Source organism: Meles meles, chromosome 2, assembly GCF_922984935.1.
Source record: "Meles meles chromosome 2, mMelMel3.1 paternal haplotype, whole genome shotgun sequence".
Lineage (NCBI taxonomy): Eukaryota > Metazoa > Chordata > Mammalia > Carnivora > Mustelidae > Meles > Meles meles.
In genome coordinates this window covers 122025372-122079914 of record NC_060067.1, presented here as the reverse complement: position 1 = coordinate 122079914, position 54543 = coordinate 122025372, and the positions used below count along the sequence as shown (strand labels likewise).

Here is a 54543-nt window from a genome sequence, read left to right as displayed (position 1 = left end):
CATGTACTTAATGTCTTCAGAACGGAGCTTTGGATTTCACCACTCTGTGTTAGGTGCCTATTTAAAGAAACAATCTAGAAATCCATTTTTTGCGGATTCTTTAAAGTTCATGTTAATGCTCATTTTAGAACTGGGGGTTTGTGTTAGTGCCCAGCTCCACTGACTCCTCATTGCAGGGATCTAGTATATGTGCTGCCGAAGCGAGCACTCATTGCAGGGATCTATTCCCACTGACTATGACCCTGCCAGCAGGAACCCTTCCTGCCAGTTACGGCTACATGTCTCATGGGCCTGGACACAGCACGGACTAACTAGTTTCTTGACACATAAACATTCATCAAGTAGATAAATGGAATCCTCAAGTAGTAAAGCAGCAGTTGAGAACCAACAAACACGTCACAGTCTACATAGTTCTTTTCCACAGAAATATACTTGTGACCTAATGGGGCTCTTTCTGTACTACCACAATGGCATTCTTATTGTCGTGAATATGCCACAAGAATCGTTACCATCATATTAACCCACAGGTTCTTGGGAATACTTACAAATTAAAATTATAAAGCACTAAATCTCAGACAATACACTTTCTTACACATTTCAAAACTTACAAATAAAAATAGAGAAAAATGGAACTAAGTAGAGTCCCACGTTATATAGGAAGTTGTATGAAAAAGGCAGCATTTCAAATCAGGAAAGATGAATGATTCAATATATGATGTTGGATCAATTAATTAACCATAAAAAATTAGATTCTTAACACACCAAAAATGTAGATGCAAAATGGAATAACCATTTACATATTTAGTTCATAAAAGTCATAGGAAAATATATGGGAAATATTTTTAATAATGTAAGAAGAGAGGGGGATGGGTTTTGTGTATGCCAGACAGTACACACAGCAGAGGGTAAATTTGTTGAGCAAACCCCCAAACAGAACTTCCTGCAAATACATTCTCAAAAAGAAATACTTTCACAATTCATAACCCACACAAAAACATAAATATTCTAACATTTGACAGATACCAAGGTCAAAAAGCATTTTTAAAAAGACAAATAAAGCTGAATATGTAAAAAATACAAAGCTTCTATGACAAAAGACATAGGAAAACAAAAAAGATTAAAAGTAGGTAAAATGTTGACAAAACAGGACAATGGGTCATTATTTGTCATGCGTTACAATGTATCAATCAAAAAGGAAAGCAAATAGAAAGGCAAGCAAAGGACATGAATAGGCAAGTGATCATGAAAAATACTCTACTTCAGTCATAATTTTTTAAATGCAATCTTAAATGAGATATTTTCACAAATTGATCAAAAGAATTGATCATTCTTCAGACTGGTGCAGCTGTGGGAAGCCAGCCCCATTCGGTCACTGCTGTACATCATCGGACAGCGTCCTGCCCAACATTTTAATGTGAGGTTGGCCTGACATTTCAAGTTGTATGAAGTGATCCTCTAAAAATACTTGCACAACAGTTCGGGTATTTGCAGCAGCATTATAATACCAATAAGTTCAAAGCTATCTAAATGTCCACGAATAAGGAATGGTTTAATAAATTACAGTCCTTCTATGCAATGGAATACTTCTGTGAAGCCACTGTTCTAAAGAATGAGGTAGATCAACAAAAACTGACATGACGAGATTCTCTATACTATGTCATTAAATGACTTATGAAACAGTATATATGGAATGATCTCAATGTTTCTTAAAATGATATAACAAACAAAAATTAGAAGGCTATACATGTGCTTATCATTAGAGAGTGAAAATATGGGGCATTCACATTTTAACCTCAAGTGGTCATTAATTCCTTCTACACTGTATTACACCTATAATCCCAAAAGATTTCCAAGCCCTTAAAAAATAACAACCGTTTCAGAAATGACCACATTTCTTTATGACAGCTGTATGCAGTGGGAGGTGACATCTAATCCAGAATGACTTTGCATAACAACAGGGGTTACTCTTCACTGCATGGGAAGACAAGAACATACACAGCAGCCAGTAAATATATTGAGCAACCCTCCCCCCCCAAAAAAACTCCCTGAAGCAAGTGAAATACATTTTCAAAAATGGATCCAATGACAATTCACAAACCACATGAAAATATAAATATTCAAATATTCCCACAGGCCCTGCCAATGAGATCCACGCATCAGCTCTGCACTGTCTTTACTGGCCGCTGAGGAAGACAGAGACTGGGCAGGCCAGCAACCCTTACTAGGTACAAGAGGAGATGTGGCCGGATGGCTCAAGAGCTGTGTGGAGATCCATCGGCACTGAGGGTCCAGGAGTTAAGGCAACTTCTTCATTCACCTCCAAGAAAGCACTGGTCTCTCTGAGAGAAGCAGATTTCTTTTTATGGCAGCCTTCTGCACAACCTGTGTCCTTTTTTCTGTGTTCATTCTTCAGTCTCCTCTTGTACATCTTGTAAGCTGGGTGTTAAAACATGCAAGTGTTGAAAAATCACTTCAGCAAAGACTATAATGTAGTGATATCGTGTACTTTGGGGCCCTGTTTGCTTTGGGTCCCATATGTGTAAACACACAGAAATGAAGGGGGAAAAGAGAAGGAAAATGGGGTTCTAGTTCAAAAAGGCAACATAAGCAGGACGCCTGAGTGGCTCAGTTGGTTAAATATGTGTCTTTGGCTCAGGTCATGATCCCAGGCACCTAGGACTGAGTCCCAAATCAGGGTCTCTGCTCAGAGGAGAGGCTGCTTTTCCCTCTGTTTCTGCCTCTCTCCCCTGCTCATGCTTGCACGTGCTCTCTGTCTCTCTCTCCTCGCTCTCAAATAAATAAATAAAATCTTAAAAAAAAAAAAAAAAAGAAAGAAAGAAAGAGAAGAAGAAGAAGAAGAAGACAACATAAGCAGATCCTAAACTCATCTCCTCCCACAGACACACTAAGTTTCTCTGGGGAAAAAACCCTAAAAACGGTCAGAACTACCCCATAACATCAGACAAAAGGGAGGGAAACCACGTGAAAGTGGGTAGGAAAGACTGAGATGAAATCTCGCCATAAGCCTCACCCAGACAGGGCCACCTACAATCAGAAGGGAACTCAAAACATGGACTTTCTCCCTCAGAAGCCAAGGACTCATACCCCAGATTAGGCACCCCAACATTTAATACAGGTATCTGAGAAACAAGCCCCCAAAACATCTGGCTTTTAAGACCAACGGGTCTGGAGCACATGAGAACCACAGATCTGTGGTGAATGGAGGAACTGCAAACCAACTGTCCTGCCCCAGGGCCCAGCACAGGAGCAGCCCCTTGAAAAATGCCCAGAACTTTATGTAGAAGAGACTCATTCTTCATTTTACAGCATCAGCCTGAGGCACAGGAAAAGAAACAGACATCTAGGTCCAGGAAGAGAGTTCCATAATAAGACAAACTCAAAGAGAGCCATACCAACACACATTACAATTAAAATGTTAAAAGTTAAAGACAAGGGAGAATCATAAAAGCAGCAAGAGAAAAACAACTTGTTGCATACAGGGGGAACCCCATAAGGCTATCCATAGATTTTTCAGCAGAAACTTCGCAGGCCAGAAGGAATGTCAAGATACATTCAAAGTGCTGAAAGGAAAAAACTTCCAACGAGGAACACTCTACCCAGCAGAATTATCATCCAGAAGGGGAGGTGAAATAAAGAGTTTTCCAGACAATCAAAATCTAAAGGAGTTCAACACTTACAAGAAATATTAAAGGGACGTCCTTAAGCTGAAAAGAAAGGGTGCTAACTAGTAACGAGAAAACATATGAAAGTATAAATCTTACTGGTAAAGATAAACATACAGAAAAGTAGTGAATTAATCACTCATAGAGCTAGTATGGAAGTTAAAAGACAAAAGTTGTAAAACTAATCAAAGTAATTAGTTAAGAAATACACAAAATAAAAAGATGTAAAATATGACGTCAAAAAAAAAAAAAAAAAAAACCATGGAGGGGGAATAAAAATGTAGGGCTTTAGAATGTGTTCAAACTTAGGTTGTTACCAACTTAAAATGACTCTTATAAATACAAGTTGTTACATATAAGTCTCATGGTAACCACCAAGCAGAAATCTACAGTAGATGCACAAAAAAGGAGAAAGGAGTCTGAACAGACCGCTAAAGAAAGTCATTAAGTCACAGAGGAGAAGAAAGGAACAGAAGAAGAAAGGACCTAGAAAGAGCCAGAAAACAATGTCAATGTCAGTAACAGCATGCCCAGTTACTTTAAATGTAAATGGACTAAAGTCTCTGAACAAAAGATTAAAGAGTGGCTGAAGATTAAAAAACAACACCCATTTCTATGCTGCCCACAGGAGACTCACTTCAGATTTAAGGACACACTGAAAAGTGAAGTGGTGGAGAAAGATGTTTCATGCAAGTAGAAACCAAAAGAAAAGCTGGGGTAGCTATACTCATATAGAACAAAATACACTTTAAAACAAAACCTGTAAAGAGCATTCCCTAATGGCAAAGTGGTCAATCCAACAAGAGGTTATAACACTTATACATATGCACACAACATAGGAACACCTAAATATATAAAGCAAATATTACAGACCTAAAGGGAGAAATTATCAGCAATACAATAATAATATGGGACTTTGATACCCCACTTATATCAATGAATAGAATATCCAGACAGAAAATCAATAAAGAAACATTGACCTTGAATGACACATCAGACCACATGGCTGAACAGATATATAAAGAACATTCCATCCAAAAGCAACAGAATATATATTCTTCTCAAGAGCTCAAGGAACAGTCTCCAGGGTAGATCATATGTTAGGCCACAAAACAAGCCTTAACAAATTTGAAAAGATTAAAATCATAGCTAGCATCTTTTCTGACCACAATGGTATGAAACTAGAAATCAACTGCAAGAAGAAAACTGAAAATTTGCAAATATGTGGAGACTAAACAACATGCTATTGAAAAACCAATGGGTCAACAAAGAAATGAGAAGTGAAATAAAACACCTGAGACAAAGAAAAATGGAAATACAACATACCAAAACCAAGCTCATAGAGATAGAGAATAAATAGGTGGTTGCCCGGGGCTGGGGGGTGGAGGGTATCAGTAAAGGGAGTCAAAAGGTACAAACTTCCAGTTATCAGATATGTGAGTCATGGGGATACAATGTACAGCATGGTGTCTGTAGTTGATAATGCTGTATTATACAGTTGAAAGTTGCCAAGAGAGTAAGTCTTTAAAAGTTCTCATCATGGGGCGCCTGGGTGGCTCAGTGGGTTAAAGCCTCTGCCTTCAGCTCAGGTCATGATCCCAGGGTCCTGGGATCGAGCCCCACATCGGGCTCTCTGCTCCGCAGGGAGCCCGCTTCCTCCTCTCTCTCTGCCTGCCTCTCTGCCTAGTGTGATTTCTGTCAAATAAATAAAAATTTAAAAAATTTAAAAAATAAAAACTATTTAAAAAAATTTTTTAAAAAGTTCTCATCACAATGAAAAAAAACCTCTACATATGGGGCAGAAGTTAACTGGATGTACTGTGGTGATCATAATATACACAAATATGAATCATTTGTTGTATACCTGAAACTAATATAATGTATGTCAAGTATACCTCAATAAAAAAAGGAGAGGGGGACTATGGAGCAAAAGAACTCAGTATATCAAAATGGCTATTTCTATCTGGAATGGACCATTTGTGATTGAGGTCACTGACAGCTCATGCATACATTCTTTCAGGCCACTGGTGGCTCACCTTTTCATTCATTCATTCAGTCAGTCAGTCAGTCAACCAGCAACACCTGTGGAGTGCTTGCTTGCTATGAGTCAGGTGCTCCCCTGAGTGCTGGGAGATAGCCGGGAACAAGCCTGACTGACACGTTCCTTCCTTCACAATCGTACTAAAGAGAAGAAATTAAAACTTAGATCTAAGACAAATGAGTTATACTCTGTGAAGATTTCTCTTCACAGAGGTAAAATTAAACCTCAACTATTCCTTGTGTTGACTGTTACATCAGCAATCAGTGTATAATCAATCATATCAGTATGAATGAGTATAACTCAGACCCTGTTTCCTGATTACAGTGAAAATTACAATGGCCCAAGATGAAAATATATGTGTGTGTACGTACTGATGTCTTTTTTTAAAAAGACTTATTTATTTACTTGGGAGGCATGAGCAGAGGGAATCTTCAAGCAGATTCCCTGCTGAGTGCGGTGCCTGACATGGGGCTCAATCTCCCAACCCTGAGACCATGCCTGAGCCGAAACCAAGAGTCAAGATGCTTAACTGATTGAGCCACCCAGGTGCCCTCATTGGTATCTTTGTAAATTTACTTTCTGTGAACCTACCTAAGGACTGACTCTAAAATGATGTATTTTTGGCTGTATGGATTTTTATATATCCCATACATATGATACCTGTGTATACAAGTGTGTAATTCAGTATCTGTGTATGTTTCATATTTCATTGTTGGAAAATATTTCACAACCATTCAGCACAATTCTTAGTCACAGAAGCATTGTGAAATAACTTGGCATTTGGAAGACTTCACGGCTCTTGATGAAACATAACAAATGTCATTTTGAAGACAAATTATTGCCCCTGGAAACTTATCAAGTCCTAGAATCCAAGTTCTAATAGTACACTGTTTTTTTGTGAAGCATGTTTGTTTATAAGTTTACTTTCACATATTTTAATATTTTTGCTATGAAAGCAAAGGAATGTGTTTGTACACTTTGTTTTCCCCAAAAATGGCAGGCTAACAATGTACCACAAGAGTAGCACATGCATGTTCAGACTGAAAAAGAAGTTAGTAAACTGTACTGACAATTTTCAACCAAATCTACCCAATGGGGGCTCTCCTCACCTGCAACAATGAGAAATCCATCCAACAGCTGGAAGAGTCCATAGGCCAATGGGAAACTAAGCATCTGGACCAACTGCTTGGTGGTGAAAGACAGCTGGAGCATGGTGACGCACATCTGAATATTCTGAGCTCCAGTTTCTAAGGAAATCGTCCTGCACCTACCAAGGAAAGCATTTTTCAAAAGTTACTAGCACTAAGGACTCTTCTTAAATTTTTCTGTATAGCAATAAATGTAAGCTATGAGGTTAGGCCACTAAAAATGTTTACTCATTTAATAATTATTTGCTGGGTGTGTCTGCTCTGCAGGTGGCCTTCCCGAGAGGCACTTCAGAACAGGACCCTAGGAATCTGCCTGAGGAATCTGGGAGGAAAGACATGATCGACACACAGGAAAGGTCCAGTAACAACACAAGACAAAATATGATCGTGGGTCAGGGAGTTGGTATAAAAATTCAGAAAAGTGGCATAAATGGTTAGAGAAGGCTTTAAAGAGGTAAAAAAGGCAGATGAAACGGTGATGGTGGGAGAGCCACTGAATGTGGGACGGTGGCTGCAATTAACGTTCCAGGGACGGGTATGAGCTGTGCCTACTAGGAGGCAGTACATGTGCCGTGAGCCAGTCTGCGTGGAGTGAGGATTGGAGAGGAGAATGGAAAGGTGAATTAGAGATATGAAACAGGAGGAATGAAATAAAACTTGAAGGTAAACATAAAAACCCTAAATGAAAGCCAATGTCTAAAACCACCTGTCTAAAATTCTTTGGTGAAAGAGTTTAGGAACACAATTTTCCTTCTTTCTACTTTTCTGTAGTTTTCTAATTGCAAAAAAAGAGAGAGAGAGAGATAAGCCTCACTTGAAAAAGAAAAATCAGGAGGGAGTAAAAGGAAGACATTAGCAGGACATCGTGGGTTGGGTTAAGCAGTTTCATCTGTCTTCAGTTTATAAAGGGGGTCTTCGGGTTTCTACAGATGGAAGTGAAGAGAGGAAAGAGGTGTTTCAGAATATAAACCAGCATCTCTCTACAAGCTGGTTTGGAATATGGAGGTAACCAGGGGAGGTATAATGTGGGCATGAAAATACTGGTACAGGGCAAGTTCTGCAGCTCTTTTTTTATTTGTGCTTTCTCTCTGGCTTGCTTTGCTTTGCTTTCTTTAGACCACTCTCCTTTCAGACCCTACCAATTACTTGATATGATTAAGCTACAAAGTTGGACCTCAAACCTGGACCATTCACAAGGCAAATGCAGTATATCAATCCTGATCTTTCTCTAGTCATCAGGTATAGAAAAAAACCAAGATTGTTAACTACATTTGGCCATAGGAATACTTCCTCTCCAGATTCAGTTATATTTCAACCACTCAGAAGTCTGTGTTCCTGATTATTGGCTTTGCAAAAAACTCCAGTTCAACTCCTAACTCCGCCACATTCTGGCTCTATGAACTTGGTCACGTTACGTAATGTCTTGAAGGATCGCTCATCTATAGAATGAGAGTACTAATAATAACTACTACTCAGGCTTGCAGTAAAAAGTAAACGAGATACCACAGACAGAGTCTTACCCTGTACCTGGGATAATCCTAAATGTTCCCCAAGTAGACTAAAAAGAGATTTCTACTACAAAATAAAAATCCAAATACATACCACTTTCTGTTCTCTTTTACTTAAATCTATCTTGGAAGCTTGTTCATCTCCCAAACCCCACCTCTGAAGTTCAACCACCTAGTTCACTTTTCTTCAGTTACTCTTTTTTCACTTCAGAAGTGGTACATACTTATTGGAAACCTCAGGAAATATGCCCCCAAAATTAATAAACTAAAATTACTCTTAATTCTACTACTCAAAATTAAACAGTATTAGCATATGGTGTATTTCTTCCAGTATTTTTCCATGCATAAAATTTTTTTGCTTTCTTCCACAAAATGGGAATCAAAATGTATCCCATTTTCTATTCTCTTTTAAATTTATCTTTTAAGTATTTTCCAAAAGCATTAAAATTGATGCATCATATTCTATCACATAGACATACCATGAATTAAGCATCTCCCTATTGTTAGATATTTAATTGTTTCTATTTTTAGATTTATAAATAACACTGCAATTAACATCCTTGCACATCAATATTTGTGTGCTTATCTGAGAGTCCTAGCTTCAGGACAGATTTCTAGAAGTAAAATCACTGAGTGAACAGCTATAAATATGTATAAGGCTATTGATATGACTAAACTGCCTTCCAATGAGTTTTTGACAATTTATGTTCCCTCCAACATTGTATGTTAATACTCATCTATAGATACAACAACATGGAGTATTACCATTTTTAATATTTCACAAATTTATAAATTATATGCCCCAACTTGTAATGATAATATGTCAGATAAATTCCTTTCTTATGTCTCCAGTTTGTCCTTTCTCTTCTTGTCCCTTAGAACTAACACTTTTATAGAATTTGGCATAAGTTGTGGGTAAATGTTTCATCTCTTGAATTTTGCTCATACTCTAGAATGATCTCTATATTTAATGAGACCATCTCACCCCTATCTGATTACTAGAATAAGAAGAGAAATGTGTCCGGATTTCAACACATGGTGTTAACACCCCAATCCTAATTTCACAGATTACAACTTCCCATCAATCTGGTCTTTACTCTCATTTACATTAAGAACTACCATGATCTTTTCACCCTCTCTGTGTTGAGTTATCCTGTTCCATCCACCTTGTAAGTCAAAACTCTCCATGCCTCCTGACACAGCCAGGCAGCAAAGCCTGCCAGTGGCTATTTACTTTATCCTCCTCCAAAAAAGTGTAGGGATCATTGAACTGTACCTCTGCCAAGACTGGTGGGTAAGAAGTGCCAGCAGAAAGCCCGTGACATGGCCAATCAAAGGAAAGATGAAACTGATGGTCAGAAGAGTGATGTCTGAATTCCAAGATCCTTTTGCCAACACCACACCAGCAACTGCGACCACCAAAAGGAGGACCCCACCAACAATGGCCCCAATCTAAAGCAAACCAATAAAATACATGTAAACATTGTGGTCTTTTAGTTCTATTTTGAAAAGTCCATCACTGTTCTAAGAAGCCAGGAACCTAGGTGTTTTGGAACAAAGAGGGGACTTACCACCAAATCCAATCTCATTCTATGGAAAAGAAACTTAAGCTCCAAACTGGTCAACTGACTTGGCTAAGCTGGAAACTGGTGAGGGTTGACACAATCTAAGCCTTATTTTATGTATTGTTTGCCTTGAAGTAGAGGATTTTGCCAGAAGGAACGGGTAGTGAAGATTTTCATGGATAGGACAAATTCATGAGACAAGTGAAATTTGGCAATAAGTCTCCAATACCCGGCTACAGGCACTTCTCAGATCCTTCACTGGTAACCTCTTGTCTGAGGTCTGTCCTGCCTCGCCATCTGCCACTCTCTTCCTACCCCCCCCCTCAGTTGCCAGTGGCTCCTTATTTGATCCCTGTCCTTCTCTCCTCCAAGTGAAATGCACCCATTCTTTACTAGACAATGTGGGCTGACATTAATGTAACATAAGTACTAAGAGATACCTCTTTCCTCTCCCAAATGAATACTATTCTTCCTTGTATTGTTCAGCAAAAACAAGAAACCAACAAAAAGGAATTTCCAATAGTTTGAGTTTTAGATCAGAGAGAAAGGAAGCCAGACCCAGACTATTTGGAGGAAATTAGGACTTTGACAAGCTCCCATTCATGTCATGTAGACAACTAAGTATGTAGACAACCTAGTACGGCGTCAACTGGGATTTGAAATGTTTTGAGGTATGAAAGAAGGTGGTCACGGGGAGCAGAACAAAGCCAAAACAAACCAATGCACCGTAGACCTGCTCCAAGATTATTTTTACTGCTCAACACAAAGACAGACTGGGCCACTGCTTAATGAGAAGATGCTAGAACACACAAAGAAGTCCTCTGATTGTCAGAATCCCTCTTTGTCTTTCTATCATAAAAGGATTTCAAAGTTTAAAAATTTACCAAGAGCAATGTGTTCAGAAAATATGTCATATCTAAAATTAACAAAGGACCAAGAACATAACATGAAACTATATCAAAATAATGATTAACTTATCCTAGTTTTCTACTAAGATGCTCCAGAATATTTATGCATATTATTAAGTACTTTTTGCCACACAGCCTATGAAATAGGCAAAAGAAAGGGGTTTTAAATCTGCTCTTCACATACAATAAATGTCACCTACAGAAAATCTACGTGATTTCTCCACTGACACTAAGGGACTAACAGAGAATCTGGAAACACCAAAATTAACAAAACAGAGTACATGATAGTACTTTATCAGAAATAGAGTATTTGAAAAGTAAGAGGTTCCCATGATCACACTCGGTCCTCTTGTTTTGCAAACAAAATTACAGCATACACAACCGCGCTGGCCATTCCCTCCCACTGAAATCACAGTCTCCCACTCAAATGCAATCCAAATGTGCAACACTGAAGCCTTCCTCCAGCTCTCTGTCTGCTTGTCAACCCCTCTTCCCCACTTCATCTCACTGGAGGAATCGTGGGAGTTGTTCCGTCTTGTGCCAAAAGGAGAAAGCAGCAGCCTCTGGTGTGGGTACGTGGAGAGGCATGTGGGGCTACAACAAGAACGAAATCATAAACCCCAAACTCAAATGAACTGAGATGTATTCGTTGAACCTCCAATTAGCTCTAAACATCTGTTTCTCTAGAAATGTAAAATGTAAGTAGGGCATCGTAAAAGTCTTCATAAAGCAGCGCGTGACGCAATCTTACATCTTCCAAAATGATTCATACTTGGAAAAATTGAAAACACCCTAGGTTGTTGACACGTTTGTTGAGAATGCCTCAACATTATTTAAAGCTATTCTTATATTTTTAAAAGTCATTTTTAGGTATTTAAAAGTTATTTTAGAGATCTTTCTCACACAAGGACATGTGCCTGCTCCTCCAGCAGACAGAGGATAATGCTGGGAAGTCAAGAAGAGGTAGGAGGTTCTAGCTGCCATCACTCCATGGCCAGACTCCTCAGTGCATTCTGCACAATTTCACTCTGACAGTTGTTCACCTGGTCAGCAGCCCTTGTTTGTGTGCACAAACTACAACCTCGGAAGCTTCTTCAGGAATGCTTCTGAAACCCACCCCCCCACTTTTTCATGGAAACACCCCTACTCTTCATCTTGGGCCTCCACCCCTGCACACCCGACCAGCATTGACCTCAACAGCACTCATGTGGAGCCTGGTAAAGACATGGGCTCTGGGCTCTCTCTGGCCACACACACGCTGTAGCTTTATAGTCACTAAAGCAAGAGTCCCACACTCGCCAGTGTGTCCTAAGCCTCAGTGTGTGGGCCAAAGGGAATGACAGAGCATGGCTGACAAGAGCGGAAGAAATAGGGAGGCTAGATCCAAAAACACAGGACACGTAAGGAAAAATGCTGAGGATGGGGTTGTATCCAACTGGCCCGTCTGTTCCAGTCACTGTCTCCATCTGTCTTTCCAGTCTCTGCGTGTAAGGATGCATTTACCACCATTGGGAGCTGCTTACCTTGAGAATGATTTTGGATTGCTTAGGCCACCTGTAATTCACATAGATTCCGAAGGCCACGGGGATGGTCAGGCACACAAGGGTGATTCCTGGAGAGAAGAAAAATCCATCAGACGGTATCCCCTCTCCCCTGGACTGCCCAGTCCTCAACCATGTCTATTTCCATTAGATAAAGGCTTTAATTAAGGCTGCATTTTATTTCTGGATCCACCTCCAAATGTAAAGAAAGAAAAGAAAACCTCTGGAAGACGGTGTTTGAAGGGTATACATTATGACTGAATGCCACTGTTCATGTCCCATCATTTCTCTCTCAAAATCCCTCTGATGATGATGTGGAATTTTAGAGACGACCAGAAATGTAAAAATTAGAAAACAGGAGGAGTTGGCAAACTTCTTCGATTGCTACGCAGGGGGTCACCCCTCTATGACCACAGCTCTCATTTCCCCCATTTAAAGCCAACGGGTCATCTGTTTCACAAAGTAAAGAATACCTATTGCAGATATAAAAACAGTGTCTGTTCCACATACCAAAGCAATTTCTCACATTCTGCAAGTGTAGCCAAGTAACCCAAAGGTGGGCAGGGAAAAAATGCCTTCTAATTAGCCCAAGTGAATAAAAGCATTGAAGGCAGGCTCCACAGAGCAGAGGTCCACTTGCTTCCAAATCTGGCCAAATGCCTGCAAAACTGGCTGCAAAGTTATATGAGTTGCTCCTAATATGTTGGGTTTTGTTCACAAGTGCCTTTTAGAGTATATTACCTAAACAGAATATGTAAACAACTTGCTAATTAGAAAAAGTTGTGCATAAAATTATGTTTCCAATAATTCACTCAAATTTTACAAATTCAGTGGGCTCCAGTGGTTAGGGGAACATGGCTCTATTTGAGTTTTTGAACTGTGGGCCCTGGGCTGTAAAGCTCTCCAAGTGATTACTTGAGACTCCAGACAAGACAGTTTTAAGAATCACAGTTTCAGCCAATTCTCCAAAGACTCTGAGCAAAGGAGACTAACCAGATCATTTCACCAAGGTTTTCTTCCCAGCCTAGTAAGTCGACTGAGATCTTTAGAAAAAGGAAGAGTTTGGGGCGCCGGGGTGGCTCAGTCTTTAAGCATATTTTTGGCTCAGGTCGTGATCCCAGGGTCCTGAAATCGAGGCCAGTGTTGGATGTCCCACTCTGCTGGAAGCCTGCTTCTCCCTCTCCCACTCCCCCTGCTTGTGTTTCCTCTCTCACTCTCTGTCAAATAAATAAATGAAGTCTTTTTTTTTTTTTTTTTGGACAGAGAGAGAGTGCTCAAGTAGGCAGAGAGGCAGGCAGAGAGGGAGGGGGAAGCAGGCTCCCTGCTGAGCAGAGAGCCCAATGCGGGGCTTGATCCCAGGACTCTGAGATCGTGACCTGAGCCGAAGGCAGAGGCTTAACGCACTGAGCCACCCAGTCACCCCTAAAATCTTTTTAAAATGGGGGACAGAATTTAATGAGAAATGATGGTCTTGAAAGGAGCTATGGAAGAAATATGGATATGGTTGTGGCATGAGGATACGCTCTAATAATGGAAAGGAATCATTCATGTTGGATCAGTAAAAACGTCAAGGCTCACAGGCCATGTGAAAACTGGAGTTTTGGGAAGTAAGGTCTCATTAGACACACTGTGATCCAGTTAACCTTTGGATCTTAACAAGACCAATGGCTTTGTAGTGCACTATATAAGCATGTTTTTAATAAGTAACTTCTCTTTATTTTCAGATGGGAACTCTTGTAAGGTTAAAACCTTGCATTTTGCCATCAGATCCCTGAGTCAGAATTCAATTCTTCAACGATCAGCAGCACAAACTTGGTAAGTTTACTTAACAGATTCTATGGAAGTGGAACCAGTCATAGAATCTATATAGAAGGGTTGGAGAACGTGTTCATTTAGAAACCCACAGAGAGGACATGCATACCAAACAACAGCTCTTATCATTCCCATCACCATTACTACTACTATTACTATTACTATTCCGTTCCATCAGCCCCATACAGACCTATGTTCTGATACGGGATGGTAAGATTCTGCTCAAGATTCCAGGACAAAGTGTAGACATACAGGCAGAGTGGCATCATTCCCAGAGCGGCCACTGTGGAACAGGTTGTCATGGTGATGCTGAAAGTGAAATTAAAATGATGCTTAAGAGGAGAAGATTGAGGGTTGCCTGGCTTGCTCAGTCAGTGGAGCGTATGACACTTGATCTCAGGGTCATGAGTTCAAGCCCCACACTGGGCATGGCGCCTACTTTAAAAAAAAAAAAAACAAAAAGAGGAAGAGTTTGAAACGATGGATTTAAGTCCTGACCAAAAGCAACACCCAGGGCACACCTTTGAGATTACGTGGGGGCAAGTTACTTGAAGCTCACTCCTGTCTTGTGATTCAACAAATGGTAGCTGTGTTTGTGGTCTAGAAAGAGATTTCCAGCAGTATTTGATGCTCATCCATTAACCCATATATATTTGAGAACCTACTTGTCCTCAGTGTTCTGGTAGGTACCATAGGGGTTTTGTTGTTATTGTTGTTGTTTTTGCTTTATATAGTTTTTTTTCCAATTGAGCTATAAATCATAAAGCATAAAATTCATTATTTTAAGTGCTTAAATATATTCACAAGACTGTGCAACATTCTGTATTTCCATAATTTTTTATCAACCCAAACAGAAACCCCACCCCCTTAGCCGTTGCTCCTCATGCTCTTCTTTTCCTAGTCCCTGGCAACCAGTGATCCACTTTCTGTCTTTATAGGATTTCCCATTCTGGACCATTCATATGAATACCATCATATAATATGTGGCCTTTTTTTGTGTGTCTGGCCTCTTTCACTTAGCATAATGTTTTTGAGCGTCAGCCACATTTTATATTTTTTTTAATTTTATGTATTTGGCAGACAGAGATCACAAGTAGGCAGAGAGGCAGGCAGAGTGAGAGGGAGAAACAGGCTCCCCGCTGAGCAGAGAGCCTGATGTGGGGCTCGATCCCAGGACCCTGAGATCATGACCTGAGCCAAAGGCAGAGGCTTTAACCCACTGAGCCATCCAGGTGCCCCTCAGCCACATTTTAGCACGTATCAGCATGCCATTCCTTTTCATGACAGGGTAATAGTCTATTGCGTGGGTAGACCACATTATTGCTGCCCTTCCATTAACTGAGAGACATTTGAGAAGTTTCCAATTTTTGGCTATTATGAATAATGCAGCTATGAATATGTGTGCACAACTTTTTGTGCAGACATGAATTCAGTTCTCTCAGGTGGATACAAGCAGTGGAACTGGTGGATCACAGCTGACCTTGCTCAGGAAATGCTATTTCCAAAACTGCACCATTTTACACACCTGCCATCAATCCATGAAGGTGTCCTGTTAAAAATGTTTGCCTTAGGAACACCTGGGTGGCTCAGTCAGTTGAGCGTCCGACTCTTGGCTTCGGCTCAGGTCATGATCTCATGGGTCTTGGATCAAGCCCCGTGGAGAGCTCCACATTCAGCAGCCGTCTGCTTGGATATTCTCTCCCTCTCCTGCTTCCCCTGTTCTCTTTCTCTCAAATAAGTAAATCTTTTTTTTAAATGTTTGTATTTTTAGAAGTTTGCATAAATATTCATAAGGAATATTGGTCTGTAACTTTGTACTTGCATAATTTCTTTGTCTAATTTTGCTACCACGAAATGGAAATAGGGCAAGTTTGCCACAAGGCTAAGCATTTGCCCAGCGTGAAGTGTTATAAATATCTGTCAGAAGAAGTTACCCAAACGCCGCATGCACCAAGATTCCAAGGGACAGAAAAGGGACCCCACAGCACAAATTCTCAGACAGAACAAGCTGGACAGAGCCAGAGAATTTACAGAACCATAGCAAGAAAGAATTGATGTGGGATGCTAGACTCAATTAGAAGTCTGCTTTGAATTCTAATGTTGTATAATCCCATGATTAGAAAGAGGAATTGGAGTGGTGAGCTGCGATCGAAAGTAAGATTTCTGGACTCCCAAATGGTGCTGTACTTGACAAAAGAACTGGTCACTTAGCATCAACCTGGGCGGGGGTGGGGGGGGGCGGGGAGACACACTAAGTTAGGGATGACAACAGGACATGCATCAGAAACATCCTGGGTGGGCAAAGGAAAAGTCAGGACCACAGCTGCTGTCAGCACTAGACTGGGAATCTGGCCATCTTGGGAAGTGAAATGTAAGTGCAGGAGCTGAATGAACCAAACGCACAGCCACGCCGCACAGCTTTACCGGGAAAACAAATGACAATAATCAGAACAGAGTTTTGGTCTTGGTTAAACAAAGCTGGAATGATTTCTTTTTTTTTTTTTTTTTAAGATTTTATTTATGTACTTGACAGAGAGAGAAACAGTGAGAGAGGGAACATAGGCAGAGGGGTAGGAGAGGGAGAAGCAGGCTTCCCGCCAAGCAGGGAGCCCGATGTGGGGCTCCATCGCAGGACCCTGGGATCAGGACCTAAGCCGAAGGCAGACGCTTAAGGACTGAGTCACCCAGCCACCCCAAAGCTGGGATGATTTCTCATAGACAATTCATTTCTCTTTGTTGTGATTGAGAGTGTCTCCAAGTGAAAAGGATAACAAATTTAGTACTGAGTCTTGAGGATTTGCAAGTACATTAATATATAGGAGTAAAAATCCTTTCATTTAGAATCTTTAAAGACCCTTTTTCCTTTTTTTTTTTCTCTTTTTAAGAAGATGGGGAGGGGGGCGCCTGGGTGGCTCAGTGGATTAAGCCGCTGCCTTCGGCTCAGGTCATGATCTCGGGATCCTGAGATCGAGCCCCACGTCGGGCTCTCTGCTCCGCAGGGAGCCTGCTTCCTCCTCTCTCTCTGCCTGCCTCCCTGCCTACTTGTGATCTCTCTCTCTGTCAAATAAATAAAATAAAATCTTTAAAAAAAAAGAAAAAAGAAGAAGACGGGGAGGGGCAGAGTGAGAGGGAGGGAGAAAATAAGCAGGCTCCGTGCCCAGTGTTGAGCTCATGTGGGGCTCGATCTCACGACCCTGAGATCATGACCCATAAAAACTCTTGACTACCACAGTTTTATTGCAGCGTACGGAATGCTATTGCTTCATAAATTTATTATATATTGTTTCTATTTTTTCCAAATATATAAAGCCTTATTTTTCTAAGTCTTTACATTTCTTAACTGGAGAACAGGAATTAGTCACACAGTAAAATGCACAGCTTCGTGCAAGGAGGAAAGCATGCATAATGAGAGACCAGGGGCACAGGGAGCAGACCCCCTACTCAGGACAAGGGCGAGGGAGGGGGGCCACGGTGCATGTAGAGAAAGAGCAGAGGAGTGGACGGAGAGCTAGGAGAACATGCTTCTTGAATTCTGAGAAGAGCCCTCGAATAAAAGCTAAATGTCAACAGAAGATCAAAAAGGATGAGAGCCCAAGAAGTAGATTTGGGACCATCTAACCTTCCCCCAGTTTTCTGTGCCTCCACCTCAGAACCATCCTTTCCTCCTCCACCTCCGCTCCCAACTCCCAAGCGTGGGCTGTCCTTTGTCCCCCTCTGGGTGACAGAACCAGTGAAAGAGTCAGTAAAATTAGGGGAACTAGGTAAATGGAAATCAGATGTCCTTCAGGCCAATAAAATGTTTTTTAATTGCAGGGCAAAATTACACAACCTGTCTAAGCACGTACAAACTGTTTCTAGACAGTTAATGCTGCTCTGTTTGAAGAGGCGAGGCAAATAGAGCATCACATAACACAACCCGGGGGTAGAGCTAGAGTCTGGATCCAGGAGACTGGATCCAGGAGACTGGAAACCTTTGAAGAGTCATTGTTTGAGTGCTCACCGCAGACTGCCTTGCGCAGAGGACACACCCACTCTGCATCCGGGGCACAGATGGCCAAAAGACTGAGAGGCACACCACTTCCCAGCCCACCTCGGGAGTGCACCTTTATGGGAAACTGATTAGCACGGCTCCCAGTCTGAAGATTCAGGATTTTTTCTATCAGATTCTACATGGAGGGGCTTTGCTGTAAATACAGTATGATGCATACATGGCTTGGGGATATCGAAAGCATTTTCTGCCCAAACCTGGTTGGCCATGCGCTTATCCTTTCTCAGTGCTGCGGTGTAGCTCTCTGCACTTAGAATGTTCATCCTGGAGGAACAGCTGGCATTGCCCTCTAGACATTTTTATTGGCCTTACTTTATATACCGTACCCTACACCAGTGCTTGTTACCTATCGATGTGTGGCAGGCGGGCTAACTGAGTTGCTTGAGGACAAGGACCTTATTGGCTTTGAACCTGGCAGTCTCATGCTATGGCACGTTGGAGGAGCTCTTTAACTAATTACTGAATAAATGTATGAATCAAAGAATGAGCCAATGTGTCAGTACATTGGTGCTAGGACAATGCTCTCTCTGCCTTCCTCCTGTCATGTATCTGAAAGTGAACCTTGAAAATCTTAGTGAAATGATCCCTTTACACTGAATTGCAGTGGCAAACATCTCAGTACTAACCCAGAAAAAGAGAGGTTTTCTACTAAATAACTAAAATCAAGCTTTTTCAATTACAAATGTAAATAACATTTTAAGGAGCAAATATTTAGCTGATGGGTACCCTTTTCAGAACTCCAGACTTAGGGGGCACGTGGGTGGCTCAGTCGGTTAAGTGTCTGCCTTCAGCTTAGGTCATGATCTTAGGTCCTGGACTGAGCCCCTCTGGGGCTGCCTACTCAGCAAGGAGACTGCTTCTCTCTCTCCCTCTGCCTCTCACCTCCCGCCCCTCACTCATGCTTTCTCTCTGTGTCTCTCAAATAAATAAAATCTTTAAAAAATTTTTTAGTTAAAAAAAAAAGGAAACCCAGACCTAGGTAATTCACAAGTGATTGTATATTTCTCTTCTCTTATTTGTTTTAATCAGTCCTTCTATTTTCTTTTTTAGTTTTTTGTTTCCTTAAGTTTTTCTTTTACACACTCCTGTTTTATAGTTGCTTGTTCAATGAATAGAGGCCTTTTCTTTCTTCTTTCTTTTTAGCTTTGTTTTTTTCTTTTAAAGCAATCACACAGTACACCTTACTCTGCGGTGATTGCTTTCTTCCTCCCCTTAATCACAGATATCCCTTCAGGGCAATACATGTAGCTTAAATTCTTTCGCTTAAAGAATGCAGAATACACCGTAATCTAAATATGCCATGTCTTCAATCACTTCATTAGTGATGAATAAATTGCTTTGAGTGCTTTTCCACTATAAACAAAGTTATGATAAACATTCTTATATGTATTTCACTTGAAATAATTCTTTTATTTCTGTAGAATAGATTCCTCAAAATGGAATTGCTATGTCAAAAGTTTTTTATTTCAATAGGTACCACCATATTATTTTCTAAAAACACTGTTACATTTCACAATCTTGCCCAGTACTGGATACAATCAATCCCTTTTAATTCTCATGAGAACACTGAAAAATACACCTCTTAGGGGGCCTGGGTGTCTCAGCTGGTTAAGTGACTGCCTTTGGCTCAGGTCATGATCCTGGAGTTCCAGGATCCAGTCCTGCATCTGACTTCCTGCTCAGTGGGGAGTCTGCTTCTCCCTCTCACCCTCCCCCATCTCATGCTTTCTCTCTCTCATTCTCTCTCTCGAATAAATAAAATCTAAAAAAAACAAAACAAAAACAAAAAAGTATACCTGTTATTTTATTATACACCTGACTTTCTATGAGCTTGTGCTTTCTTTCATACTTACTGACCTCTTGGATGTCCTCTGTAAACAGCTTTGTTTGTCTGACTTTTCCTTCTCTACCTGTAGGAGCTCTTTTAAAATTAGAGTATGTATCATCATGTATGATACAAATAGCTTCTGCAAACTTATTGTATATTTTTTACTACACTCACGGCAATACACTGAGATACTCATATCTGTCCATTTTTTTAAAAGATTGTATTTATTTGACAGAGACTGAGACAGCGAGAGAGGGAACATAAGCAGGGGGAGTGGAAGAGGGAGAAGCAGGCTTCCTGATGAAGGAATCTATCCCAGGACCCCAGGATCATGAACTGAGTCAAAGGCAGACACTTAAAGACTGAGCCACCCAGGCGCCCTCTGTCCATTTTTTTAATGGCTTCTGAGATTCTCTTGTTAAAGATTTCCTCCTATCCTACAGGTATTCAAATGTTGTCCCCACTTCTTATTTTATAGGTTGATATTTTATATTTATATTTTTAGCTCATTTAGCATTTATATTTTATATGGTGAAAGGTCTGAGGCTAATCTATGTCTTCTATATTGAGGAGCAAGTATGTCAATACTATTCTTTAAATAAATAATTTTCCAGTAAATTGAAGTGCCAACCTCCTTAAATGTTAAATGTCCAAAAGTATTCAATGTATTTTTTTCCTAAGCAAATACCAGACTCCTAATTAGTGTTTTCACATATACTAGAGCAAATACTTCCACTTAAATTTTTTTTTAAGGTTTTATCTATTTGACAGACAGAGATCACAAGTAGGCAGAGAGGCAGGCAGAAAGAGAGGAAGGGAAGCAGGCTCCACGCCAAGCAGAGGGCCCAACGCAGGACTTGATCCCAGGACCTGGGACCATGACCTGAGCCGAAGGCAAAGGCTTTAATCCACTGAGCCACCCAGGTGCCCCTCCACTTAAATTTTTCTTTTCACACTTTTCTTAGCAGTTTTTGCATATATTTTTGTTCTATATGAAGTTTAAAATTATTTTATCCTATTAAGAAAGATTGCTTGGAGCAGACTTCTTCCTACCTAGAGAACAGAGAAAGGAAGAAAAGCAGTTTGTCACAGCTCTCAAAACTATCCTTGAAGAGGGTATAAGGAAAGCTCTTCCAAATTCTTAGCCTATGATAATGCCACATTCCTTGGCTCTTGATATTACTAAGTCCTGAAAGAAATTCCACATTACATCACTTTAATCTTGAACTTCTGGAGAAGTTGCATAGCACTTTCCCACTGAATTGCTTTGGCACAAACAGCAGAGAGGCAAGATTCATAACTGTGGGAAGCAAATGTGAGATATCTATCAGACTGATTCTTTATCCCTGATTACGTAGGTTTCTGCTTCTGTCCTTTACACAAATGTTCAAGCCCATGGTGCTTGACAGATGGTGCTCTGCCAACTGTTAGAAGTACCCACGAAGTTTTTTCTCTCTCCCTCAAATGAGTAAATAAAATCTTTTTAAAAAATGGGGCACCTGGCCTGGGTGGCTCAGTGGTTTAAGTCTCTGCCTTCGGCTCAGGTCGTGATCTCAGGGTCCTGGGATCGAGTCCCGCATCGGGCTCTCTGCTCAGTGGGGAGCCTGTTTCTCCCTCTCTGCCTGCCTCTCTGCCTACTTGTGACCTCTCTCTCTGTCAAATAAATAAATAAAATATTAAAAAAAAAAATGGGGCACCTGGACGGCTCAGTCAGTGAAGCGTCCACCTTGGGCTCAGGTCATGATCGCCAGTCCTGGGACTGAGCCACATGTTGGTCTCCCTGCTCAGCGGGGAGTCTGCTTCTGCCTCTCCCTCAGCCCCTTCCCCTGCTTGTGTGCTCTCTGTCTGTCTCTCTGTCTCTCTCTCAAATGAATAAATAAAATCTTAAAAAAAAAAATACCCACAAAGCTGTAAAAGCACACAGTGAACGTGTGAGCGTACAGTGGAAGTCACACCTTTCCTTTTACTGCCATGAAATCCCAATGTAGCGTAAATGGAGGATGTGGCTAACTGGGTCTCTTGGCTGTTCACATTTAGGAAAACTGTTCGCAAAAGCTGACTTCAGTATAACAAGATTCCACTTGCGCTGAGAAGAATGGTATCACCCTCCCCAAACTATTACAGAGAATAATGAGACGGCTACAGCAAGTCTGGACAAACAGGTAAATCCTGCCCCTCCGTTAAAACAAGGAAATGACATATATACGCAGTATATGAAAACACAGTTTCTATAAGTATACCATTTTGCAATTGGATTTAAATGATGTAAAGGTTGTTTTTGTATCAAACTAATAAAATTAGGAATTCTAACATTCAAAACTATGAAAGTACACACTTGCTTCTCCACTGGAAAAAAAATTTAAAACCATGTGGCTAGGCAAATGGACATGGAGTATGCTATCAGCTCTGGTCAACCAACTTGGCCTTAGAAAAGAGTTCAAGACCAGGTTTTCTATCCCCCAATCTAAATGTTACTCCTGTCTGCTCCCTCTCCATGACAATAACTAGCATTTGTTGAGCACCACCTGCTAAGTATTATACCTCATGCTTTGAGGCATATGTTCCCTTTTCATCTACACAGTAACCATATGATGGGTATTTTTTAAGATTTATTTATTTATTTTAGAAGTGCGGAGGGGTAGAAGTAGAGGTAGGGAGAGGGAGAGACAGTGTTAAGTCAACTCTGGGCTGAGCTAGGGGCCCGACGTAGGGCTCAATCTCAGGACCCTGAGATCATGGATGTCCATGGAGTCACATGGATTCAATCGAAGCTCTGCCTCTTTTTTTTTTTTTTTAAGATTTTATTTATTTATTTGAGAGGGAAAGAGAGAGCACAGGAGAGAGGAGCAGAGGCAGAGGCTGAGGGAGAAGTAGACTCCCTGCTGAGCAAGGAGCCCAATGCAGGACTCCAAGACCCTGAGATCATGACCTGAGCCGAAGGCAGATATTTAACCAACTGAGCCATCCAGGTGCCCCAAAGTTCTGTCTTCTAAGATGATCTTCAGTTCCCTACCAGACCATGTCAGCCTGACCTGAAGAATCCAAAGTTCTATTTTTCAGGTGTCTGCTGAAGGACCAAGAGCTGCTTTAAAGGTCAAAGGCCAAAACTGGCCACTGAACCCCTCAGGCTCCAGGACGCATCTACATCCTTGGGGAAGAATGGACCTCGAATATCAAAAGTTGTCTAACTAAAGACAGTGGGAGTGGTCCTGAGTTACACCAGTGAACAGACCGCATTTCCAGAGGGGTTTTTATATCACAGAAAGGCAATCAGAAAGTTCCCTTCAGTTGTTCACTCGGCATTTGTGGAGCCCTTCCCACCGCCAGGCTGACACTGAGCGTGCAGAGGTGAGCAAGCCCTCCAGGAGACTGCAGAAGTCACGGGTCAGGCAGATGAGCAGATCAGGGCATGCCACGCCCTCCTACAGATCACATGCAGTGCATATTTTGGGGGGGCATCGGTGGCTCAGTCATTGAGCATCTGGAGTCCTGGGATCGAGCCCCACGTGGGGCTCCCTGCTCAGCGGGGAGCCTGCTTCTCCCTCTCCTACTCCCCTCTGCTTGTGTTTCCTCTCTTGCTGTCTCTTTCTGTCAAATAAATAATAAAGCCTAAAAAAAAAAAAAAGAAAAGAAAAAGTACATATTTGGTGCTGTGGGGACAGAGAGGGCAGGCATCTCTGTCAAATAGTTTCAGAAAGAACATTGAAAACTGGGGTGGGGGGGCGAGGGACACAGAATTTACAAACTGCTTTTCTTTTCCTATTGTCCAAAATACTTAAAACTTAAAAAGGCCTCAGATCCACTTTGCTTTATACCCAAAAGAATTGAAAGCAGGGACTCCAACAGATACGCGCACTCACGTTCACAGCAGCATTATTCACAAAGCCAAACGATGGGAACGACGCCGTGTCCGAGGACAGCTGAATGGATCTGGTGATCTGCACGTGCATATGTATACACGGATGTATACACACGATATACAGCCTTAAAAATGAAGGATATTCTGACTCATGATACAACATGGATGCACGCTGGAGACATTATGTTAAGTGAAATAAGTCAGAGAGAAAAGGACAGATATTATATGATTTCACTTAGATGAGACATTTAGTCCAATTCAAAGAGACAGGAGGGAGATTGTGGTTGACAGGGCCTGAAGGGGAAGGGGGTTATCGTGTAACGAGTACAGAGTTTCAGTTTGAGAAGATAAGAACTCTGGAGAGATGGCCGCTGCTGATCCACAGCAATGGCAGTGGACTAATGCAACCGAACTGTACCCTTGAACATGATTGAAATGGTGTATTTCATGTTCTGTACATTTTAAAAGGACCTCAGAGAGTCTAATGCATTGATTCTACGAAAGAGGAAATTGAGGTCCAGAGAAGTAATTATTCAAAGTCACACAGCTTCTTGAGCAGAGACGAAAACACAGACCCTGACATGGTGCTCTTTTGCCAGCCCCATACGAAGACGCATAGCATTTCGTGCCAGCTGAGATTCTAAGCACTTCGTATATATCCATTCAACCCTCAGAACAACCCATGAGGCAGGTTATGCTTCCCCCTATTTTAGAAGTGAGGAAACTGAAGCATGAAGAATTTTTAATTTTCTAGAAAGAGAGAGAGAGAGCACACAAGTGAGGAGGGGGAGCAGAGGGAGATAGAGAATCTTAAGCAGGTTCCACACTGGATGAGGAGCCCAAGGTGGGGCTCCTTCTTACAACCCTGAGATGATGACCTGAAGTCAAATAGGACACTTAAACCAACTGAGCCACCCAGGCGCCCCTGAAACATAAAGAATTTATATAATCTGCCAAGATGACCCAGTTAGTGACAGCTCTACTTGCTGGCCCCAGGGTGCACTTAACCATTACGGTATAATGCCAAATCCTAGTTTTCACGTCCTACCCTCAAAGGCAAGAATTCTGTCCATCTTTAGTACAGTAGATTGTAAAAAGGTCCCCAATTGGGGCACGTGGGTGGCTCAGTGGGTTAAACCCTCTGCCTTCGGCTCGGGTCATGGTCCTGGGGTCCTGGGATCGAGCCCCACATCGGGCTCTCTGCTCAGCCGGGATCCTGCTTCCTCCTCTCTCTCTGCCTGCCTCTCTGCCTACTTGTGATCTCTCTGTGTCAAGTGAATAAATAAAATCTTTAAAAAAAAAAAGGTCCCTTGGGCGCCTGGGTGGCTCAGTGGGTTAAGCCGCTGCCTTCGGCTCAGGTCATGATCTCAGGGTGCTGGGATCGAGTCCCGCATCGGGCTCTCTGCTCAGCAGGGAGCCTGCTTCCCTCTCTCTCTCTCTGCCTGCCTCTCTGTCTACTTGTGATCTCTCTCTCTGTCAAATAAATAAATAAATAAATCTTTAAAAAAAATAAAAAATAAAAAAATTTTTTAAAAAAAGGTCCCCAATTCTTCCCCCCCCCCCCCCCGTTCTTAGCCACGCCCTCTGCAATTTGACCTTGCAGCTCACCCATCAAGAGGCAGAAACTACTTCTCCATTCCTTGAATCTGGGCGGGTCTTGCAAAATGCACTGGCCAATGGGATGTGGTAGAAATGAGGATGAACTGGTTTCCAGCCCAGATATCAAGAGATCTTGTATGCTTCCTCTTTTTCAGAACCTGCTTCTGTCATATGATCGGGTCTAGGCTAGCCTGCTGGAGAATGAGAGACCTTGTGGAAGAGAATCCAGTAGTCCCAGATGAGGCCATCCAAGACCAATCTACATTTATCCAGTCCCCACACATGTAAAAGAACCTAGCCAAGATGAGCTGAGCTCAGTCCAAGAACAGGGTAACTTTTTAGGCTCTTCATATATATACACCAGCCTGTTGCTTTCTAGAACAATTATAATGAAGAATAATATTATGACTAGAAGGGACCAAACAGGCATTCCAGGCTGAGGGAATGGAAGTTGGGAAAGTGTGGGATATGTTCAAAGAACAGTGAGTAGTCCATTCTCACTACAGACTAGTTTGTGCTTATTGGGAAATAAACCCAGAGAAGTAGGTTAGACCTGGCTTAATGTCTACCCAGGTCTCTAGGTGTTGAGAAGCCTTTATATGCATAAGATGTCCATTTCTGTTTACAATACCATAGGGAAGTGTTATGATTTCCAGTTACAAGAAAGAGTTACCAAGTCAGGATTTAAATATAGACAGTCTGACCCAGAGCTGCCTCATTCACATACTCTAAAACCATAGTGGAGAGACCCAAGATGGAGAGAAGACTGTGAAGATGCTGCAATTGGCCAGGAAAGGAATTATGAGGGGCTGCCTTAAGGAACTGGCATTGGAGAGGAGGAGGAAGCACTGGCTGTGAGTGACAAGCGAGAGGATGGGCCACAGGTCTAGACATCGGACTGAGTGAATAAGCTGAAGAATGAAAGGAGCCACAGGGGAATGCCTAGATGACGAGCCCAGGTGACTGGGACAGCGATGGGTGTTATCGTCTCACACGCAGAATGCAGAAACTGGTTCATGCATGTTGATTCTGAAACGCCCTGCTTGGGGTGAGCACCTGGAGAACTACAGGTAGACTGAATGAAGTACAGAATTAAGACATGAGAAATATGTTTGGGCGATCTGCACAAAGCTAGACCTCAATTTCCTCTTTTGTGAAACAAAGATGTTCTTCTAAAGTCCTACGGATTTTATCTAGCATGAAAACAGAATTCCTACAAAGGACTGTCCGATTTTTTTGTCTTAAAAGTTATTTTTGTTGGTAATCAAGTGGGAAGAACCTGTACACTCAATGAACCTGGACACTCAATCAAGAAAACTGAATTTTCTTCTAGTTGCAATTTTTACTGAGTATTAAGATTTTTGTTACTCATATCAATAAGTTTTTGAAAATCTAATGTTTAGTCACCATTTTAAAATTTCATTTCTTACAGGGTTTGGTTTTGTTTTGTTTTTTGCTTATTTTTTGTTTGTGAGATTCACAACTAAAATTTCTAAAAAGGGGGAGAAGTAGGTAATATTTATTACATATCTACCATGTGCCTGGCACCCTGAATGTATATTTCCTCCTTAAAATACAGTCTTGTGGGGAATAGGTAATTGTAACCCATTTTACAAATGAGGAGATGAGGTTTATAGGTTAAATAATTTGACTAACATGAAGCTAATTAAGGACAGAGTTGGCAAAAGGAAGTAAAATGAGCTTTATCTTTTATAGACTTCCTATTCACTGGTACTTTTATTACAATGTCGACTAATAAAAGATGAAGTTAATAAATGTTCTGTTTCCCAGAGCAGAAATGTTTGAGAACACTGCTTTAAGATTTATGCTCCTACTCAGAACAGAAGATTGAGTTGCATTAATAAATGGCATGGAAGAAAATGCCTAAATTGCGGGCTGATGAGAAACAGATGTAAATTCCCATCTGCCTTCTTCCATACTTGGCTTAGCATTTGGCAAACTCCTTCACCAATCTGAGTCCCCATTTTCTCAGCTGTTAACACTCAGGATAAGAAAGGGTCACTTACAAAGTTATTAGGAGAACCACGAAAGAAGAGAAAGAGTACAGAAAGCATCTACCTCATGCCTCACAACATACTCACTCAATTCGTACAATGTCCTTTTCCATTCCAAGAATATTTAGGTCCCACAACTTACCACTGATATGTAGACCGCGTAAAAAATACTTATCATCTTCCAATTTTCATGTTAATGATCAACTGTATGTAATCAGCATTAGCAGTGCATATTAATGTATTTTTTTGAATTAGTGATTCTTTTCAAACCCCCAATAAGTGGGTAACTCAAAGCACTGTCATATGAAAATTAACTCTTCCGCGTGGAATGAGCCCATTAATATGCACAGGTGAAACGGTTTGTCTGCTAAGCATTCAGTACCGGCAGGGAACCGGAAACCCAGACCTGTAGCTGCTCCACTGATGCCAACTCCCAGCACCACCAGCACCGCGATTCGCCATGCAGCGCGTAATAAATCTCAACTACAGGACATACACATCGAGCAAAGATTTACATTCATAACTCATCCTCCCCTTGCGCAGAAGGTGAAACAGTTCGTAAGTAAACAAAGAATCTAGAAAGACCACTGTTTTTTGCTTTTATTTTCCCAACTGTGCCTTCTCTATTCTTTCTCTAAAAAAAAAAAAAGGATTTTATTTACTTGTTTGTTTCTCAGAGAGAGAGAGAGAGAGCACAAATGGGGGGAGCAGCAGGCGAAGGGAGAAGTATTCTCTCCGTTGAGCAGGGAGCCCAACTCGGGGCTTGATCCCAGGACCTCGGGATTATGACCTGAGTTGAAGGCTGCAGATGCTTAACCGACTGAGCCACCCAAGCATTCCCTCTATTCTTTCTTCAAATGCCCTTTTTTCAGCATCAAAAGAGGTACTCCCAAAGATATGTGATTAATTCATCCTCATTAAAGTGTAAATGAATAATAAAGCCTAGTGTCTCCGAGAAAGCATTTATTTACACAACTGGGTAAGGTCCCTGGCTTAACCCAAAAGACTGAGGCACTAGGGGCGCCTGGGTGGCTCAGTGGGTTAAGCCGCTGCCTTCGGCTCAGGTCATGATCTCAGGGTCCTGGGATCGAGTCCCGCATCGGGTGAGCCTGCTTCCCTCCCTCTCTCTCTGCCTGCCTCTCTGTCTACTTGTGATCTCTCTCTGTCAAAAAAAAAAAAAGACTGAGGCACTAATGATGAATGTTTAGTCTGCAAACCAACAAGAAAGAACATTTTCAGTCATAGAAGTCTTTATGTTGCTCCCCAGGTCAACTCAACTAACTCCAGCAGCACTTAAAACAGGTTATGTCTATCACATACCCCAAAAGCTCCTTTACCCAGTGCCCCCAAATACTTGCTTCATAAAATAGATGTAAAGGTAACACCTGCTGCCTAGAGCTACAGGGGTGTCATTCCGTTCTGCCACCACCACTCCCACCACCACCAAAGAGACCCCTGCCATGAGCTTTCGGGGATGCTCAGCCTATGTCCTGGGAGACTGGGAACCAAGACTGTTAACACTGCCAGTGTGGGCGAGAATGAGTTCATGCCTAGGATGGGCCATCAGGGGAGGAGAAAACCTGCCTCCACTATTACACATGAACCGAGCCCTACTTCTCAGAGAAGCAGCTGCCAGTAACACAGCGGATGATCACAGTCCAGCACGTTTTAAGCTCAGAAAGGAAAGTCCTTTCTTTTTTTCCAGGACTGGACTCCATGAAACACTGCCCACTGGAACCTCTACCTAAAGCTCAGCAGAATTTAAACACAAAGGTATCAGGGCTTTCAGGGGAGACTTCCAGGCTTCCCTAGTGTACCTTACCTGAGATCCATATCTCCTTCGACCCAGAAGGTGAAAATGTTAGAGATGGTTCCCCCAGGGCAGCACCCCATGACGAGAACGGCAATAGCTTGGATGGGCTTCAGAGAGAAACTGATGGCCAGGAGATAGGCTGTGAGAGGCATGAGGCCAAACTGGCAGAGGAGTCCCACAGCAATGCCCCAGGGTCTCCTGATGTGTGCCCAGAGCTTCTGGAACTCCACAGAGCATCCCAGGGAGAACATGAGCAGGCCCATCATCACGGCTGACACCACTGTGAAAACAAGTTCAAGGTTCCCATGTGCCTCTGGTCCCACCGGCAGCTCCTCCTCTGAACTGTTAGCAGCACAGGCTGGGCTGCCGGAACAGTTGGCTCTCATCTCTTCATCTCCTTAAGGCAGCATCACAAATGAACGTCTGCCGCGATGGCTGGGCAGGTCTCGGCCACGTTTTGTAATAATGCAACCAAGTCACGCATGGAGAATCATTCCAATGCTTATTGGCCAGCCAGGTGATTCAGCCTAATCTGATCAATGCATTCATGAATGGCATTATAAAAGTAATTATCACGGACACGAAACAGATAATAAACTGCAGTAAGTAAGGCTTTCCACTTCTGTTCTTACTCACCACTGAATATTCAAGTGAAATGAGACAAGCAAATTTATTGTCAAGTGGCGTGACTGGGCTGTGTCGTCAGCATCACATTGTGTTCCAGGAAAATGGGTTGAGTGCCAAGACGTAATTTGTCCAAATTCAATGGGGATTTCAAAGAACCAGGATGCAATGCTTTATGGAGAGGAAGGCTAACTGGAAAAAACAAAGGCGCTAAGCCAAAGCCACTCCCCCTCGCATTAGCAGAACATTTCTGTTGAAAATATTAAAGCAAAAGTTCAGTTAAGAAAATGTCAGGAGAGCAAGGATCAATCGTTTCAGGAGTGCTTCAGAATTGGCCTCAATTTTTCTTCTTTATTGATTTCTTTTTTTTTTTTTTTAAGGACGCTCCAAACCCAACCTAGGGCTTGAACTCAGGACCCTGAGGTCAGGAGTTGCATGCTCTACTGACTGAGCCAGCCAGGCACCCCTCAGTTTGTCTTCTTTTTCTACTAGAATTTGTATCTGAAGCCAGTAATTAAAAACCTGTAAGAATAATATGGTATTTTTTAAAAAAGAATAATATGGTATTAAGCACCTGAATTGTTTCATCGAACATATGGAAACTCATTTCTGTACCCAAAATAATACAAGGAAGCTGTCACTTTCTTTTGGAGAACAGAGTCGGCTTTGGGATGCCACACCCCTGGGTCTCGTGATGAGGTCTGGGAATTCTGGAAGAGAATGTAATAAAGAACTTGTCTTGAAGGCTGGGGATAGTCTGAGGCCAGCCTCTGACCGCAATGGCCCAGGGGCCCTTCTCTTTGTCTTAACCACACAGACACACATCTCATTGGAGAACCAGACAAGGAAAATATGGTTCCATGAAACTAAACCTACAAAAGAGTAGATGCCACACCCTTTCTCACAGAGAGCAGAAAGTTTATTTATGGGGTAATGGTTGGTGACAAGGTACACTTTATAAAGCACCTCTACCTGTCTTAAGAGGAATATTAGCTATGCATTATTTATTTTTGGATTAGCAAATTATTTTCCATGACAAAATGCTCTAAGCATGTTTGCTACATAAAAATACAAATTAAGGAGCACCTGGGTGGCTCAACTGGTTAAGCGTCTGCCTTCAGCTCAGGTCATGATCCTAGGGTCCTGGGATCAAGTCCCACATCAGGCTCCCACTCATCGGGAAGTCTGCTTCTCTCTCTGCCCCTCCCTCTGCTTGTGCTCTCTGTCTCTCTCTCAAATAAATAAATAAAATCTTGAAAAAATACAAATTAAATACAAATGTGAAATAAAATCTGACAATTTGAGGGGCACCAAGGTGGCTCAGTTGGTTGACCTTCCAAACCCTGGTTTTGGCTTGGGTCATGATCTCAGGGTTGAGACTGTACCGAGGGCTTCACACTCAGCGGGGTGTCTGCTTGAGAGTCTCTCCCTCTCCCTCTGCCCCTCCCCCACTAAAATAAAGAAATAAATCTTTAAGAAAAATCTGACTATTTGGAGAAAGTGGAGAGTATAAACTGGCTTAGGCAAAGACACTGTAAAAGCAGCTCTGAACTTAGAAACTCGCTGGAAGCCGTCAGAGGTCAGCATGAGGACCTACTGCCACCAACTCTTGATTCAAGCCCAAGAACAAACCAGCATTTACACCAAGCTTGGTGAGACTGTCAGAAGACAACCCAGGCGGCGCCGGGTAGCTTGGTAAGTTCAACATCTGCCTTCAGCTCAGGTCATGATCCCAGGATCCTGGGATCGAGTCCCGCAGCAGGCTCCCTGCTTAGTGGGGAGCCTGCTTCTCCCTCTGCCTGCTGCTCCCCCTGCTTGTGTGCTCTCTTTTTTTCTCTCTGACAGACAAACAAATGAATAAATAAAATCCTTAACCAAAAAAAAGAAAGAAAGAAAAGAAAACAACCCAGAACCACCTGTGCTATATCAGTACAAAGCTCAGCAGAGAAATGGACAGTTAAGAATGAGTTAGGTCTTTGGAAAGCTTTGTGTTTCCAGCTGAAGGGGGCAGAGATGTGGTCGAGCTGAGGATGAATGGAGGAGGAAGACAGAACATTTTTTAAGCACCTACTAGGTGACAGTATGCTGGGTCCTTCACACATACGTGTCTGTGTCTAGTGAAGCAGAACTTTTTTTGGTTTTTACTTTAGTGACAGAAGGTATCACATTATTTCTGTCTGGGTAATGTCAAAAGGCCTTTGACAGACCCTCTTTGCTCCTGGAAGTCACTCAAAAGCCCTTCTTAGTTAATCAAATTTGAGTTTAATGAGACATTCATCAAAGACGTAATAGGAACTTTTGCTTGGTACTCAGCTCTGATAGCTGGGAAGAAAGGGACTCCACTGCATAGTGGATGTTAGGAGCTTCCTGAAAGGGAAAGTGACCTTGGACTCTTACCGTTTGAAATACAGTGCTATCGGAATTTCTCAAATGAGTTAGGAGGGTTTCAACTGAGGTCCACTGTCAGGAAAAGATACTAAAGTCCAATGACCCACCATGAAAGCAAGGGGTGTCTGGACAATTTCCTCTAGATCAAGTCACCCTGGCACAGACATCGCGGGATGATACAGGGCACAGTGACTGAGTATGTGGATATAACCTAAAAAAAAAAAGTAACCTTGAGAGGTCAAGCTTCAGCACCGCCATGTTGTATGCAAAGATCTGGACTAGAAGGGGCAAGGCAGCAGTGCACAACAGACCATCGGACTGGGTGGAAACAACTGACTGAAAAGGTCCCAACAAAGCAGCAGCAGCTGCAAACAGGGCCTACCAGGGGATGCCAGGTTTTTCCCAGTTTGTCCCCATCCTGGGAAGGAAACTCCCTTGAGAGAGTAAGCCCCTGGAGTTCTTGTCAGTTTGTAAGAGAGATTTTAGGGGCACCTGGGTGACTCAGTTGGTTCAGCATTAGACTCTTGATTTCAGCTCCAGGTCATGATCTCAGAGTCCTGAGATCATGCTCAGCACAAATTCTGCTTGGGATTCTCTCTCTCCATCTCCCTCAATTTCTCTCCCCACTCACAATCTCTCTGTCTCTCTAAAATAAGTAAATAAAATCTTTTAAAAAAAAATGTAAAGGAGATTTTAAATAGGGGATCCTAAATGTAACTGGCATGTAGGGATTCAAGTGATTAGAAGTTTTTAAAAGGAATGACCAAATTTATACCCTAAGTTAGTGAAGCAGTTCATGAGCTCCCATTCAATCTTCACATCCATTCTAAGAGGTAACTACTACCATTCCTGCTTCACAGATAAGGAAACAGAGGCCTACTAGGGTCCTATGATTTGTCCAGGGTTATTAGACAAGTCAATTAACATTAGGATTAAAATCCTAGGCTAATTCTCAGCCTATCCTCATTTCCCTGGAACACATGGATGGGAAGCAATGAAAGCAGTCGATAACAGAATCATTCTGAAAAAACTGACAATCAGTTAAACATAGCTCAGGTATAAAATACCACAACTTGGAATAAACATGGAGAAATAAACCAACTAATCCCTAATTTCTCAATTCATCTCATGTACTCACAAGCTTAAAATGCACCTGAATCTGTGCCACATATATACACCTTAATTTTGAGATCCATCTATACAAATCACAGGAAATAGCTCCTGTATTTCTATTCTCTGCAAATAGAATTAAAGGTGAAAGATACTCTTCAAAAAAACCAACTGAAAAGCCAGCCTCTTCTGTCTAGGAATATAAAGGTTGAAGGGAATGTGCCAAAATAAAAGGTAATTCAACATGGCTAAGGAATTGTTCAGCAAACTCTGAAATTAGTATGAGGGGAAACATCTAGATGCTTGAAGGACATAAAGAATACTATAGGTTCCAGGGTGTCTGGCTGGCTCAGTTTGTAGAGCATGTAACTCTTGATCTTAGGGTCTTGAGTTCAAGCCCCATGCTGGGCTAGAGATTACTTTTAAAAAAAGGGGGGGGGGGCGCCTGAGTGTCTCAGTGGGTTAAGGCTCTGCCTTCGGCTCAGGTCGTGATCTCAGGGTCCTGGGATCGAGCCCAGAATCAGGCTCTCTGCTCAGCAGGGAGCCTGCTTCCTCCTCTCTCTCTACCTGCCTCTCTGCCTACTTGTGATCTCTGTCTGTCGCATAAATAAATAAAATCTTTAAAAAGGGGGAGGGGGCACCTGGGGGGCTCAGTGGGTTAAGACTCTGCCTTCGGCTCAGGTCATGATCCCAGGATTCTGGGATTGAGCCCGGAATCAGACTCTCTGCTCAGTAGGGAGCCTGCTTCCTGCTCCCTCTCTCTGCCTGCCTCTCTGCCTACTTGTGATCTCTCTCTCTGTAAAATAAATAAATAAAATCTTAAAAAAAAAAAAAAGATCCTATAGGTTCCAAGAGCTTAAGTAAACTCATGAGATAGATCCAAAACAAAAGGAAATTATGTATTTAATCCAAACTTATTATTTATTATTAATTTAATCCAAATTAACTATTTATCCAATTCAAAATTAAAGGAAATTAGTAGTAGGATAATAGACTGTTACATGACATAAGGTAAAAAACCCAATTCTATATATATTTTTTTAAAAGCCAAACCTCAAAAATAAAAATGCTATCACCTTGCAGGAAAAAAAACAGCCAGTACTTGAACAGAAAATTCACAAAACAGCAGTTAACAATCATAGGGGGAAAAAACATAGAAATCAACATCAGTAATAATTTTTAAGTATATTAAAATAAGATAATACATGTTGCCTATCACTAAGAAAACAATTTAAAGGTGAATGTTCCTTGTTGATAAAAGTTGAGTGAAAGTATATTCTCATATACCGTAGGTAGGATTGAAAATTCATGTAAACTTTCAGGGAAAAGTCTGGCACTATGTCACAGAGCCTTTGTCACTGTAAGTCTAAAACCCTGTCTTCATAAATAACCTTCAAAACTGGCAGAAATTTATTGGGGCAAATGATTCCATTTGGGGCAAATGATTCCGTAATAGCATTGTTTGTTGGTTTAAGATTGATTGATTGATTGATTGATTGATCTGACAGACAGAGAGAGCACAAGCAAGGGGAGTAGGGGAGGGAGAAGCAGACTCGCTGCTGAGCAGGGAGCCTGATATGTGGCTCAATCCCAGGACCCTGGGATCATGACCTGAGTCTAAGGCTGACGCTTAACAGACTGAGCCACCCAGGTGCCCCAGCATTGTTATTTATAAATACATTCTTATTTATATTACCATTGCTATTTATGGACCAAGAAAACTGGGAATTTAAATTCCCAAAGTGAGACTAATTTAAGTAAACCAAGATACAATGAGATACTGTGGAGCTATTTAAAATGTAAATATTTTGACAACGAGAAATGTTTATATTAGAAGATAAAGCAAAAAAAAAAAAAAATGGATATAGATAGGTACAGATAGAATGCTCCCAGTCATGTTAAAATGGTAAGCACATAGGGGTAACCTGGCTGGCTCAGTCAGAAGAGCATCAGACTTTTGATCTTGGGGTTGTGAGTTCAAGTCCCACATTGGATGTAGAGAATACTTGAAAAACAAAAACTTAAAATAATAAATAATGACATAAAGAGACCAAATTCAACTGCAAAAATTCAGTGATTGCTTCTGTATGTAGGATTATGGATGATTTTTTTTTTCGTTATACTTTCAGTACTATGCCATAACTTTGAAATGGCCACAAATTACTGTTTTATAATTAAGGAAAAAGGAACAGAGACAGACGAAGTTTATAGATCAAGAAATCTTGTGGTTATTTCAAGCAGCTCCTAAAACGTGATAAGAGCCTGATGATTCTGAGGAGCCAGACTGCTGAGATGACTCAATCGCTGTCTTTGTTCTTAGGTTTTTATAAGGGAGACTCACAAATACCAAAGCTTCCAGGTAAGAGATACCTGCAGAAAATGGAATGTAAGGGCGTGAGAAGAACTGACGGGCCAAGTCAGGACATAGAAAAGCGGGCTGACAAAGTGTTTAACCTGAAACAGCACCCCTCCACCTTCAGAATAAAATAACCAGAAGAGAAAATGAAGCACCTGGAATCAACTGGAAAGACGTGTTTACCTGCACAGGTGGCATGCTAGTTATAATAGTATTTGTGGTCCTTTTCCCAACAACCTTTTCTGGCCTCAGCTCGTCAGATCAGATGTTATTAAGATTATAACCATAAAGGGCGCCTGGGTGGCTCAGTGGGTTAAAAGCCTCTGCCTTCGGCTCAGGTCATGATCCCAGGGTCCTGGGATCAAGATCCACCCGGGCTCTGCGCTTGGCGCAGTCTGCTTCAGACTCTCTTTCCCTCCACCTCTGCTGCTCCCCTGCTTGTGCTCTTGCTCTCGCTCTCTCTCAAATAAATAAATCTTTAAAAAAAAATTGGGGAGGGGGCGCCTGGGTGACTCAGACATTAAGTGTCTGCCTTCAGCTCAGGTCATGATCCCTGAGACCCAGGATCGAGCGCCCCCATCGGGCTCCCTACTCAGCAGGAAGCCTGCTTCTCCCTCTCCCACTCCCTCTAATTGTGTTCCCTCTCTCACTATCTCTCTTTGTCAAAAAATTAAATAAAATCTTTAAAAAAGATAAAATAAAATTTTTTTCAGAGTGTTTGACCTCTAGAATTATAAGAAAATCTTGTAATGGATAAAATTAATGGGATTTGTCAGCCATTGGAGAAATAACTGATACTGATTTTCTGTGATGATAACAGTAAAACCAACTAGCATGTATTGAGTCTTTCCTATGTACCAGGTCCTGTGATAGGTCTCTATATGTGCAGGGTGGTAGAACTTTCACTTAAGGATTATTCTGAGCAGAAGACGAAGAAGCAGATACAAGCACAGCTCCCTGCCCTCCCTCTATATGCCTGAAAATAGGACATAAATGTGTAAAGGTGTCTCCCCTTCCCTCTCTACCAGGAAGGACAGAAGCTAACCCCAAGCGATCCCGCTAGACCCTACTAGCCCAGAGAAATCTATCCCAGAGGAATCTACAGAAAAAAACCTTGCTAAAACTAGGCCTTATCTACAGTTAGTTTGCCCATATATTTGCCTTCCCGCAATTTGCCACCCCTACAGGCTCAAAGTCCTTTTTCTTTGTCTTGTCACTTCTCTCTTGTTCTTTTATATAAGCCCAAATTCTAACACCTCTTTGAGTTACTCATCTCTGAGTGTGCCCATGTGTATTTGCAACGGGCATGTTAATAAACTTCCTTTCCCTCATTAATCTTTTTGTCCAGTTTACAGGGCCCCAGCTGGAGAGTCCAAGATGGGGAAGAAAAAACAAATATCTCAGTTAATCCTCCCAACCATCTTATCACTCAGGTACCATTATTACCCTCATTCACTCAGGAATGCGGAGAAACTTAGAGAAGTTAAACAACCTTCCAGGGGCTAAGCTAGGAAATGATAAGGCGAAATCACAGGAGTCAAATCTGGGGTCTATACCATACATGAAAAATAGATGAAATCATGAGAGTTCACGAGTTCCACTCATACAAACTATTATTCCTGCCACTCAAACTATATGTCACATCCTGGTCATTCTTCTTCACCTTCCTAAACCCTTAACTCACGTGCAGCAGGTACACAGAAAAGGTGTCGACTGACATTGTGAAAGAACAACAGCCATGCCGAAGAGAGGAATGTCCTAATTCCCACCGCCGAACAACTCTTATTTTGAAGTAGCTACCTGAGTCAAACACACAGGATCCTAAATTCAAGGAATACGACCTAGCATTCCCTGTAGGTTGTAAAGTATTTCATAGCAGCCTCCCTAAAAGAACATATAAGCAAAATAGATCCTTGACCACATACCCCAACTACCCCCAGGAAGAAGGGTAGGAGCAGAGAAAGCAAGATACTTTTTAGTAACGCTGAAAAGCGTTCTTTATATACTTTTATATACTTTGAACAGAGGTTAAGCCGTCAAGCATTGGCTTGAAAAGGATCAGAAGTGCTTTTTCTCCACCCTCCATTGCTAAGCCAGAGGCCATGCACCTAGTACTCTAGCCAAAATCAATCAAAATAAAGGCTGCTGCTGAGCTCAAGCATCTGCTTTTTACAGGAAAACCAGGCCTCAATGGCAAGCATCTGGTCTGAACTTCCAGCTTTTTGATCTGACATTTTCTAGCTACTGTGCCTGGAACAGTCGAAGTGCTCAATAAATATTAGCTATTGTGTTGGTTATTATTATCAATAGCATCTGTTGCATCTCACCCAGAAAAATAACAATGTCAGTATCAAAAAATAAATAAATTCTCCTTTGCTCCTGCTTCCAAATTTCTGATTTGTTTTTCAAAACCTTGTGTTACAGCTTAGAAAATTTCTTTCAAATACTAAAAGAGCCATAAGGGATAAAAGATATATATATACTTGTCATGTGATTGCATGATAAAATAACACCAAAATTAGGACATAACCCTCCTCGTATCTTGAAGGAAATCATGCTAGCTATTTCCACGACTCGTGTGAAGCAATTTCACTGTTGTTAAACTGCCCTGCTAGCTTTCTGATGGTCAGCCTCCTGGGAACACCTGAGCTCTGATACGACAGAGCTTCTGGGGAAGGAGGTGGTGCAGAAGGCGGCCCAATATACAGTTGTGTGTTGGGTTCACGTTGTGCTTATCTTACCTGTTCTACATGTGTGGTGGAAAGTGGAAGACTAAATGCCAACAGTAAATAGTCCTCGGGTGAGCAATCTCTGAAACCATGAGAGAGGAAGTCTGCTTCTGGAACTGGGAAGGATTTGCTTTGACGGAAAGGTAATTCCATGTAAGAAAAAAAAATGTCACCTGCCAACTGCAGCCCAGGGAGGTGACGACACCCACATTTCAATGCTGTGAAAGTTGCAAGGTGCAGAACAAGTCCGTAGAGTGGAGACGGATAATTCAAGGAGAAGGAGAGGGACTGAAATTGAAAAGAGATATGAATGGAAGGCAGAAGCCTACTAGAAAAGTTGAAAACAGAGCCTGAGACTCAGGGTACATTGGCAACACTGCCTTCCCTAGGGACCAATTAAGACTACTATATGATGCCCATAATTCCAAATAAAGTAATTCCTCTCTTTCATTCACCCACATCCCCTCACTCAACCTCACCCAATCAATGGTACTGTCTTGTGGTTTCTACTTCTTCCATGACCCCTGAGTCAGGCCTATATTAGCCAAGCCACCTCTATTTCCTTAAGTTATGCATGGTCACACCTGGATTACTGGGAGAGCTCTTCATGTGAAAGACAGAAATAAAAATTAACAGAAAACAGTGTTGAGGAAACATATATAATTCAGGGAGAAGAATCTATTTCATGTCCTCAGAGAGCTAAGGGAAGATAGGCAATCATGAATAAAAAAGGTTACTTTTTGAAAAGGAGAGGAGCAAGGCTTCAGAGGAAAAAAATAGAAGACCAGAAATTAAACACTTATAATGGTTAGAGGATAAAACTCAGAGCTTCTTCCAGAAACTGAAGCAAAAGACAAAAGGTTGGAAAACAAGAGAGAAAAGATAAAAAAATTAGAAGGCCAGTACAGAAGATGTAGCATATATTAATAGTACTTCTAGAATGTGTTGAGAAAATGATAAAGTAGAAATATGTACCAAAAAATTAATATAATTTCCCACAACGGAAGGCAATGAATTTTCAGATTGCAAGGGCCTGTGTAGTACCAAGCACAAGAGGTACTGGTAAGAGTAGTCACTGCTATCTGTTAGTGCTTACTCTGTGCCAGGCACTGTTCTAAGTGCTTCACATATTTAACTCATTTACCTGTCACAACTATCACTACCCACTTTTTAATTTTTTTTTTTTTTTTTTTTAGAGAGAGAGCACATGAGTAGGGGGAGGGTCGGAGGCAGAGAGAGAATCTTAAGCAGGCTCCACATCCAGCACAGAGCCCAGTGCAGGGCTAGATCTCACGACCCTGATATCATGACCTGAGCCAAAATTGAGAGTCCGACATTTAACCAACTGAGCCACCCAGGCACCCCTATCACTACTGACTTTTACAGAGGAAGGAACTAAAGCACAACAAAGTTAAATAATTTGTCCCAGACAACACAGCTTAATAAGCGGTGAAACCAGCATTCAATCCCAGTGGCGCATGCTCTACACCCAGTGCTCTACGTGACCATGTTATATCTGATTATTAGTCTTACACCATGATTCCTATCACAACACTGGGATCTAGAAGATGCCACAGCTTCCAGAGAGAAAAAAGCAGGTTTCGGGGAAAGCATCCGAAGTAAAAATGACTTTGGAATGCTCACTAACAATACCAAAAACTAAAAAGAAATACAAATGCTCTGGTTTCTCTTCAGATTGTATAAAAAGAAATACATAAATCCTCCACAATTTTAAAGAAACATTATTTACAACCTACAATTCTACACTCAGCCAATCTATCAATGAAATCTGAGCATAAAATACGAACTTTGGACAACAAAACCTCAAAAAAATTTCCTCACATGCAGCCTTTCTCAGGTAACCACTGGGGATATGCTCCACTGTAATAAAAATAAATAAATAAACCAAGAAAGAGGATGGTCAGACACAGAAGAAACAGGAGCACCTATGTCAAAGAGTGTGAAGTGAATCCCCATGATGATAACATAGAAATCAGAGAGAGCTACATAACCATATGGAAATAAACAGTTCAGGGTAAAGCAAGACAAGACTTTTGCTTGTGCTCTGTCAAATAAATCAATAAAATCTTAAAAAAAAAAAAAAAAAGATGGGGCACCAGGGTGGCTCAGTCATCGTGTCTGCCTTCACCTTGGGTCATGATCCCAGGGTCCTGGGATCTAGCACCACATCAGGCTCCCTGCTCAACTGGAAGCCTGCTTCTCCCTCTCCCACTTCCCCTGCTTGTGTTCCCTCTCTTGCTGTGTCTCTCTCTGTGAAATGAATAAATAAAATCTTTACTAAAGGGGCGCCTGGGTGGCTCAGTGGGTTGGAGCCTCTGCCTTTGGTTCGGGTCATGATCCCGGGGTCCTGGGATCGAGCCCCTCATCGGGCTCTCTGCTCGGCAGGGAGCCTGCTTCCTCCTCTCTCTCTGCCTGCTTCTCTGCCTACTTGTGATCTCCGTCTGTCAAATAAATATAATTTTTTTTAAATCTTTACTAAAAAAAAAGACAGCAGTGACAAACTGATCATCAGAGATTATCATTTTTAAACAGAAATACTCAGGAGATGCCATAGGTACAGTGGCCAGATTTTGAACTAAAAAATCAGCTCATGTATGGTCTGGTGAGTATATATACATTGACAAGAACAAAATCCAATTCTTGAAAATTCAAGACTTTTTATCTCCACAAAGGTCAACAGAGTCAGGCTGATACTCAGAGATTATAGCAGTAAAAAGGCAGTGATGCTCACAGTGATTACTGGAATAACTACTGGAATAATTCCCACTGTGGGCCAGTTTCCATTTAATCCTCAAGACAACTGTGTAGTACGTACCAGTAACATTCCTGTTTTACATGAAAGAAAACTGAAACTCAGAGACATAAAACAACTCTCCCCAGATCACACCGCTAGAAGCAGCCAAGCTGAGAGCTGAAGAAGGCCACCAAGTGTCAAGCATGAACTCTTAACAAGGCCACGAGAACTTCTGGAATGAGACTAAGATAACAGAAGACACTAAACCCCTACTGATTCATCTAACAAACACTAAATTGTGCTCAAATAAAACTTTCATTTTTTTAAAGATTTTAAAAATTTATTTATTTGACAGAGAGAGACACAGTGAGAGAAAGAACAGTAGCAGGGGGAGTGGGAGAGGGAGAAGCAGGCTTCCCACTGAGCAGGGAGCCTGATGCAGGCTCAATCCCAGAACCCTGGGATCATGACCTGAGCCGACAGTAGACGCTTCGTGACTGAGCCACCCAGGCACCTCTCAAATATAATTTTCATATCCAACTGTGCCATGCTGGACTCAAATTCTAGGACAACTGGTTTATGCTAGTCCAACATTTTTCAGCTTATTAAGTCCCCATTCTCTAACCTCTCTGTAAATACCCATTTTCCTTAAAATTAGGTCTTGTATTTTCATGTCATCTGCATATATTTGTGTGTGTTTCACACGCTCCAAGGACATCCCAGAGAGACAACACGAAATTAACCAAAAGCGAAAGGATGATGTTTTGGGAAAACACAAGCAGAAAGTAAGTTCTACTTGCCACTTTAAAAGTACATGAGAGGGGCGCCTGGGTGGCTCAGTGGGTTAAGCCGCTGCCTTCGGCTCAGGTCATGATCTCGGGGTCCTGGGATCGAGTCCCACATCGGGCTCTCTGCTCAGCAGGGAGCCTGCTTCCCTCTCTCTCTCTCTCTCTGTGCCTGCCTCTCTATCTACTTGTGATCTCTCTCTGTCAAATAAATAAATAAAATCTTTTAAAAATAAAAAAAAAAATAAAAGTACATGAGAGAGGGACGCCTGGGTGGCTCAGTGGGTTAAGCCTCTGCCTTCAGCTCGGGTCATGATCCCAGGGTCCTGGGATCGAGCCCCACATCGGGCTCTCTGCTCAGCAGGGAGCCTGCTTCCCTTCCTCTCTCTCTGCCTGCCTCTCTGCCTACTTGTGATCTCTGTCTTTCAAATAAATAAATAAAATCTTTAAAAAAAAAAAAAAAAAAAGTACATGAGAGGAGTCCCTGGGTGGCTCAGTCAGATGAGTCTCCAATTCTTGATTTAGCTCAGGTCTTGATCTCAGAGTTGTGAGTTCAAGCTGCACACTGGGCTCCATGCTGGGCATGGAGCCTAGATAGATAGATAGATAGATAGATAGATAAAAATAAAGTATGGCATGAGAATATAATTGATGTGTTACTGAACATTGGAAACTAAAGAGTTACTGAAATGAAACCTAAAATTTTTCTTAACCAAATAAAATTTTTCAGTCTACTATGTTTAGAAGAATTTTTCTCTGGGTGCCCGGCTGGCTCTGTCATTGGAACCTGTGACTCTTGATCTCATGGTTGTAAGTTCAAGCCGCATGTTGGATATGAAAATTACTGAAAAATAAAATCTTAAAAAAAAAAAAAACAGAATTTTTCTCTCTCCTTTTTGGTGTCTCAAAGATGCAAATTCAAAATAATAACTCTGACAAGGCGTTTCCCCCTCCCTTGGTGCGATTTTACAAAAATCACAATGACTAATCACATAAATGACTTAATTCCAGCTACTTCTTCATCTACTTACAGTGTTGTCACGTGTGGTACAAAGGAAGAAGTAAGCGGCAGGAACACAGAAGATCCATCAGAGCTGTCCACCAACCCACAGAAGCTGGCTCGTCCACCAGTGGACATTTGTAGGTCTGCACCCAACTTCACACAGCAAAAGGCTGGAGACCTTCATTGCCTTTGGATGTGGAAAGCACTGAGTACAGGTTCAATTACAAGATGATATCACTTAGGTGGAAGAGGTCTTCTCAAACCAACTTGCCTTTCCCTTAGGGAAAGCTGAATTTCCTCAGCTACATTCTCCTGACGTTTCAGGCGATTCAAGCGCTTCATTTCATACTCCCTTTCAAGTTTCATAGCTGGAAAATAAAATATACAGAGCAATCCAATGGACCTTTTTCACCAGACATAATATTGTTAAAAATGAACACTGAGGGACGCCTGGGTGGCTCAGTTGGTTAAGCGGCTGCCTTCGGCTCAGGTCATGATCCCAGCGTCCTGGGATTGAGTCCCACATCGGGCTCCTTGCTCGGCAGGGAGCCTGCTTCTCCCTCTGCCTCTGCTTGCCACTCTGTCTGCCTGTGCTTGCTCTCTCTCTCTCTGACAAATAAATAAATAAAATCTAAAAAAAAAAAAAAATGAACACTGAATCACATGGCAAAATTCACATTCTTCGATACTAAACAAGAAGGGCTATATAGATGAGGGGTATGGTGTGAATGAGTACATTTAAACATTTCTCTGATAATAAGCAAAATAACACAGATAAAATTTGCTATTTGCTAAAGTAGCTTTTACAGAACTTACATTCTGCAGAAGGGAGCAGAGCATTCTTAATGGTTTTAGTTTTTTTGAGGTGTAAAGGACTACCAAATGAAATTTCTCCCAAGAATGGCAACTTGATGTTGGCTAGGTTCGTGTACCAGGTCTCTGTAAGCAGTGCAAGTTCCCAAGGTTCCTGTCTGGAGCAAAAATTCATTAATTCATTCAAAAAGTATTTACTGAGCATCTATTGTGGGATATTCAGAAGACATCTTAATTCTCAGTTCTATTTTCCACTAGACATTTTCGCTTATGGGGAGATTTCAGGATTTTCCAGAGTTGCAAATTTAGCCAGGAGAAAGAGCCTTACATTAGATGTATAATGTAGGAGCACCTGGATGACTCAGTGTGCTAAGCCTTTCAGCTGAGGTCATGATCCCAGGGTCTTGAAATGGAGTCCCGCATCAGGCTCTCTGCTTAGCAGGGAGCCTGCTTCCCCCTCTCTCTCTGCCTGCCTCTCTGCCTACTTGTGATCTCTATCTCTGTCAAATAAATAAATAAAATCTTAAAAAAAATAAATGTATAATGTAATATATATATACACACACACACACATGCACACACACACATACATACATATATTCTAACGTAGAGATATATTGAAAAATTACGAATTTTAATGGCAGGAAGTTTTGTTCAAAAATAGCCTCCCTGCAGTCAATCCAATCTTTCCATCTCTTTTAAGAGGATATGATTAAGAACTGTATGCTCCAGGATGCCTGGGTGGCTTAGTCGGTTAATCATCTGCCTTGGGCTCCGGTCATGATTTCAGCGTCTTGGAATTGAGTCCCATATCGAGCTCCTTGCTCAGTGCTCACTGCTATTCCCTCTGCCTGCCTCTCCCCTTGCTTGTGCTCTTTCTCTATCTCTGACAGATGAATAAATAAAATCTTAAATTAACCAAAAAAAAAAAAAAGAAGAAGAAGAACTGTATGCTCCAACTCTTTTATGGCTGATCACAATTAGGGTCATATTAGGGAAGGGAAAAGGGGAATAATCAAGCACTGAGCAGGGTGCTTGACATACACAAAGGCTTTGAGTGTGTGATCTTATTTCAATCTTTATAACCACCATGCAGGTAGACAAAGAAACAGAGACTCAGAAGTTAATTAAGAACCAGAGCTGGTACTTAGCCTAAGAGTAGTTATTTAGAAGCACTAGTATCAAGAGAATCCTCAGAAAACTGGAGAGGAATTCCCAAACTATAATACTAAAAATAATCACCATGAACTTAAAATGAATTGTTTTATATGTTCTAGTTTGGAAATTTAAAATATCAACTACATATTTCTCATCTCATCGAGTCTATATGAGTTCATATGCACTAGGAAAGGTAGAAGACCCGCTTGGGTACAAATTAGGGAAATGAGAGTGTTCTGTACATGGGTCTACTTGTTTTCCTCCTCCAGCTTCCTTGCCACTTCATCATCTAACTTTAAGGAGGGACTTGAAGTCTGCAATTCTTATAAATGCATTTGAACAAGGACACAAAGATCTATTTATAAGAATGTTCACTGAAGCATTCTTTGTCCAAAAAATCTCACAAAATAGCCTTAATGTCTATCAGGAAGAGCCTAGTTAAACACACTGTGGTACGTACACAGAATGAAAGAATGAGGTTTACCCTTATATGCTGATTTTCAAAGATGAGGAATAAAACACCTAATTTTATCTAGCATTTACTGTATGCTGGGCACTAATTTAATCAGTTTGCTTATATGAACATCTTTAATTGACACAGCAACCCTGTGAAGTAGGCAGGTGCTATTATTATGCTCATTTGAGGGATTAGGAAACAGGAGTAGAACCACTTGCTCAAGATCACAAGGCTGTTGCGCTCATGGGTTTAGGATTTGAACCCAGAAAGTCAGACTCTAGAATCTGAGGTCTTAACCATTAGGCTACACAAGATATGGTAGGAGAGGGAGCAAAGTTCATAGCTCCCCCTGCTTGTACTTGATCATTCTCCCTGTCACTCTCTCTCAAGTAAATAATTAAAAAAAAAAAAAAAAAAAATCCTAAGGGAGGGGGAGAGATACCTGACACGAAGACATTTTTAGGTAGATTTACACTATCCACAGAGGAATTTTAACGTAGTTGACAGTAGTAGATACTGCTTCAGAGTAGGAACACTGACTTCCATCCCTGTCACTTGTTTACTTCATTACTGTGTGATTTTGATCAACCTACTTCTCCGAACCTCGGTTTGTGTTGTTTTGTTGTAAAGACCAAGTAAGATGATTTATAAATTCTTATTAAAAGCATTTCCCTTTAGGAACGCCTGGGTGGCTCGGTGGATTAAGCGTCTGCCTTGGCTCAGGTCATGATCTCAGGGTCCTGGGATGGAGCCCCACATTGGGCTCTCTGCTCAGTGGGAGCCTGCTCCCCCCACCCCCGCGCCCCCTCTCTCTGCCTGCTTCTCTGCCTACTTGCGATCTCTTTCTGTCAAATAAATAAAGATCTTAAAAAAAAAAAAAAATCACTATTCAGATAGCTGAAAACGCCTAGCCCAGTATCTCATGAGGAACATAAGGCTTCCGGTACTTTTATTTTGCCAAGGACACTCCCGGCCCCCAGTCAGTGCTCACCGTGATGAAAATACTTACACGTTATAACAACTGCCCCGCAATATGGTTTTCACTGTGTTCTTTCTCGGCAAGCCGTAAGCCATGGTGAATCACCACGGTCCAATTTCCTAACATAGGTGCCTGATGGAATGACTGGCATACTCTGTTCGCTTTACCTGTAATGTTTGCAACTCACAGAATTAATGGCTTTCCCTTTAATACCCACACAATAAAAAGATTTAGAAAGAGCATTTCTGGATGTCAGAACATCCCTAACAAATATTCCTTGAAGCTGAACCCCTAAGGTACAACCGAACCGTGTTCTCTCTCATTTTCCATGAACTCATTTGATCCTTTCTTACCGAGGACGGAGAAAAAGCCAAGTTAACAGCATCGGCATTCCGTCACTGCCCAACCTGCCAAACTGGCTCCGACACCGCGCCCAAACGTGTCTGACTTGGGCAACGTCAAGCGAGAAAAGGCTCTGCGGACAGGGAACTTCCCGTTCCCCGCCCGAGCCCTTTAAGGAAATGCCGACCTTCCCGGGTTTTCCCTTTTTCCGAAATCTCAACTTCCCCGGAAGCGGCCCGCGGTACGAACCCGTTCCACTCCCCGCGCACGCACCCTTCGGAGGGGCGAGCCTCCCCGCCGCCCCCGGGCGCAGTTCGGAGCGGTACCCTGCTCTTGGAAGCGGGCGGAGCCTCGGTCGCCTGCAGAGCCCGAGGCGGAGGGCGGAGGGGCACTCCCAGCGCCCTTCCCACGCCGGCGCCCCGCCCCTCCTCCCAACCCCACCGGAGGCGCGGCCGGCACGCCCCGTCAGCCGGGGCCTGGAGGGCGGGTCTCTGGGATCCCGGGGCGGGGAGCGGGCGCCAGCGCCTGATGATCCGCACTCGCGGGTCTCGGAGCGCGAGCCCGATTAGGCGCCCATGGCGCGCGCAGCTGCGGGCCCGCGCCGCGGGCACACGCCTCCGTCCCGCTCGCTCCCGAGTTGCGGGCAGCGCCCAGGAGCGGGGTGCCTCGCGTCACGCGGAGGCCTCAATAAAGGGCTTTGTGGTGCCAGTCCCGCCCGCCGGGGGCTAGGGGAGCCAAGCCCGGGACGGGGGCCCGCGGTTAAGCGGCCAAGGCTCGCACACCCTTGACGGAACGAAACTTAGGAGCGAAAAGATGTAAGCTAGGCCTTTCTCTGAAAATGACACTTTTAAATGTCAGGGAGTTTAAATGTCAGGGAGTATGGAAGCGACCCGGGGAATTCGTTGTGGGGACCATTTGGGGGTACCGCTTACAGAAATGTGCTCAGTGCTGACGTGTTCCGTGTGAGCGAGGCGGTGTGGTCAATGTTCGCTGTCCCTGGGGGGTCAAGGCAGCTAGAAACGCGAAAAAGCCCCAAGCCTACCTGTGATAAGTTACGTGTTGTCGTGGTCAGGACAGGACTGATTAGAAAAGGTAGACTCATGGGCCAGTTTCTGAAGTCATTACACTGAGGTGACTCGGGATGAATCTGTATTTTAATACATCCTATGGTCACCACTTAAACGTCAAATGAAGATAGGCTTCCTCCTTCCCAAAGGTCTGGAAGTCGGAACGGGCTTGGCACTCCAGTTCTGCCACTCGCTAACTTTAAGGTCTTGCCCGTGTAAATTCTCTAATCCTCAATTTTTCCATCTGTAAAACAAGTGTCATACTCTGCATCTTGCAGGGTCCTTGTGAGGATTAAAGATCGTGTCTGTCATTTCTCTGCCAACATGGTAAGTGACTAATTGTCTCATTTTGTGGCTACTAGCAACTTTACGAGATAGGCAAGGGATACTTACTATTCCAATTACGGAAGAGAGGGATGAACTCGGGCTAAGGGACTGCCTGAGGTGGCAGAGCTCCTGAGTCGCAGCGCCAGCTTTTGAAGCTAAGCAAGGTACCCTATTCACCCTGACAAGATGCCTCTGATACTAGCTCCTGTCTCATTACAATAGGCTGGTAGGCTTGAACCCCCTTTGAAGGTGCTTTTTGCTTCTCCAAAACTAGAAGGTGAGGACTCCTTCACTCTTTAACATTTCTGTTCTAATACCATTGAAAAAGGGGCCTCAAGGAGTGAGAGTGGGTGTTAGCTTTTCACACAAGGAATGTCGAACCCATCAATGGGCTGTAACATCAATGTGGTAGATCCTGAACTGAATTTTTTTCAAACAAATTAACATAGAATGGGGCAGAGGCTAGTGCATGTGAGTACATCATGAGGATAAATATTATTTTGTGGAACTTACTTTTTTGTTATCCATATGGACTCTTTCATGCCTGCGTGTATGCAGTTTCAATACAAAATATAGTTCTCACAATGGGTCTAAAAAGTGTGAAAGCCACTGTCTAAGATCATTTCATTTTAGAGATGAGAAAGTAGAGACCAAGTTGTTAACTGAAATCACACCTAGATGAAGCAGAGATAGGCCACTTTAGAGTTGTGCCTCAAGATGTTATGGCTGTTCTCTTTTTATGAAGGAAGAAATAAAGCTCCAGGGAGAGGATGATATATATGCCCAGGACCCCACTGGGAGAGATTAGACAGCCTGTGATTTCTCCATTTTTGAACTTCACTTCCTGTATATGTACATGATTCCTGAGAATGGTGTTTAGTTACTTCCTAGGTGACTCATTTTGAACAAATACAGTAGAAGTTTCAGAGTATGACTTCTGAAACCAAGTCATAAAAGGTATTGTGGCTTCCTTCTTGTGGTCTCTCTTGAATCACTAACCCTAGAAAAGATCAGATGCCATGTTAGGGCACCCTCAAGCCACCTTATGGAGAAACTCACAGGCAAAGGGATAGAGGCCTCTAGCCAACAACTGGTAAGGTGCCGAGTCCTCTTGCCACCACCCATGTGAGTGAGCCAGCTTAGAAGCAGATCCTCCAAGCCTCCATCAAGCTTTCAGATGATAGCAGCCCCAGCTGATGTCTTCACTGAAACTTCATGGGACACCCCGAGTGAGAACCACCTAACTAAGCCGCTCCAGGATTCCTGGCCCTCAGAAAATATGAAAATGAATGTTTATCATTTTAAGCCACCCACCTTTAGACTATTTGTTACAGAGCAGCAGATAACTAATATACACTAAGTGTCTTATTGTAGAAGAAATATTTTACACAGAGGAAAATAGCCATATATTTTTTTTAAGATTTTTTATTTATTTACTTGATAGAGAGAGATCACAAGTAGGCAGAGAGGCAGGCAGAGAGAGAGGGGGAAGCAGGCTCCCCGCCGAGCAGAGAGCCCGATGCGGGGCTCGATCCGAGGACCCTGAGATCATGACCTGAACCCAAGGCAGAGGCCTAACCCACTGAGCCACCCAGGTGCCCCAAAATAGCCATATTTTTATAATTGAGATTAATAATTTGATAAAAATGAAGAGTAAAATACCTTATGCTTTATAGATTCCTTCTGGGCAGCTAAAATCTCATCTAGGACCAGTTAAGAGAGACTTAAAAATTGTCAACACAGAAAATATATGGTAAGTACCACTCTCCCACATGTCTTTAAAAACAAAAATAACAGGGGCGCCTGAGTGGCTCAGTGGGTTGAGCCTCTGCCTTCAGCTCGGGTCATCATCTCAGGGTTCTGGGATCGAGTCCCACGTCAGGTTCTCTGCTTGGCGGGGAACCTGCTTCCTCCTGTCTCTCTCTCTCTCTGCCTGCCTCTCTGCCTACTTGTGATCTCTCTGTGTCAAATAAATAAATAATTTTAAAAAAAATAAATAACATTAAATCCTATAAGGTAGAAGGATATCCAATAGAGATCTGGTTCTTGCTCCACCCCCATGAAGACTATTTCAGTATTTTCTTTTGAATTATCACATCATTTCTAAATATTTCTTTGTCTCCCACCCACCCCCTGTTTCTTCTTTCCTTCTTCTCCCTTCCATTCTTTTCTTTTTGATCTCTATCCCCCTGCTTTTCTGGTGCCCTACACACAGTAAGCCTTCACTAATTATTCCAAAAAATTGGCAGGTTTCATTCAAATTGTTTAAGAGAGCATTGCTGCCACCTACTGTTAGAACTGAGGTACAAGCAGGTATGCAAAGAGACAAGGTTAACGATCTGGGAACACAACAAAAAAGCCATAGTAGTGTGTTTACTACATTTGGGGCTCTGTTCAAGGTACTTCCTACACATTGCCTCACTTAATTATCACAACCATAGATGCTATTATAAATTTAGTGGTGTGATTTTTAGGGATATTAGAGAAGTAAAAACTGAGGCACCTCAAGCAGGAAAAATTTTCCAAAGTCACCGAACTTGACCCAAGGCTATGCAATTCTGATATTTTTCTCTGTACCATACTGTACATTCTCCCAGAATTGTAATTAAGGCAAGGTTTTAAGATATAAACTTGTAAATATTTTTGCAACTGCCCTTTTCAAATATTCTTTTAATTTCTCATCATACATAGATTAACAAAATATTTCGGGCACTTCTGCATGCCAGCAATCATTCTTCTCCCTGCAGTCTGAACCTCACAGTTTAGTGGAGAAGAAGATAATAGTTTCCCTAGGACAGCTAAGAAGAAAAGGGTTTATAGAGCTACGAAATGACTTGCTTACAATTACACAACTAGTAAACTGCAGAACCTAATTTAGCCCAGGTCAATTTCACTCCTAACCTATGCATCCTTTGAGTTCTCTGGATCCCCTGACTGAACTATATATCCCTCTGTCCCTGAAATGTCCATTGCATCTTTACAATAACATTGACAACCTGCCCATTTTATTTGAAATTGACAGAATAGGTTTCTTTTCTTTTTTTTTTTTTTTTTGAGATTTTATTTATTTATTTGAGAAAGAGAGCATAAGCAGGGGGAGCAGCAGAGGGGAAGGAAGAAGCAGAATCCCTGCTGAGCAGGGAACCCAACTTGGGGCTCCATCCCAGGCTCCTGGGACCATGACCTGAGCCCAAGACAGACACTTAACCGACTGAGCCACCCAGGCCCCCCAACAGAGTAGGTTTCTGTACATACAGAAAATAATAGCCACAGCTCATTGTCCAGACTCCTCTGCTCTCCTTAGAGCTATAAATTATAATTTCCCAGGTGCCCAGTTGATAAACTCCTATTCTTTGGGAGGCAAAGCAGGTCAGAATCTATTACCTAATCCAAGACTATGACATGCGATTTACAGCCTAGGATTCTCCCCAGGACAAAATCTAGAGCCGTAAGGATTCCCTGGCTGACTCCCTGGCAGGCACCATGAACCTGCATCTGCCATGGAGCAGGTCACATCAGGATAGCTAGCCCCCGACAGCTACACTGGAATCCCTCCACTGTGCAGCCATAAGGCATAAGTTATAAGAACAGGAAGAAAGGTACTTCTTTACACATCATAATATATGAGGGCTTTGGAGTGTTACAATGTCACCTTACAAAGTACTGATTTAAACAAAGGATTTATTTACTTTAGTCCAGTTGGCATTTCAATTTCATGCTGATTTATAATAACTAGGGAAGTAGGAACAATTAGAAAATTAAGATGAGATCCCCAGTTATTCATTAAATATTTGTTAAAATTAGTCACATTTTATTGACTTTTTAAGTAAATAATAAATCAAATCAATTGAGCTTTTTCCCAAGGAGATACATACCAGATGAAGAGGTGATATGCTCTGATAGAAGAGGTCTAACTAGGAATAAAGAAAACCTAGAGACCCTTTATAAATATGAAAAGTGTCTAAGCCTTTGTGTCGTTTATGAAACCAAACCAGTAATACCCCAAAATATTTTTATGATTGATTCCATGAATCTAAATCTTTCATGTAATTACAGTGCTAAGTTGTTAATTAGTTAGCAAATGACTTTTAATTAATTTACCTATTTTGTATTTTGACATATTTATGTAAAGAATTCATTAAAGTTTAGGGTGCCTGGCTGGTTTAGTAGGTAGAACATGTGACTCTTGATCTTGGGGTCTAAGTTCAAACCCCACGTTGGACATAGACATTACTTAAAAATAAGTAAGTAGAAAAGAATTCATTAAAGTTCATATAGGATATAAAGTTTATTTGCCCTATCCTTCTTTTTTTTTTGAAGATTTATATCCCTGGCTTACGATATCCATATAGTCCTTTTAATTTTATTCATCTCAGTGGTTCATAGTTCATCATAAGCTTTCATTCGATTAGATTCAAGCCAATTTAACACACATCTATTGAGCACTTTCTGTATGCAAGGCTTTGTGATTGACCCCACAGTCTAAAATTTGTCCCTCTTTTCCCCCTTCCCATATGTAAGAAAAGCTCTTTTAGAGTTTTTCACAGCTACATGCAAAAAGAATGAATCTGAACCACTTTTTTACACCATATACAAAAATAAATTCAAAATGAATTAAAGACTTAAATGTAAGACCTGACACCATAAAATTCCTAGAAGAAAACATAGGAGGTAAACTCTGTGACATCACTTTTGGCAATATTTTTTTGGATCTATCTCTGGAGGCAAAAATAAACTATTGTGACTACATCGAACTAAAAAGCTTTTGCAAAGCAAAGGAAACCATCAACAAAACAAAAAGTCTACTGAATGGTAAAAGATGTTTGTAAATTATATATATCCCATACATGGTTAACATGCAAAATATATAAAGAACTCATAGAACTTAATATCAGACAAACAGTCCAGTTAAAAAATGGACAGAAAGGTCACCTGGGGGTACAGTTGGTTAAGAGTCTGACTCTTGGTTTTGGCTCAGGTTGTGATCTCAGGGTTGTGAGATCAAGCCCCGTGTCGGGCTCTGCGTTCAAAGTGGAGTCTACCTGGGACTCTCGCTCCCTCCCCTCTACCCCCAACTTCTCTAAAATAAAGAAATAAAGAAATCTTTTTCCAAAAAACAGATAGGGGCTCTGAATACACATTTTTTTCATAGAAGACATCCAGATAGCCGGCAGACACAAAGATACTAAATATCACTAACCATCAGGGAAGTGCAAATCAAAACCTCAATGAGGTATCACCCCACAAGGATCAGAATGGCTAGTGTCAAAAAGACAAGGGAAAAAAAAGATAAGAAATTACAAGTGTTGACAAGGAAGAGGAGAAAAGGAAACTCTTTTGTGGGAATGTACGTTGGTGCATCTACAATGGAAAACAATATGGAGGTTCCTCAAAAAATTAAAAGTGATCCAGCAATTCCACTTCCAGATATTTAGCTAAAGAAAATGAAAACACTAAAAAATGTATATGCACCCCCTATGTTTATTGCAGCACTATTGACAATATTCAAGATAGGGAACAACCTAAGTGTCCATCAGTAGATGAATGGATGGATAAAGAAAATGTGGTATGTATATACATACACATATATATGTATATATATAGAATAGAATATTACACAGCCATAAAAAAGAATAAAATCTTGTCAATCGCAACCACATGGATAGACCTAAAGTGTACTCTGTTATGTGAAATAACTCATACAAAGACAAATATCATATGATTTCATTTATATGTGCAATCTAAATATAAAGCAAATGAAGAAACAAAACAAAACAGAAACAGACTCAGATATAGAGAATGAAGTGTTTGTTGCCAGAGAAGAAGAGAACAGGGGGATGTGAACAAAAAAAGAGAGGAAAGTTAATGATCTTCTAGTTATAAAATAAATGATCCACAGGGATGAGAAGTACAACAATGGGAATATAGTCAATAATATTGTAAAAACTATATGGTGACAGTAACTAGATGTACCGTGGTGACCGTTTCTTAGTGTATATAAATATCAAGTCACTAGGGGCGCCTGGGTGGCTCAGTGGGTTGGGCCGCTGCCTTCGGCTCAGGTCATGATCTCAGGTCCTGGGATCGAGTCCCGCATCGGGCTCTCTGCTCGGCGGGGAGCCTGCTTCCCTCTCTCTCTCTCTGCCTTCCTCTCTATCTACCTGTGATCTCTCTCTCAAATAAATAAATAAAATCTTTAAAAAAAAAAAATATCAAGTCACTAAGTTGCACACCTGAAACTAATACAATATTGTATGTCAGTTATTGTTCAATACAAAAAGT

The 54543-nt window shown here is 41.7% G+C and overlaps 2 protein-coding genes across 5 annotated transcripts; both read right to left on the bottom strand.

Moving 5' to 3' along the window:
* Positions 1-242: 242 nt before the first annotated feature.
* SLC10A6 (solute carrier family 10 member 6) lies at positions 243-43241 on the bottom strand. 2 transcript variants are annotated; one of them, XM_045998486.1, is made up of 7 exons: positions 43147-43241; positions 29378-29648; positions 14397-14515; positions 12377-12465; positions 9657-9832; positions 6834-6991; positions 243-2436 (listed from the first exon to the last, which is right to left on the bottom strand). In XM_045998486.1, the coding sequence occupies exons 2-7, from the start codon at positions 29632-29634 to the stop codon at positions 2222-2224; spliced, it is 1014 nt and encodes a 337-aa protein (XP_045854442.1). In that variant the 5' UTR covers positions 29635-29648; positions 43147-43241; the 3' UTR covers positions 243-2221. The 2 variants fall into 2 exon arrangements, with proteins under 2 accessions (XP_045854442.1, XP_045854441.1); XM_045998485.1 differs by lacking the exon at positions 43147-43241 and having other exon boundaries at positions 29378-29754.
* Positions 43242-47258, bottom strand: C2H4orf36 (chromosome 2 C4orf36 homolog). Of its 3 annotated transcripts, none has more exons than XM_045998489.1 (4): positions 47141-47258; positions 46556-46692; positions 43935-44089; positions 43242-43486 (listed from the first exon to the last, which is right to left on the bottom strand). In XM_045998489.1, exons 2-4 carry the CDS (start codon positions 46618-46620, stop codon positions 43353-43355), a joined length of 354 nt encoding a protein of 117 aa, XP_045854445.1. In that variant the 5' UTR covers positions 46621-46692; positions 47141-47258; the 3' UTR covers positions 43242-43352. The 3 variants fall into 3 exon arrangements, with proteins under 3 accessions (XP_045854445.1, XP_045854443.1, XP_045854444.1); XM_045998487.1 differs by having other exon boundaries at positions 46879-47234; XM_045998488.1 differs by having other exon boundaries at positions 47117-47234.
* Positions 47259-54543: the final 7285 nt, after the last annotated feature.

Coding starts and splice junctions, on each gene's coding strand:
- C2H4orf36 (XM_045998489.1), bottom strand. CDS start 46,620: ATGGCTTACGGCTTGCCGAGAAAGAACACAGTGAAAACCATATTGCGG. Junction 44,090..46,555: donor CGGGGCAGTTGTTATAACGT/GTAAGTATTTTC, acceptor TTTTTGCTCCAG/ACAGGAACCTTGGGAACTTG. Junction 43,487..43,934: donor TCTGCTCCCTTCTGCAGAAT/GTAAGTTCTGTA, acceptor TTTATTTTCCAG/CTATGAAACTTGAAAGGGAG.
- SLC10A6 (XM_045998485.1), bottom strand. CDS start 29,754: ATGAGAGCCAACTGTTCCGGCAGCCCAGCCTGTGCTGCTAACAGTTCA. Junction 12,466..14,396: donor CATCCCGTATCAGAACATAG/GTCTGTATGGGG, acceptor TCTTCTCTCCAG/GAATCACCCTTGTGTGCCTG. Junction 2,437..6,833: donor TGGATTTCTCATTGTTGCAG/GTGAGGAGAGCC, acceptor TTTAACACCCAG/CTTACAAGATGTACAAGAGG.